At 31.9% G+C, this 72,089-nt stretch overlaps 5 protein-coding genes and 1 long non-coding RNA gene across 7 annotated transcripts; 1 reads left to right on the forward strand and 5 right to left on the reverse strand.

The window, feature by feature from the left end:
* Window positions 1-6,833: 6,833 nt before the first annotated feature.
* On the reverse strand, window positions 6,834-9,202 carry LOC109185906. The gene is made up of 3 exons (XM_019335885.1): window positions 8,068-9,202; window positions 7,787-7,976; window positions 6,834-7,676 (listed from the first exon to the last, which is right to left on the reverse strand). The coding sequence occupies exons 1-3, from the start codon at window positions 8,518-8,520 to the stop codon at window positions 7,105-7,107; spliced, it is 1,215 nt and encodes a 404-aa protein (XP_019191430.1). The 5' UTR covers window positions 8,521-9,202; the 3' UTR covers window positions 6,834-7,104.
* A 25,034-nt stretch (window positions 9,203-34,236) lies between these two features.
* LOC109185875 (pyruvate kinase isozyme A, chloroplastic-like) lies at window positions 34,237-41,070 on the reverse strand. The gene is made up of 6 exons (XM_019335840.1): window positions 40,383-41,070; window positions 39,321-39,411; window positions 38,991-39,184; window positions 38,036-38,157; window positions 37,200-37,678; window positions 34,237-34,884 (listed from the first exon to the last, which is right to left on the reverse strand). Exons 1-6 carry the CDS (start codon window positions 40,965-40,967, stop codon window positions 34,583-34,585), a joined length of 1,773 nt encoding a protein of 590 aa, XP_019191385.1. The 5' UTR covers window positions 40,968-41,070; the 3' UTR covers window positions 34,237-34,582.
* A 2,564-nt stretch (window positions 41,071-43,634) lies between these two features.
* Window positions 43,635-46,184, reverse strand: LOC109185876 (guanine nucleotide-binding protein subunit gamma 2-like). Its single transcript, XM_019335841.1, has 4 exons — window positions 45,712-46,184; window positions 44,263-44,315; window positions 44,131-44,175; window positions 43,635-44,038 (listed from the first exon to the last, which is right to left on the reverse strand). Exons 1-4 carry the CDS (start codon window positions 45,826-45,828, stop codon window positions 43,954-43,956), a joined length of 300 nt encoding a protein of 99 aa, XP_019191386.1. The 5' UTR covers window positions 45,829-46,184; the 3' UTR covers window positions 43,635-43,953.
* A 5,892-nt stretch (window positions 46,185-52,076) lies between these two features.
* Window positions 52,077-59,466, reverse strand: LOC109185874 (arginine--tRNA ligase, chloroplastic/mitochondrial-like). Of its 2 annotated transcripts, none has more exons than XM_019335838.1 (19): window positions 59,258-59,466; window positions 59,029-59,135; window positions 57,868-57,944; window positions 57,651-57,778; window positions 57,397-57,472; window positions 57,191-57,292; window positions 56,892-57,107; window positions 56,701-56,781; window positions 56,515-56,598; window positions 56,113-56,217; window positions 55,711-55,889; window positions 55,274-55,358; window positions 54,973-55,159; window positions 54,738-54,807; window positions 54,103-54,172; window positions 53,880-53,969; window positions 53,263-53,331; window positions 53,072-53,170; window positions 52,077-52,398 (listed from the first exon to the last, which is right to left on the reverse strand). In XM_019335838.1, the coding sequence occupies exons 2-19, from the start codon at window positions 59,093-59,095 to the stop codon at window positions 52,288-52,290; spliced, it is 1,896 nt and encodes a 631-aa protein (XP_019191383.1). In that variant the 5' UTR covers window positions 59,096-59,135; window positions 59,258-59,466; the 3' UTR covers window positions 52,077-52,287. The 2 variants fall into 2 exon arrangements, with proteins under 2 accessions (XP_019191383.1, XP_019191384.1); XM_019335839.1 differs by having other exon boundaries at window positions 57,868-57,948; window positions 59,258-59,431.
* Window positions 59,467-62,111: 2,645 nt separating this feature from the next.
* LOC109185776 (vegetative cell wall protein gp1-like) lies at window positions 62,112-62,585 on the forward strand. The gene has a single exon (XM_019335726.1). The coding sequence runs from the start codon at window positions 62,112-62,114 to the stop codon at window positions 62,583-62,585; it is 474 nt and encodes a 157-aa protein (XP_019191271.1).
* Window positions 62,586-66,903: 4,318 nt separating this feature from the next.
* On the reverse strand, window positions 66,904-70,598 carry LOC109185877. Its single transcript, XR_002055062.1, has 3 exons — window positions 70,507-70,598; window positions 70,176-70,419; window positions 66,904-67,022 (listed from the first exon to the last, which is right to left on the reverse strand). It is a non-coding gene; the product is annotated as an uncharacterized LOC109185877 (long non-coding RNA).
* Window positions 70,599-72,089: the final 1,491 nt, after the last annotated feature.

Raw genomic sequence — 72,089 nt, forward strand, 5'->3', positions numbered from 1 at the left:
ACATCAATTAAGTGGAAGCTGCTATATGTTAGTTTTAATAATAATTTAATGGAATGCTTTTTACTTCATTAGTTTCTAATAAATTAAAAACATTATTCTCTATTAACATAGTATAGTTGGAAATTGATTGGGATATTGGGCATGGGCTAAGAACATGATGGGCTAACATTGTTGGGCCGGGGATGGATCGAAGGAAAAGCAGCCAGGGGGCGGGGGGTCACGGCTGCCACTGGAGGGAGGCCGGCGCCAGCGGCCGGAGAGGACCGCCGGCTGGGGCGCTAGCCCAGCTCCCCCTCGCGCGGGGCGGCAGTGTGCGCGGTTGCCGGTGGCCCACGCGCGGGGGGCGGTGCATGATTCCGTGCGGGGCGGTCGCGTGCGTGCGTGCCGAGGGCTTCGCAGTCCTGTGCGGCGTGTACGGCGAAGAATGTGGGAGTGGCTGGTGTGGTGGAGACTACGTGGGACATGTGGACGACAGAGGATGAGGGGGGTACGCTATAAATAGGGCTCCAAAATTCTTAACAAGGGCGATAGAGACACGATAGATACACTAATTTTGTGGTTTAGGACTCAGACTCTCAACTCTTTCATCTAAGTTCGATTATCGTTAGTAGCATAATTATTTGTAGCCCATTCCGTGGGCCTTATTCTTTGTATTTGGGCCATTGTTCCGAGCTTGTAACTCGGGCTTAGTACAGTAGTGCCTTGGGTAATAAAGCTAACGCTTTCCTACCCCCGTTTTATATTTTTATACCCAATTTATGGTGGACCCGGTCCGAATAAAATCATCAGATGATGTATTTGCAATTGATGTTGAAATGCTGTTTATAAAAGAATCTCAAACCCAAATGCAAATATGATTTATACTCCTAATTGTAAAGTTTGTAAGATGAATTTAAATAAAAACTGAAATTAGTTGATAATAGAATTCATTTTTTTTTTGAAAAATAATAGAATTCATTTATATTTCAATACATTGACACTGCTATGTGATATAAAGCATAAATTCTTATCCGATTTATCAAATAATATATATATATATATATATATATATATATATATATAGACACACACAGACAAAAAAAATGGAATTTAATTTTAGAAAATTAATTCCAACCAAATCTTAGTACGAAACAAAATTTATTTATATAAAATACATAAATACGAAAAAATAAGAATTTTATAATTTTGAACAATAAACCCAACGAAAGAGGAACGAGCACGAGAAATATGATTTGTGTGTAACACACATTTTGCTTAAAACTGAATTTTTGACAAAAATTTTCGAAGAAAAAGAGTTAAGAGAGATGGAGAGAAAACAAAACAATAATTTTAAATTTCTCAAAATTAGCAGCAAAAACTAACCATGACATTAACATTGCTTTAAAATTAGAAAGAACATCTATGCTATACAATTTAACTTTTTTCTAAAAGACTGTTGTATATTTAGTGGTGCAAGTCCATTTCCTAAACCAATGTGGGACAAAAGTTTTATCAAAGTCTTTCCACCTTCATTTTTCAACTCAGATGTATTTATTTTAATAATCAATTTCCTATTCAACCATTATATGTTTTGAGCATACAATATATCAATTTCTTCGTCTCACTACGAAGAACTTGAATACACTTTGACTCGGTCCAAATTAAAAATGGACCCTACACATATTTGTGCTAAAAATCCCAACACTAATCTCATTATTTCATGAATTATTATGTATCAATGTTGAAACGTATGAATGACCAACGAATAAAAAATGATTTTATATAGTAAAAAGCACTCTAGCATATTAAAAAGATAACGGTAATTGTTGATCAAATTAAATGTAGTTTTGATAATAGTACGTTTTTTAAAATTCATGTAACAGATGGAATATTTCTCTCCTTTTTTTTTTTTTTTTTCTCTTACAACTATAAAATTTACTCCCTATAAGGTACCATAATTATTCTCCCTATATTGGCAGTATGTGTTTCTTGTGACAATGGCAAAACTCTCTGAAATTCAAATCTGCATTTTGCACTGCACAAGCAATCAGAAGTGTGCATTCCAAAGCCACAACAATGCAAGAAAGTGAACAAAAAGAGAACAAAATTATTATTATTATTATTATTAGTATTATTATTATTATAGATAAAGAAGAGTAGGTGAAGGGTTGCTTTCATAGAGGCATTATTGTGGTGAAAAACTTTGGGCAATTTTGCTTTAATTTTTTCTTCTTATTATTAGCAAAAACAAATTAATTTTTTTTAAATGAAGGTGGGCCCTACTGCCACTGAAAAAAATACAGTAGTAAATAGAGAAAATGACCCCAGGGACCCACCAGGAAAACCAAAAATGTAGTCCTCAGACCTATGCCCTCTCTCTGTTCACTGACCCTACCAACTTTGATGACTATAATAATTTACACACACACAAATGGATTAGGGGTGCCCCACAGCAAATGATTGTTTTTATTTTTTATTTTTTTTTATTTTTATACATGGCTCATATTCAACTATGTTAAATTTATTTTTTTACAACCAATAATTTAACACACATAATTACACTCACACCCTTGTTATTTTTCATATTTGCTGATGCATCCTCTCACATTTTAAAACTATTTCTCAAGTTCAACCCCATTATCTTCTTCTTCTTTTTGAGTATATAGCGTGTGTTTGGTAAATAGCTTTAGTTAATTTTTTTTATTGAGTTAGTGGATTTGACTAGTTGATAACATTAACTGATTGTAGAAAAATATTTGGTAAATTAGTTGTTAGCTGATAGATGATTACATGCAAAATGACTTTCTCAAAAAATTAATAGAAAAAGTTACTTTGAATACTAACTTTAATTTAGAAAAGAAAATATTAAGTTTACTATCAAAATGTAAAATTCACACAACATATTTTAATTTTATTGAGAAAAAAAATCAATACGATATACTTTTTTTTTATAGATGAATAAAATATGTTACGTCAGTTAAGGAAAAAATAGAATAAAAAGACTATTTATATGTAATATTTCTGGATAAGAATTTACTTTATATATTTTATTTTATACATTATGTTTATTATTTATTTGTGAAATCAAATCTTATTTTTCACTTAATTTCTGGATAACTTTGAAGTTCAAGTATTTGCATTAACAATACTTCTAATGTAAATCATAAATATATAAATTGAATTGTAATCAAATCACGTTAATTAACCAAATCAGATACATAATATAAAATAAAAAGAATGTACGGAGTATATATAAAAGTATACTACTCATCTAAATAATTAAACTTTTAACTACGATAAATATACAAGTTAAAGTAATTTACATTAACCTTTTCCTTTAAAAATTAAAATGAAAGGTGACAAATACTAAAGAACAACAAATTTATTTTGTCCCTAGCTGTATGTATTGTAAATTTCATATATATATATATATATATATATATATATATATTATTGAAGCAAATGAAATGATGTAAATCTGATGAGTAAGCAATTATAGGTATAATTAAAGTAATGTGATGAGAAAAGGCAACAGATGTAGATTAGGTGTGGGTGGCAGGAGCCAATTGTTTGTTTGCAGATTGGATTTAATCATTTATAAGGTGGTCAGGTGGATAAAGATGGTCACTCACTCCAACCTGTACTGTGTTCTACAAGGATTACCTAGCTAGTTTAATAATCCTTTATATAATAAAGCTGGTTTAGAAAATAATTAATGTTAAAATTAGTGCCACAACATCCTTTATTATAAAAAAGAAAAAAAGCACAACATTTAAAAAATAAAATAGCTATATATTATATAATCATATAAAAAATGTATTCAATTAGAGTTTAAATTTACACATACAAAATTTAAAATTTGTTTTCCAAATGTAATTATCTTAGTTATTATTTGTATTGTGCAAATTATAATATAGATGAAATACAATTAAGAATAAATCAATGTAATTATGTAAATTATCTCTATAAGTTTATTTGAATATGCACATAATTAGAGATTATATTAACCATACAAAATTATAATTATAATTTTAATTTTAATTGTAATTTTGTATTCTATAAAAATAATAAATACTTGACCAATGGAAGCTCAAAAATATTATTAAATTAAATAATTTAAAATATTTTAATTTTTCTATTTTTATTTATATTTATAATAGCATAATTTTTTCCGTGCATCGCGCGGGTGAATTACTAGTAATAATAATAATAATAATAATAATAATAATAATAATAATAATAATAATAATAATAATAATAATGATGAAAAACATATTTAGAGAAGAATGCTAATATAGGTGAAAAGACAGCATTGTCCTCACATTTAACACCCTTTTGACACCAAATTTAACGGGATGACCACATGTCGTTATTGTTTAAAAGATGAAAAACGTCTCGTGGTTGTTTAAAAGTCGGATGACCACAGTTGGTATATGGCTGATACTCGAAGGACCATTGGAGGTATTAACTCTCAGAAAATATGACAATCAATATTTTTTGCTATATTAATTTTAATTAAATGGAAGTTTTTAATATACCATATTACATTACATTCATAGAATTTAGATTTAAAATATTGTGTAAATGACTTATATATATATATATATATATATATATATATATATATATATATATATATATATGAGGTTGAAGTTATCACATTCTTTTCAATACTTAATGAAAATAAGAAAATTATATGAATTGAGGTCTCGACACATCAATACAGTTAGCTATCACAAGAGGGTGTAGACAATCAAGTGGGGTGGGGGTGGGGGGTGTATCAAGTATTCGGATGTTTAACTGCATAATATTTGCGTGCTATGACATGTAATCTGCATAAAAATTAATTTATTTCTATACATGCGTCGACAACTCTAGTTTTTATGTCTACATCATTATATTCCCTTCTTGTCAAACCTTAGCAATTTTGACTTGCGAGTCATTCTTACAAAGGATTTATCAAAAACCTCTAAATCAATCAAGGAGTAATCTATGATAAACAATACAACAACAACCTTATAAAGGAAGCTACAAATTCATTCTCAAATATTTCACATTGCCTCAAAATTTAGGGAAATTGAATAAGATTTACAATTATGTGACCAAATACAAACTTTGAAATCACTATTAAGAATTAAGCTTCACATTTTCAAAAACTAAACAAGTGCATATAAATATTTCAATGCCACATTACCAAAGGTTATGTGATATAATATGAACCAAATATTACATTAGAATGTGGTAAGTACTCTTGTATTCTTGATTATCTTAAATCAATGATCTAATTCTTGCCTCAATCCAAACATTAGTCCTTTCATAAAATCATGTCTTAAAGATATTTGTCAAAAGAAATTTGATAACATTTACTTCATATATCCATAGGGAATTATTTATTTATTTATTTATTTATTTTACCATGAAGTGTCGTGAGTAGTTCTAACTGTAGAAGGCACTTAGCTTTAAGCCCGTACCATACTTTAGACTAATCTCCATTCGCACCGAACCAATCCAATTAAAGTGCAAAGTGTTGACCAGATTGATTTTTTCATACGAGAGGAGATTCAAACTCCCGATCTCTTTTATGCAAAATGTAAGAAAAAGCAACTTGACTCATAAAAAGGGTTATGAGGTATAATCTTTTTATTTATTAATTATTCACGAATTAATTTATTACATAAAATTTAATATAAAAATTTCAATTCACATAATATTGTCCTAGTTGTATGCCCATCCCTTGAAATTTGAGACAAGGCATGTGGGGTTTAAGCAATTGAAACTTATGGCTTTTCATTAAAATTTATTTAATTTCTAGTTTTTGGTACTAATCTTATACATAATGACGAATCTCCCAAAAGGTTGAATCCCTAATCCGAGTATTTGGGAGACCGCTGTTAAAATTTGAACATTAATTTCTTTTCTCAAATACTGCTTACTGAACCAGTGAATTAAGTCCGTAAGACAATTTAATACTCAACCTCATACTTAAAGATGGATATACCCACCACCTCCACCGGATGTTATTATCTTGGACAATGTTTAGAGTCATAAATTAACCCAAAATCCAGAGATTTGGAGGAAACCAAAAAAAGTTGATATTCTTTTCTTGGATCTTACTGCCATACACTCACAATATTCTTTACCGGTTATCTCCCCCACGCATTTGGACTTCGTGTTTGAGTTCCCCCAAATGCTCCTTTCTCTTTTTCTGATCATTAATTTATAGCTTTTTCTTTTCTTTTCTTTTTCTTTTTTCACTGCGTCCACTCCTTTTGTTTGCCCAAATAATCATATGCAATTATGCACACCTATAATAATTCAAGTTTTGTGGAATATAGGCTATTGACTTGTTCCAATATGTTCAATTTACTATTGGGAGAAAATTGAAATTAAAGAAGTGACTCATGTCTAAGCCCGTGTCCAAGAAAACTATTGAGCGGACATGTATGGTTATATAGGAATTAGACTGGCATTTAATGCTCCCAATATTTGATTGATTCAGAAATTTGAAGAATTAAATTTGGTCAAACTAAATAGTTAAAGCTTGAATTTACCAGCAGATTATTATTGTGTAGGAAAAAGAATTTTATTTTTTTATAAAAAAAGGAAAAAAGAAAAAGAAAAAGAATGATTGGCAACCCACACGGAGAGAGAATATCACGTTATTCAAATGAAAATCCCCCTTTCTTTCCCCCTTATTACCTCCGCTCCACGGCGACTTTAGACGGCCACTGCCGTCACGGCGGCGTCACCCCTTGGTGTTTTCCGATCTCACCTAAAACCCATCCATATTCCATAACGCAATATATTAACATACCATGTATAAATGGACAAATAAATTACGTAGTAAAATATTCATTTTGAAAATTTCAATTTTTTTTTTTTGTTTCTATAACTAGAGTTTATTACAGGGGGTATATAGATTTTCTTTTTTTTTTTTTCTTACATCAGACCCTGCGACGAAAAACAAGGGACGAAAATTTAAAGAAAAAATTAAAAGGGAAAATATATAAAGATTTCCGATTATCTGGACTCCATCTCTCTCTATATACTGGGAGGAAAAATAAAATAAATGGAAAAGGTTAGGAATTTATCCGAGTAAAAAAAAAACAAAATTTTTTGGGATTTCTACTTGAGGAGGGCAGCCAATCCGGTGACGACGACCTTGTTTCTTTTATCAGTGCCTTTCGGCTTTATTGCCGGCGGTTGCCATTGCATCACTTCCGGCTGTTTCGGCGTCGGCGGCGGCGACGGCAGCGCCGGTGAGACAGATAATGCCGTCTCTTTCTCTCCAAAAATCAGGTCTAACTCTCCACACTCGCTCTCAGCTTCAGTTTCAACCTCTTCCCTAGCCGCTTCCGGCTCAGGATCAACTTCGCCTTCAATCGGCGGCGGCGGCGGAGGAGGAGGAGGAGGAGAAGCGCGGGTGTAAGGGCTGAGCCACTTGGCTTTCATATACTCCGCTTTACGCCAGGGAGCCATGTGCATCCCCTTTTTCTTCAAGCTCAGCCTCGCGCCCTCCGACACGATCGAAACAATCTGCTGCAGCCGATCGGATTTTCCGACGAAAATGAACGGCAACAACTGCAAAATCGCCTTGTAACTTCCCGTTGACCTTGCGATCTCAAACTCCGATCGGAAATCCACATCGATCAACACTCTTTCGCCTTCCACAATTACATCAATATACTCATATTCACCTGCAAAATATACACCATTCATCTTAGAACCGATTTATTAATTAACAATAATAAATACTGTAATAATCATAAATACGTACAGATATTGAATATGTATACAAACAACAAACCTGCTGGAATCGAGGAGGTCTTTTCCCATTTGGATTTACAGATGGAAGCGGTGTAGCCGAGAGCTAGGAGGCCGTCGGCGACAATTTTCCTGAAATCGTCTTTACGCTTGCAGGCTTTGTTCTTCTCTACAATTTTGGAGGTGTCTGCTAATATGTTTCTCTCGGCAACGCTCGCACAAAGAACCAAGCTCTGGATTGTAACAGCAGAAACTCAATCAGATGATTGATCGGAACATTAATTGATATAGAAAGTAGGAAAATTCTGGAAATTAGGTAGGTACCTTGAGAGTATCGGAAGAGTCGCCGAAAGAGGAAGAGTTTGAGAGGGAATCAGCGAAGCCAAAGGTAGAGAAATCAAAATCGTCATCGGAACTGTCGTCGCCGTTGCCGTTGAAGCAATTGCAGCGGTTGCGTCCGCATTTCACGGCCTTCGACGGCTGCTTCTCATTGCTCTCCTCGATGAAATTCTGAACCATCTTCGCCAGGCAAACCGAGCTCGGTTCGAACTCAACCGCGGCGGCTGGAAATCCTTCCTTGCCGTACGGCAACTCTCCACCAGCCACGGCGGCCGCGTTGAGCTTCTCCGACGTAGATGAATTCCGTAGAACGCTTGGAAACGGTCGATCGAAGAACCTCTTGAATCGAGATTTCGAAACCGGCTTGGCGGAGTCATTTCGAATCGATGATTCTCCGTAAGCTTGCGAATCGATCGGTTGAATCTTCGTCACCGGCATTTCTATCTTCACAAGTCGTAATTCCTCTGCTACACTATAGCCTAAACCCTCCTCCTCTCTGCTTCTCTCTCTGTACAGTCTAAATATACTCGTTTTCTATCTCTCTCTCTTTCCTTACACACAAAAACTCGGACAAGGCAGTTCTGCTGCAAATTCTCAGAAACTAGCTTTGCGCGTTCAAAGTCAAATCAGAATCAAAACCACAGCTCAATCTTTTCAGAATTGATACCACAATTTACACAAATTCACGAAAAGAACCAAAAAAAAAAATATCACGAAATTAATGCTTTGAAAACAGCTTCAACCGATCATCGTCATATAACAAAGATCGTATCACAGAATCAATCAGAAGTACAGCAATCGGTTATATTTACGCGAGGAAAAACTGGGAAATTGCTATTTTTATACCTTCTCCCGTTCTCACTCTTTCGTGAGGTAGTTGAAGAAGAGAATGAGAAAGAGTGTGGTTTCGGTTAGGGATTTTCACGGAAAACGTGACGGTGATGAACTGAAGCACGGACATTACATTTGTGAAGAAAGGGATTTCTCGCCGGAATATTCATTTCCGGCTTAGTTACAATTACCGACGGGAAGAAACGTGGGACCTGTGAAAGATTTTTAGTTTTTAGACTTTTTTTTTTTTTTTTTTTTTCTTAAAGCCTTTGCGGGGTGTTTTGTATATTTGAAGATAAAATGATAAGAGCGGATTGGAGCTCTTATATAGAACGTGAAGGGACCAAGAGAAGTATGAGGCTTTGCTGACGTGGAACACAATGGCACGTTGGACACCACGTTGCAGTAATAGGTTAGTCACACGATCATGTTGGTAAATGGTAATCTAATATGACTTATATGACTTATTTGACAATTTTATACACCCAAAAAAAAAAAAAAAACAATCCACACAAAATGACACACTGTAACTAATTAATTACAAAATATATTTTTAAATGACACCTTACTTTGACACTAATAAATAATTTTAACATCCCATGTCATATGAATTTTTTTTCATCATAGTAATTATAAAATTGATATATGATATGATATGTTGCAAATTGTTGGTTATCTAATTAAGGACTCTTAATTTAATAATTCAAACATGTTATGCCAAACGAGATTTATTTTACCAAGAATAAAAATTTTACGATTTTCTCTAAAAGTGTATTGAGATTATTATGGCCAATATTCTTGTTCATTTCAATTAGTATTTAAATTCATATTATCATGGTTTTGATAATTTTTTTTCCTAGCAAATTATACTGTAGACTGCGGTCCACAATGCATTGTGGTCCAGGCATCAAATATGCACTCCAATTTTATTTCAAAACAACTACAGTATCATTTTGATATAATTACAGTTTCACTGAACAATATACACTCAAATATGTGAAATTGTTATTTTCGGTTTCATTTTGTATACATTGCAGTTTCATTTTAACACAGTTACAGTTTCATTTCAATTCAATTGCAGATTCATTTGATAATATAATAAAAATAACACGTGAGATAGTGTCAGTTTAGATACCCTATATTGTCTGTCATTTTGAATCATGGTTCATAAAGCTTTGTAGACCGCGGTCCACAATATAATTGCTGTTTTTTCCCGACATCTAATAAGATTAAACATGCAGTAAGAGTAATATTTAAAAAAAAAAAAGAAAAAAGAAAAAAAAAAAGAATATAGCAGTGCATTTTTCAACAAAAATCTTTAAAAAGTAAAAGAATAAGTTTGGACTAATATGCTTTATATAGTTTTCTTTGCGATGTGGATAATATTTAGTATAACTAACAACATATATATATATATATATATATATATATATATTTGGAGTGGTTCTGGTGTGGGAATTTGCTCAAGTGCGGACATGCGTTTTAATCTGAGCCGTTGATTAAATCTAGATCAACGGCTCAAATCAATTAAAAAAAAATTTTAAAAAAAAACACGTCTCTGGAAGGAACCAAGAAACTTAACCTTAAACATGAAAATGACATACCTTCAGTACACAAACCACACGTCTTAAGCACACAAATAAAGCACCTAAGAACACAAATCACGCACCCAAAATTTTAAAATGAAGTACCTAAATATTATAACCCACACACCTAACGCTCTAAATCAACTCACCTTAAGTTTCAACAAATGACGCACCTTAAACACACAAATCACGCACCTTAAGAAGCAAAATAACGCACCTAAAGCTATAAATCAACACACCTTAAGTTTCAACTGCTAACTCACCTTAAGCACAGAAATCACGCACATAAAGAAAGAAAACCACATACCTTAAGTTTGCCCAATACGAAAATTTATCAAATTACCACCGCATTTTTTTTTAATAATTGTTAATACTAGACGTTTGATTTTGACAAGATCAGTGCCTCTCCTCTCACTCGCACAACCACATTTGAACCTAATTATATATATATATATATATATATATATATATATATATATATATATATATATATATATATATAGGGGTGACCACGGTTCCGGTACCAGTTCGGAACCGCCGATTCTGGTTCCGTGGATGGCGAAACCGGAACCGGAACCTTATAGTAAGGTTCCGGTTCCGGTTCTAACCGGAATTATTAAAAAGAAATTAAAAAAAACACTATAATATTTATTTTTTTCCGGTTTGGAACCAGAACCGGAACCCGGTTCCGGTTCCAAGATTTTACAAACTTTAACCGGAACCTTATAGGTTCCGGTTCGCACAGTCACGGTTCTGGTTCGAACCGGAACCGTGGTCATCTCTCTCTCTCTCTCTCTCTATATATATATATATATATATATATATATATATATATATATATATATATATATATATATAGATTTTGAATCAGGTGAGGTTACCATTGGCAGGTGAGGTGGTGAGGCTCAATCTTGTACGTAGATTAGTTGGTTTTAACGTTCCAGATGAATTCTGCAATAAGTGCACGTGCGCTGAGTTTTGTATACATGTAGGGGCTTTGTTGTCTTTATGCTTATGTCTTTAATTGGTTATATTAATTATTTAGCATATTTTATTGGCTTGTGCGTTGTTATTTATGGTTGTTTCCGATTTTGTTATATTAATTATTCTCCTTCCCGATTTTCTCTTATTCTCTGATTAGGGTGCGTCTTCCAGGCTTCTCTGCTGCGCGTGTCTTCTCCGGCTAATCTCCTATCCCCAGTGTTCGACGCCGGTAGTTTTTCATCATCAGTCTTAGCTTTCGTCATGGAGAATGCTTCAAACCGCCAGTCCAAGCGTAAGAGGGGGGTCTCTTCCTGCTCCAATCCAGGTTTTTTGCGTGTGTCGTGGGAGTGGGTTTTTGTCGGGTATTAGGGGCTTTTTCCGGCGTTGTTCGCGGTTTGTGTAGTATACTGCTTTGTTTTTTTTTTTTTTTTTCCAGCGATTTCCGCGGTTTTGGGGAGAGGGGAATGGGGGGTCTTGTTGTTGGTGTTTGGCGGTGGGGTGGGTAGGGTTTCGGCATGGAGTTGGTGATTGTATATAATTTGTTGGCTCAATATGTTTGGGGTATGTTCGGCGTCGGGGTACTGTGTTTTTTTTTTCTCAGTTTTCTGCGTTTGGTGTGTTCGCCTTGGTTTTTTGTTTTTTTTTTTGTTTTTAACACTTTATTTGAGGCGGGGTGGGAGGTGTGTGGGCTTGCCGTGGTGCTTGATAGTGGTGTGTGCGTTTTATGATTTCGGTGAGTGCAGTTTACGTCATTGTTACATTTTGGTTATTTGGGGTATTGTGTGGGGGTATTGCTGTGAATGTTGGGTGGGTGGTGGTGGGTTGTTGTGCTCCGTATAGTGTTGATGGGTGGGGGGATGGTTGCGGTTCCGGATGGTTAGTGTTTTTTTTTACGACATTATTTTAGGCGGGGTGGAGGGTGTGTGTGCTTGCCGGTGATGCTTGGTAGTGGTGTGTGCGTTTTATGATTTCGGCGAGTGCAATCTACGTCATTCTTTACATTTTGGTTGTTTGGGGTATTGGGTGGGGGTATTGTTGTGGGTGTGGGGTGGGTGGTGGTGGGTTGTGGTGCTATGGATGGTGTTGATGGGTGGGGGGATGGTTGCGGTTCTGGTTTTTTGTTTGTTTTTTATTTTTATTTTTTTGGGTGGTGGTCTGTGCATTTTATGATTTCGGCGTATGCAATCTAGGTATATAGATGACCTGCTTTTTCCCATCAATAATGCATCAAGGTTAGCTTATATATATTTTTTTCTCTTAGTTTATTCAGACTTCGAATATGAATTTTGTATAGATGATTGGCAATTTCGCATGATTTTTTAAATTTCCTTTGTTACATATGGAGTAGAATCTTATTGACTCTAGAACAGTAGGGATCACATGAGTTCAGTATACTTCAGAGAATGCTTATATGCAATATAATGGATTAAGGGGACCACTGTATTTCCCATTATGTAATGGCTTAGTACTGGTCTTGTGTTATTGGTCTAGTTATAAAGCCAAGATGGTCAAAGTTTGTCATCTTAAACTCGTATATTGAAACCAACCAACAACTCCCTCTCTCTCCCGCTCATATCTTACACCACTGTCCCTCAGTTTGCTACGTGGGAAAAAGTGGGTCATCTATTTTTTGCTGTGTGCATTTCAATATTATTGTGTGTGCGAATTGTTATGGCATGTGCGAATTTCCTTGCAATTGTGTTTGTTTCATCTTTTATTTTTATTGGCTGGAAAAGTTATCTTTGTTTGATTGTTTTCCTTGTAGAGAACGGTTCAGAGGTATTTGTATCCCCTCCTGGTGTTGGATACCCCCACTATGTTGGTATTTATACGTCCTACATCTTTGTTATGATTATTTTTTTTTTACTAATATCGTTTCAATATAAACTAGTCATCATTGTATTCATTTTGCGTTTTGTTCATTGTATTTTTGCAGAAAGATGTGCTGTCTGTTTTTTTTTAGGATGCTAGTTTTCCAGAACTGTATGTGAAGGTACTGCAGTTAATCCCTAGGAGAGTCCGCATGTCATGGCACGATGCCAAAAACAAGTTGGATTGTCGGGTGTTTGCAATGCGTCACATGGAGACGTACGTAGGCTAGTCGATTGTTTCTTGGGATTGCGGGCTCAGTAGGGGTGATGCACGTGCGTTGCTCGCCTTGCGTGTGCGGTATGTCTTTGAAATTCTAATGTTTCATAAAAACACACGCCTGGAAGCGATTGTCAACAGTGTGGGTGGTGCTCGTTGAATGCAAGTTTTGGTAGTTGGTGTTCTTGGCCGCATTTACAACTTCTGCGTACATATTAGTTTCTACTTTTTTTAAAACCTTCTGGATTTTTCACCACGGTGCTCACATTTTATGTACTGGATGCAATAAGTATTTCCTTTACATTTTTAATATCTCATTATACAAGGTGCTAATACATGCTCATATTTTTGCACAAGCCAACATAAGCACATGCACACGTATGTATATTTAAATAAATTGTGCATGCATTTATCTCCCAGCCTACTGCACACACACACACCGGCAGTAATGCACACTACTGTCATAGTAACTTATGCAGCCCATGTCACCTATACAAACACGCAACCATTTTGTCAAAAAAATATAAAATACAAATACAAGGTTTTTGCACACACCTACATACGCTACTGCACATTTCATTCTCCGTTGAGAAACTAACCTTTACTCTTACTCCAATGTGGAAAAAAACATTTTTCATCGAGTCCTTTATTCTCACTTCTTACTAGGAGTCTAGGACCATGGTCAACACCAACCCCCCCCCCCATTTGCACACGCCTCGTCAATTCCACTCACCCACCTACGAACATATTCAAACATAATGCCAACATAGTCAGCTTATTCTTATCACACATTTTTTTTGCACGCAACACATACGTCAAAGTAGAGGTTGCGGTGCATACATAGCGGATTCAAACACACGCCGTACCGATGTTACATAATGCTGGTTATAAAGCTACAATTTCTCGTCTTGCTACCACATCTCACAATTCCCACACACACCCACATATCCCTTTAAGTAGTCATATCTTGTTTGAACTAAAACCGATTATCTCCGACACATGGAGTTGCACACACAAGCACTGTTAGTCGCACACACTTAACATACCAACTGCACAGACGTCTATACGGAGACCAATACAACCCCAGTTAAAATGCACATACATGTTGCCGTATTAGCCATTTCCGCCACCGAAAAATAGTACTCCTGCGATATCTTTTTGCTCTCGAAGTTTTAATCACAGCGCTTGACATAATATTACTGCAATCTACTACCATTAATATTTCATATATTCATATGGTAAATATTCCTTTTAATTTGTAACCAAAAATAACAACAATATTAAAATTACTTCTTCACCCTTATGGTTAAAATACTACCTTAATTACATTACAATCTCTTTCGATCTCAACCTTCTATTACTATTGATTTAATGGATGAGATTGGATCTCATAATCTCATCCATTTATGTGACCTCATGGGATCCAGAGCCTATATATCGAGATTTATTGAGTAAATAAGTACTATTAAAATTGACTCTTACTCGGTATAATTAGCTGTTACGGGCAAAGTAGAAGTTTCGGATATGTACGTGTGTGTAATCCTTTGTATATTTTTATCAAGTCATTTACTTATTTATTTATGTAGTGACTTCTATTTTTTAAAGACAAAAATTAAGAGAATAAGAGTTACACTAAATTACTGTGATTTTATGTCAAAAATATAACTCCATAACTTGATTAATTTTATTTTATCTTATTTTTTTGTGGGTAGTCTTGACCTTGCTTTCAAGATTTTATCCAACCTATCACTGTTACTGATTTAATGCATTACTTGTAATAATATAAAATGAGTACATTTTAATAACATAAAAAGGGTAAAGTTGACTTTGTGACAATAACATAAATGCTAAGTTGATATTTTAATTAGTAAGTGTGTTACAAATACAACTATAAGATTGAAAGATTGAATCCAAAGATGTGCACTGGGTGATTTTAACTAGTAAAAGACCATCCATAAAAAGATAAACCAGTTTAATTAGATTATCCATAGCTAATTGGCTTAACTGGAAAAGATCAATATGTCAGAGTCAAACTTGAAATATTGTAATTACTAAATTAACTAAGTAACACGTTCAGAAGTGCCTTTTTATATTATATTAAAGAGTCTTGATGATAATGTAGCAAGTTTAGTGAAAGAAGTTAATTGGTGTAGGTGGAGTACAAACACTATACTTGTGTACCAGCACAAGTCACGTACAAAACCAATCATGATACAAACATTACAAAGTAATTGATAAGGTTGCTTGTCTATTTTATTTTCTTGCTTGTACATCTTTTTTCATTTTTAATCTATAAATAGGCTTAACGTAGATCACTAAATTGGACATAGACTTTTTCTTTTCCCCCTTAAAAAAAAAAATTGATATAAGGTTAGAAAGAAAGAAAATGAGAAAAATTACACAAAATGTGACCACATTATATCAAAATGATAGATTAATAGTTGTTAGAATAAAGTAAAATATTGAACGGTACAATATAGAGTTTAATTTTTTTTTTTTTTTGGGTGAAATAGAGTTTAAAACTTAAAAGTCAAGTTGCTAAGAATTTGAAAATTTCCATTTAAAAAAAAAAAAGTTAATTGACAAAACTAACATAACTGTGTTAATTATTTTTAACTGAAATATTTTACCTCGGACCCTCGATGAATGTTTTGAGATTTTTTAAAATATCGATAATCTTTTAATTTGTTTTGAAAGTGTCAACTAGTTGAATTTAATTATATATGCGTGCGTAACAACTAATGTGTAGTGAAATTATGGATTGAAAAACTAAAATTACAACCAAATTACTTGTAGCATTTTTATTCATGGCTCTAAGAATTATTACACACACCCATATATATAAACTAACTAATATGTCTAATATTGCAACATCTCTGCGTACTCTCTAGTCTATCTCTACACACCAACTCTTAAATGGCATTAATGTTATCCAAACGAGGATGAGTATTCTTATCGTTTCCCCTAATTTGAAACAAAATCGAAAACAAATTTAATGATTTAAAACACAATAATTAATCAAGGTAACAAAGACACATGTGTCCATTAATTAATTTGGATAAGCATCGGTTGGTGAAAGGGGTTTTTTCTTATTCTCTCCTTCAATGAAAGATTGAAGTACAATAATGGAATGATATTAAAGTTGTATATCTACTCTCTACTCTACTAGAACTTTCATTTTAAGTGGATTAAACTAATCATTACCTTTCAAAAAAAAAATTAACAATAATTTCATTTTGGTCTTACGACTTTTGAGGTTCTATCACTTTTGGTACATAACTTTAAAATTTTTTAATTTTAGTGTCTAACTTTGTTATTTTTATCAGTTTTGGTCATTTTAGCCAAATTGATGGTGAAATGTTGCCGGATTTTATATTTTTAGGTGTAAAATCGACATCTCAAGGAAACATCTTCAATATTCAAACAAAATCACTGTAAAATCATATATGTAGGTGTTTGATCAATGAGAATAATGGGGAACACGGGCAGAAACTAGACATAGGTCTATGGGATTTATAGCGTTGACGATTGACAAACTTTTATTTTTCTCTTAATATGATTTTTTTTTTTGTTTAGATAATAAAAATCTTTCTTTGGGATGACGATTTTGCCCCTAAAATATAAAATACGGCAACATTTTGCTGTCAATTTGACTGAAATGGCCAAAACTAATAAAAATAACAAAGTTAAAGATCAAAATTAAAAATTAAAATTATGCACCAAAAATGACAAGATCTCAAAAATCATGGGATGAAAAGTGAAATTAATTCAAAAAATAAATAAATAAACATCATTTTCACCACCCAGTAAATATCAAGTAATTATTGGAGATATATAACATCTTGTATTCTTGTATCCTTGTATCAACTATAACTATGTGCGTTTACGTAAAACGATTTTGATTTATTTTAAGACTATAACTATGTGCTTTTACGTAAAACGATTTTGATTTATTTTAAAGACTAGTAATTTAATCCAAGGAAAATTGTAATTTATGCCCCTCACAAATATGTTAATTATTAATGTCACCTCTGAATTATTAGTGATGTAAGTGTTGCCCCTCAATTTTTAAAACGTGATATATATTGCCCCTCCCCTAATATGAAGAAGGAGAAAAATTGTTGTCGACAGAAGGAAAACAATCGAAGAAAGAAAAATTGAAGGAAGAAAATGTGGTCTTTAAACAAGAAAGACGACGGGTAACCACATTTACATCACTAATAATTCGGGGGAGGGGGAATATATGTCACGTATTGAAAATTGAGGGGAAACATTTATATCACTAATAATTCAGGTGTAACATTGATAATTGGCATATTTGTGAGGGGCATAAATTACAATTTTTCCTTTAATCCATGATACGTAAATTTTAGTGGTCAATATAAAAAATAAAAATTTATAATTTGAAATGATATGAATTTTATTTATTAAAACTTTAAATTGAAAGAGAGTAATATTACACTTCTAACTTTTATTCTTCTGTTGCCCGGCCTGTTTTGATCTATCCAGAAATCAGAGTAGCCAACTGTTGTTATTACTCTATCTATCTTTTGATCTATCAATAAAATCACAAATGTGACGAAAATTTTATTCTATTGAAGTCCATGTATCATTTTCTTTTGAAATAAGTATAATAATAATGGATAGAAAAAATGAACGTAATTAATAAATGAAGAGGGAAATAGATTGAGTATTATACATAATAGAAGTTATATATATAATGGTTGAGTCTATTTTGTCCACAAAATGTCAAGGTATAATACTCCTAATTTATGGTACAAGCCTTTTAGTTCATGACTATAAAAGTTGTCAATATAAGTATACAATTACAATTTTTTTTTTCACTTTTTGTCCTTCAATGAAATCTCGTTGAATTTTGTTACATAACTTGTGAGCAACCAAAATTTATGGACAAAATTAAAATATCTTTTCAAATAGAATGCTCTTGCAAAGAGTGATTTTTTTGTTTGTAACGAGGGAAATTAGTAACGACTACCCGAGGGTGTGCACTAAGTAAACATCACTCCTATGTAATAGCCCACAAATCATATAAGAGGTAAATCACACTAGGAAGACTTTGTGTGATTGGTTCGACCAAGAGGGTATTGACAAGAATCAAAATCGTGACTTTTAAGTACGGGAGTCATGCTCTACCAATAGAATAGAAGTAATGTGTAAGGTTGGTTTCACAAAGAGTGTGATCTTTGCACATATATAAGTTTTAATTACTCATATGTCATGTGACAGAATCTAATAAAATTTTATTAGATTTCTCATTGAAAGAATTAAAAGTTAAAAAAAAAAAGTTTTAAAGTTGTGCATTTATAATAACATTTTCCATTGTCGAGCACCAATAGAGAATGTCATTAAACTCATAAGACCCAAAGTGAGAAAAAAAAAAAAAACATGTTTTTTTCTTTAAAAAAAAAAAAAAAAAGTTAAGCGTACATACTAATTGAAGTATTAGATTTAAAATGCCAAAAAAAAAAAAAAAATCAAGAAGAGAGAGTAAAAAAGAAAAGAAGAAGATGGATTATGCATTTAGTCTTTTTCACCTTTAATATACCAAGCCTTTATAAGTGTTAAGTTAAAAGACAAAAACAAGTTAAACTCCACTTAGATCAAACAAATCTATCAGTATATCACTAATCAACAAGGTAGGGTCTCATCGAGATGGTCACAAATTTAATTTTTATCAACATCCTTTCAATCAAGTCAATTGATTTTTTTAGTGTGAATTATTTGCATATTATTATATAATAATGAGATTTATCTAGTACATACTATCAAATAGTAATTGCGAATTTTCCTAGTCATCCAATCTTTTCATCCCTCTCTCTTTATATATATATATATATATATATATATATATATATATATATATATATATATATATATATATATATATATGCGGGTTCAGGTGCGGCAGTGTCTTACGGTGCGGTTATTTCTTACGGTGCGGCAACACCAATAGTTCACCAAATATGCACCATCAACGTTAGGAAATACACCACACAAAACAGAGTAAACAGAGCCCTGCATCACCAAACACACACCATTAGGTGTGAGTAAAAACACCATACACTGTTCGGAAATACACCATTGGGGGTGGTGAGTTATATGGTGTGTTTTCTGTGGTGTATTTTGTGATGTTTTATTACATTTCATTGGGGTGTGTTTTTATTATACTGTTGGTGCATATTGTTAACACTGTTGGTGTATTATGGAATTTGACCGCACCGCCGCACCGTAAGACCCCGCCGCATATGAGCGCTCTTCTATATATATATATATATATATATATATATATATATATATATATATATATATATATATATAATTAATAGTATATTTTATTAGTCTGAGTATGGTATGAGCTTAAAGATGCCTCCTACATAGGGGTGTAAACGAGCCGAGCCGAGCTCGAACCTGGGTAGGCTCGAGCTCGAGCTCGAACCTGGGTAGGCTCGAGCTCGAGCTCGTTAATGAAGGCTCGGCTCGTGTTCGAGCTCGGGCTCGATCGAGCTCAAGAATTGATGCTCGAGCTCGAGCTCGGTAATTTTTGGACTGCTCGAGCTCGGCTCGAGCAACTCGATTGTTCGAGTTCGAACTCGAGTTCGATCTTGAGCTCGAGTTCGAGCTCGAGTTTTACATTGAATTTGACCTATTTAAAACTTTTGATTAAAAATTCAAACTACTTTACATAAATAATAGAAATCTTTTAGGGATTTTGAGTTTAAAATTTTAATTTCTAATTATTATTTTTATATATTATTATTATTATATTATATTATATGATATTATGTATTATATATACTATATATTATATGGCTCGCGAGCGGCTCGACGAGCCACGAGCCTAGAATATCTAGGCTCGGCTCGAGCTCGATTACTAAATGAGCCGCTTGAGCTCGGCTCGAGCTCGATTTTGACCGAGCTCGAGCCGAGCTTTGACCGAGCCGCTCGCAAGCGGCTCGCGAGCTGCTCGGCTCATTTACACCCCTACTCCTACAGTTCAGACCTACTCAGAACACTTCATGGCTTGACAAAAAAAAAAAAAATCAAACTTTTGCCAAACTCAATAACATCATCAATGCTCATCAAATAAAAGTAAAAAAAAAAAAAAAAAAAAATCAATAACAAAGCTATATATTAGAGTAATATAATGGAATATGAAAGTTTTACTCAAATAATGTATTTAATTAAGAAAATTACTATAATAATGCCATAGGTAAAAAAAATATATTTTTTTTAAATAAAAAATTATGCGTGTTCAACTTATTAAAAATTAAAAATCTAAACTAATAATTGAATTACACATTTATATTTATAAATTAAATGTACGTGCCATTTACCTTTTCATCCATTACATTTTGCATAAGCTTGGTTTTGAGAATTTACAAATTGATCTTTTTCCAAGTGGATTAGAGCACTCTTGATAGCAAATAGTATAGGTGTGACACTATCATAGTTCATGTAGTTCTTTATGTTCTTTTGCTGTATAAAAACAATGTCAAAGTGCTTATTAAGAATTTTTTTTTACTCAAATGAAAAATCTATAGTCACTACGTGATGGTGTGTACTGGGTAAACTCTAATCCTGTATAATAGTCAACAAATCATACAGAAAAGATATATTAGCCATGTTTTGTAAAATAGTTAGCCTATAAAAAAATTTTGGCTTATTTGATCACTATTAATTGTTTGGTTAATTAGTTTTTTCTAACTCTAAAATGCTAAAATTCAAAAAATTATTCAAAGCAACTTTTTCAATTAGTTTTTTAGAAAAGAAATTATACAAAACAACTATCAGCTAACAACTAATTTACCAAACACCTTTCTACAATCAGCTAATGTTATCAACTATTATACCATCTAATTAACCCAATCAGCTAACAGCTATTAGCTAATAATTATTTATCAAATTGGGCCATTGTAATATTGTGCTAAGAAGACTCTGAGATGAATTTGATTAAGAGGGGTTGATTGTTAAGAATCTTAGTAAACAGTCAAAATAGATATGAAAAGAGTGTGTGCATAAATATTGGAACTTTAATGAGACAATGTAAAATGAGTCTCCTGAAATTATTGGACCTCCTTTTTCACTATTTACCACTCATTCCATCTGCTTTTCTTTATAGATTTCTGAGAACATGGGCTGGTAATTATACCTCTTTTAACCCCCAAAGAGTGCTTTCCAGTTACCTTTTGTGACTTAAGGTAAAGTTGCAATCTTTAAAGTGGTGGAATTTTTTTTTTTTTTTTTTTTAAAGACAAATAAAAGCTCTTCTCATTACTGGCCTAACCTATACATTATTACTCCTAGATATCCTAACCCTCTAATTATGAACTCAAACATCAATTTGTCTTCAACTTTTTGTTTTACTTTAAAAGTTACTCAAATTCTTTATTATTATTAAATTATTTTTTTACCATAAAGAAATCTTATAAAATTCTCACATTCTTGGCAATGTCAACACTCAAAGTTAAAGTTAAATAGAGAAATCTTATAAAATCCTCACAATTCAGTGTAAAAAGTTAAATATATTTTGATCAAAGAAGTGTCAAATAATGAAACCCCATTTCTGTAAGTACATTAAAAAGAAAGAGAGTAAATTTCACAATACTAAATATTTTATGAAGTTATACATTATACTTTATCAGAGGTACTTAGAGAAAAATTATAGTTTTACAAAATATAAAGTATACTTATGACATTGTATATTTTTTTTGTAAAATTACACCTTCTACTTAATCAGAAATATATATATATATATATATATATATATATATATATATATATATATATATATAAAACTTTTTACCGTGTAAAATACACTTATGGCATTATAATTTTTTTTTATACATTAGATTTTTCAATTTACACTAGACGAAACCTAAACATGAAAAATTCATGCTAAGAGTCGCTGAAAAAGATAAATCGTGAGTCTCCCAAACAGCTCTCCACAATCGTTAACATTACTCGTTCTTACTTTTTGGTCTATTTTATAAAAATTAACTGCAATTTTTTTTTAAATCTCTATAATAAAATCATACGTTGGGATTAGAATTGTTTTATATGTCTCATAATGCTATTAAGAGATGGCCGGTGCTGGAGCATAGTGGAGCGAAGAATTGTCTATAAATACGCTGATTGTAAACATGAATATTTTATCATCACAATTAATAAAAGATTTCTTTCGCTCATGTCGGCATAGACTCTCTGTTAAACACGTAAACTTTTTTTTTTTTTTCGTTTTCTGTTCTTGATTTTTTGATCTCGTTTTTCTTCACAACAATTTTATTTATTGATTGTAAACTATGATTTTTGTTATAGAAAAAAAAAAAAGAAAAAAAAAAGGACAATAACATGCAGCAGGTTGGGCCTATGAGTAGGAAAGGTGCAGCAAGACCTAAAAATTGGGGAAATTGTGGTTTATGTTAACCAAAAATCAGTGTCACTTTCCAAATTCTGTGAAGCAATTTAGTGTTACAGTTGAAGGACAAAGGAGAGGTTCCCAAATGAAAAGAACTATCAAGTGGGCCCTCTACCTAGCTACTTTCCTTTTATTATTATTATTATTTTTAGCTAGGTGTCAAATTTCATGTTTAGAATTATGATGGTACTTTGTCTAGTACTACCATCATTTCATTAGTAATAATAAGTAATCACTGTAAAAAATAGTTGTGGGGCTGCGCTGGAGGAGGTGAATTATTGTGTGTACAACAATAATTAATTTCAAAGACAAATTTGGCTTATACATCAAGTTTTTACCTTTAATCTTTTGTTTAAAAGTACAATAATTTAATGAAAGATGATATGGACTCACATAGAGTAAAACTCTCACTACATGTAATTTTATTGATGAAAGAAAATAGTAATAAATATTGTGGGTTACTCTTTTTTATAGTTAAATCAGAACACACTACACAAGTAGATAATAGAGTAAAAATTAGGAGTATATGTAGTATCACTATAATTTATTTGACTTAAATGATCATTGTTCCCAAGAGGTTGAATCCCCAAAACTCCAATGGCCCCTCACATCCCGACAGAGTATCTGGGAGGATGTAAATCATGGTAAATCAACTGAATACAAAGGTTATACCTGGGCCATTGTTCTCAAACTTCACCCATGTAACCAACTGAGCTGTCCATGCAGATAAAAAGTGTTGCTAATGAAATTTGAACCAGTGACATAGAAGATATTGATAGAAGTAGTTGGTCTTTTCTAACTTAATTAATTCCAGGTCTCGAATTCAAGCCTTGTGAATGTAATTACTTTAAAAAATCATGATGGTCTGGAGTGTTTTGTTCACTCTTAAGGTCTTACATGATATGAATATAATTAATTTCGGTATGTGATCTTAGTTGATTGGCATTATATTGTTAAATAAAAGGATTAGTTTTTTTTACTGTAAATTAAATATGTCTCACTTGTTGGTTACAGACAAGTGATTGTGTTGTCACATTATGGGAATATAGGTTAACTTTGACTGACGAATATATATAATACAAATTACAATGATACTTTTTACCATGCCACTTTGGGCTCTTTGATTCTATTTGTGTTTTTATTGGCATGGTAAATTTTTAGTGGTTAAAATCCAGGCATGATTCTTCTTGACAAGTCTCTGGATTTGAGTACATGTCAGATAGTTTTAGAGGTTTGAATTCAACAACCAATTTAGTAAAGGAAAAAGAAGTTATGTCTACAATGAAGAATATATATGCATGTAGTTGAAACGTACAAGCCAAAGAAACTAATAAGAAAAGTTACAATTTTGATAGACTTTGTTTTTTTGGTCAAAGATTATATTTTTGAGATTTTGACTTACAAGAATGATCATCTTATAGTGAGATCTAGATGTATTTACCTTATATATCTTACAAAAAATTATTATAATATATACAACATAACCTTTTAAATGATATTCGAATTTATTATTAGAAGTAATCCTGATTTCAAGAGTCTTGAAATTCAAATAAGATTTTTGTTTATTTTGAGGTTTTTTGTTTACAGAATTTATTAGCTCATACTTTAGCTACTTCAGCACTTAGTTTCAATACTGCTATGTACTGGAACAATGTTCCACCAGACTCTATTTTAACTCTTCTATAAATACAACCGCCAGGTTGACTTTCAAAAAAAATTGATTTGTAGCTAATGATCTTGTGGTCAAGTGGCATGAAGTCATTCTTTTAAATGAGAGGTCGTGATTCAAGCCTCGGTGGGAACGATATGGATTCTTTGAGCGATTGAAAAGGTATATTTGAACAGATATTACAATTTAATAGAGTCACTAGTGTAAGAGGTGTATGCTTGAGGCATCTACTTATGAAAGTTATGCAACAAATTAAAGAGCAAAAGCTAGGTCAAACTACTATAATACATTTAAAAAATTACTACATTATCTTGAAAAAAATACAAAAAAAAAAAACATTAATGTAATTTGAACAAGTCAATGAATGAGATTAGTTGTTTTCTTTTTATTTTTAAATACATTTTTAATATAAGATCAGACCATAGTATCTTCAATTCCTTGCTTCATTTCAAGACCAAAAATTATATATATATATATATATATATATATATATATATATATATATATATACACACACACGCACGCGCGTACACACTAATAACCTAGCAAATGGCCAAATTTTGCTGGCAACTTTCTTTTTACTTTATGTATATCCCTATTTTTTTCAATATTGTAACATAAAGTTCTTGTACGGTGAAACTAATCTTGCTCAAGAATGAGACATATTATCAAATTTAACAACAATATACAATAGGATTAGAAATAATATTATTGTTGGATAAAGAAAATTAGTCATAGTGTAAATCAAATCTAAACCGTTCAGAACAAAATTAATTATTTTTACTAATTCAATCAATCCCATTAACTTACCTTTATATGTTACTTGTGTAAAAAAAAAATAAATAAATAAAAAATAAAAATAAAAATAAAAATTAGTATATTATTTTACTTTTAAAAAACAATAAACATTAAAAAAAATTTTAATAATTAATGCCATACTTATCACATTGTGTGTGGATGAAATGACGTGATATTTTCGAGGTTAATCAGCTTTAATGTGTGACTTTAATTGACTAATTATGAAAATTTGTACTCGAACCAAAAATGTTACACATAGCTACTTCATTGTACTTCATAAATAATATATCAAACATTATCAGCATTATTTTTGTGGCCAGCTAGCTTAACCTAATTCTATAATAATATATACATTACACCTGGTCAATCCCCATCTTATCCAATACAAGTATTTTTATTTATTTTTATAAATTTATATATAAATACATAATTTGTTCAATAATATCAATGTGTACGATTTGTCCCACATGAACTTGAAAGCTTTGATTTATTTGCATTGTAGCTAGCTAGTATGTGTTTTGCTTTGATATTGTCAATGTTGTGTTGAGTACACAAGAAATCTTGAAAGATAATATTTTTTTAAAAAATCTTTATAATAATCAATTTCAATTTGTTTAATATGCAATGTGAGCCTCTCAATTATATTTGTAATATATTAATTAAATCATGATAATTAATGAATTGAAGCTGTCTTAACATTACTATGGGGCAAACACCATCATTTTTTAATGTAATTTCTTTTTCTATTAGTTAATCATCATCTTCTTGGTTCAAAATTAAAGACAGGTTTGGGTTTCTCATTGGATCTATTTCTTTAACTGGAACATACTAGTATTTGTGTATCGATAATGTTTATTAATCTTGGGTTGGTGTGTTAAGTTCAGATGTATCAATATAAGTAAAAAGTAATAGCTTATATATATATATATATATATATATATATATATATATATATATATATATGTATGTATGTATGTATGTATGTATGTATGTATGTATGTATGTATGTATGTATTTTTAGCACGCAATGCAAAGTTTTATTAGAGTTGGAGGGTCTGAAAGCTCGCAACAAATTGGTTAGTATTAAGATCAAAGTATTTTAGATTTGAAACTTCCTATTCTGTAGAGCAATTTGACTTTTATAACATTAGGTCAGAAAATACATGTTGAAATTCTCGTTCACAAGGGGCACATGACGCTCACCTATAGGTCAATCAAATCAATTGTGCCATGTGCTTGTGCTAAGGAGACTCGGATTGATGTAATGGCTTAAAAAAAAGCTTCACATGTGTTTTACTCACTCGAGTAGAGTTCACTTTCTGGTCTCGCAGGTTGAGAAGCGCTTTAGTGAGGTCAGACATGGTTGAAAACCGTCATATACGATCTGTATACACCCATCATGTATATATAACAATCTTTATTCAGCCAACGGGAGTTGACTTAGAGGTGAGGAACTAAAAAAATTAAATATTAGCTCCTACAATAAATATCTGAGTCTTCTTCACACCAATATATATATATATATATATATATATATATATATATATATATATATATATATATATATATGTTTTGATGCGGTTGGCAGCCCCGAGTGCGATTGTGGGGTTAAATATGAGCCATTGATTTTGCTTAAATCAAGGTCCAGGATTACCAACATTTAGAAAAAAGAAAAAACGCGGTGATAATTTGGTAATTTTTGCATCTAAATTAAATTTAAGGTGCGTGAGTTTTATGCTTAAGGTGCGTGGGTTTTGTGCTTAATGTGCGTGGGGTTTGTGCTTAAGGTGCGTGGGGTTGTGCTTAAGGTGCGTGGATTGCGTACTTAATGTGAGTAGTTGTTGAAACTTAATGTGCATGAGTTTTGTGCTTAAGGTGCGTGAGATTTGTGTTTAAGGTGCGTGGGTTTTGTGCTTAAGGTGCGTGAGTTTGTGCTTTAAGATGCGTGAGTTTTGTGCTTAAGGTGAGTAGTTGTTAAAACTTAAGGTGCGTGAGTTTTGTTCTTAAGGTGCGTGAGTTTTGTGCTTAAGGTGCGTGGGTTCTGTGCTTAATGTGAGAGTCATTTTAAAATCTTAGGTGTGTGATTTGTGTTCTTAAGATGCTTTGTTCTATGCTTAAGGTGCGTGATTTATGTACTTAAGGTGAGTGATTTGTGTTCTTAAGGTGCTTTGTTTGTGTGTTTAAGGTGCGTGGTGATTTGTGTACTTAAGGTGCGTCCAACTGCACAATCGCACGGGAAATCATTCCCGCACCTATATATATATATATATATATATATATATATATATATATAGAGAGAGAGAGAGAGAGAGAGAGAGAGAGAGAAAATCTAATTAACAACACTTGTATAGTTTATGAGGTAAAATTTAAATAAAAAACTTAAACTATCAATTCAATTACATGGACATTGTAGAAATATATTGTGACTTGAAAATACCAATGTTTAGGAATAAAATAAAATTGATGTCATGATCTCAGTAAAGTAATTTCAAAGATAGCCTGAAAGTCACTAGTTTTGATTTTGATCAATTTTAAAAGTAAAAATTAATATAATTTCAAATATTTTTCGAAAACGATGTGAATGTGTATTATTCACGCTGACATGTTATTATACACACTACGGAAGTTATATATATATATATATATATATGACAACATGCGCTCATGAGAAAAATAAGAACCACTCACAGCAGTTCACGTGTTCAGATCAACGAATTAGATGTAATTTTAAAAAAATAACGTGGTGGCATTTTCATAAATAACTCAAACTTTGGTACAAGTAAAATGTGTTACAAGTGCAAGTTTGCAAGTAAAAAGTGCAAGTAAAATCACTTACAAGTGCAAGTAATTTATTATCTTGTTAACATTCGTGCACCTAATGATAAAATCTTTCACATAAGTGCATTTAACGATAATGTTAGGTGCACTTAATATTGATTCTCAGTGTACATTTTACTTGCACTTGTACTACATTTATTTGCTAGGTGCACTATATGAAACTGTTACTTACACTTTAAACACAATTTACTTGCACTTCAATATTCAATTATTTATGACTGCGATTATTTTTTAGTTCTTTCCTGGGCATCTGTTCTCACTTAAGCGCACCCATACATACATACATATATATAGAGAGAAGGTTGTTTTTATCTTTCAATTATTACAAAATTGGTGTCACATCTTCTCAAGAGAAATAAGTGAAATTTTATTGTAGTGAGAAAAAGACTGATAAAGACATTAAGATATTTTATTAGGAAGGGATTATTACATGACATGACGCCTATAATATTTCTCTTAGGATTATTTTATATATTGTTGTATGTTGGTTGGATTCTGGTTTTTGGCCTCTCTCATTTATCCTTGCAAGATCAATATGTGACATTTCTCTTGGATTGCAACATATATATATATATATATATATATATATATATATATATATATATATATGTGTGTGTGTGTGTGTGTGTGTGTTTTTCTGGTGGAAGCACAAATATAATATAATATCATTAATGAACTTTAACCTTCGGGCAGTGATTGTAAATTTCTCTCGTCACTTAAAAAATAAAATAAGATTACTTATCCCTTTAAATAGAGGGAGTCTTCTTTATGTAGGAATGTTGCATTGTACTAAGTTGTTATTAATTATTGTGAATTTATTTATTAAATTTATATTTTTTTTTGAATGCTACTGATTCTATTACATTATAATATATGTTCAAACATACTTTCAGTTTGATCTTATAACCTCCCATATGGGAGAAGTCACTACATGTCATCTGGTACAAGGTGTTTGGCTTATTAAATTTATATTTAATTGTAATGGATTGTTTGCTCATTATTTTGAAGGGTAAAAATAAACACAAAAATCCCATTGATTCAGTATATTGTAAAGGAAAATGTGTCAAATTGGCCTCTAAGTCAAGTGGATAGTGCAATTAGGTCCTCTAAGTGAAAAAAGTTTCATTCAAGTCTCCTAAACCGGTAAAATTGTTCAATTAAGTCCAATTTGACTTATTTATGGAGTTAAATTGATATGGTGTTGACACGTGTCCTTCTTATTTTATTTTTTTAAAAAAATGTTTTTTATCTATTAAAAATTAAAAATATTATTTATTATAAATAATTTTATATAAAATAATTAATTAAAATAATAAATAAATAAATAAACTAGAACTGCCGGAGACGATTCTTCATCTCCATGGCCGGATACTATCCCCTCGTCTCCGGCAGATCTAATTTTTTAATTAATTATTTTATTTAACATTATTTATAATAAATAATATTTTAAATTTTTAATAAATAAAAAATATTTATTTAAAAAAATAAAGTTAGAAGGACACACGTGTCAACACCGTATCGATTTAACCAGATAAACAAGTCAAATTGGACTTAATTGAACAATTTTATCGATTTAGGGGGACTTGAATTGGACTTTTTTCACTTAAGGGACCCAATTGCACTATCCACTTGACTTAGGGAGGCAATTTAACGCTTTTTTCTATTGTAAATATTGTATCATTACACAGATTATTTTCCGATCAAGTAAAAGGAAAAATTATTTACTCATCATCTTATTTTTCTTCAACTAAAAGTTTTGATTATCATTGGAATAATGTGGCATGACTAGAAAATGATGTATTTACTCATCAGGCTGCATTATATTGTATATGAATATTTGTCAACAATATACTTCCAAAGAGTTGGTTCCAAAAAAAGAAGAAGTAGTTGCCATGTGATAAATATAGAGTATGATGGTGCTTGGACCATTTACACGAGTAACACGACCAAATGCATCTTCTAGATTTATGAAGAAATGGGGGAATTGAAAGGAATAGAAAAATGACTAACAACAATAAGAGTAAATAGAATAATGTTCACAAGTTATTATTTCAACATTAGTACATTGACAAATTATAATGTGAATGAATATATGTTTTAACTAATACGTGTATATAGTAGAAGTAAAAATGGTTGAGGTTATAGGAATAAGGGTCAAATAGGCCACTGGCACACGAAAATATAATTAGGCCATCGAACTTAAAAAATTTACAATTAGACCCCTAAACTAATCAATTTTATTCAATTTGTCCATTTTTCAAGTTTCTCAAGTTACTAACAGGTTACCCCTCCACTTATGATTTATATGTGGCATTTTTTAAAAAATAATTTAATTTTAAATTAATTTTTTTTAATGTTTAATAAATAAAAACTAAAATAATTTAATTGACTAATTTGTTTCCTATTAAACAATCAGATTCCTTGTTTTGGTCAAAGAGATTAATCACAGACTTCATCACAGCCACCTTCAAATTAGATATGCTTAATATATTTTAGTTTTTCCATCTAACAATAGTACTGCTATTGTATAGTATTAAAATAATTCAATAATTCAATTACTGTATCGTGACCAGGAACAAATAAAATAATTAACAAATTATTTAATCGAAACTGGTGATTTTTGAATTTTAAAATAATTAGTTTGTATTGGTGATTTGCAAATTTTAAACAAATACAAATTATTTTATTTTCACAAAAAAAAAACAAAAACAAATTATTTTATTTTTTATTTATTAAACATTAAAAGACTAATTTAAAAATAAATTATTTTATTTTTTATTTATTAAACATTAAAAAAAAACTAATTTAAAAATAAATTATTTTTTAAAAAATGGCACATAAACATCCTAGGTGAAAGGGTAACCTGTTAGCAACTTGATAAACCTGAAAAATAGACAAATTGAATGAAATTGGTTAGTTTAGGGACCCAATTGTAAATTTTTTTAGGTTCAGTGGCCTAATTGCGTTCTCGTGTACAGTTCAGTGGCCTATTTAACCGTTATTCCGAGGTTATATATTATGATTCTTTGCCTTTAAAAAAAAAAAAAAAGCGCAAAGACGAAGAATGAGGCAAAGAAAAGGGAGTGAGATGGCTAGACACCCAACTTAGGCTACCAGCCGATCTAACTATCCATCCATGGCATGTTGTGTGGCTTCACCATACCGACATACCATAGTCAACTGGTGGGTCGTAGGGTCGTGGCATGCATGACATGAGGCATGGGATTTTCAATTAGACCCTAATATGTATTTCTTTTTAGAAAGTGTATTTTCAAATATTTTTAATTATGAAAACAACATCAAAACATTTTAAGGAGTTTATATGAAATTTCAAGAAAAAAAAAAAAAAACAAGTTTAAAACACAAAAACTGTTAGAGCGATTATCACTATATTAAAAACAACCGATCACAATGAAGACCCATCCATGGCATGTTGTGTGGCCTCACCATACCGACATACCGTGGTCAACTGGTGGGTCGTAGGATCGTGGCATGCATGACATGAGGCATGGGATTTTCAATTAGACCCTAATATGTATTTCTTTTTAAAAAGTGTATTTTCAAATATTTTTAATTATGAAAACAACATCAAAACATTTTAAGGAGTTTATATGAAATTTCAAGAAAAAAAAAAAGTTTAAAACACAAAAACTGTTAGAGCGATTATCATTATATTAAAAACAACTTATCACAATGAAGACCCATCCACCATATCATTTTGAACATGTCAATACAAGACTTTACGTGAGGTTGGTAGGGTGAATCGGAGTTAAAAATTTTGCAATCGAAACACTTCTTGAAAATTTTCATACATCAAATATTAGATCTAAATGCAACAAGTAAACATCTTAGAATATATTCGACAAAGTATATAAAAATTTACTAAAATTTCAAAAATACATATATATCTAGGCACACATATATTGTAATGTGCCCCATGGTATATATATGATTTAACCTAAGGTATCTTTCACAAAATTTACAGTTGAAACCACACATGCATCCTCTAGTCCTATGAAAGGTCCATTACACCTACTCCAATCCCCTACATGTGATATGATCAACTAAGCTGAAATAAAACATTTTAGGAACAACATTTCTCACTTGACTGTTAACCTTAACCACTAGCAGATTTAAATGTGCATTATTAACTTAAAATGATTTGAAAAGACTCATCAAAACCTTGATTAAACATGCATGTGGGTGTCTAATCCATTATATTCATATCAATCACACTCATATTTATGTCAATGAGGTCATGGGTATATGCAAGCATTAACTAATAACAAACCCATGCATGTAGAGTGCGTAGGCAAATCCTCAATTATGTGCCACCAATAATTGCTCTTCCAAGAGCACTTTGAGAAACTTTGCTAAATATATGGGTAGAAATATATAATTTCTTCCAAGTTAATAATAATTTAATATACCTAGTTGGTTATACAAATGCTCTTAAGTCAATAAAAACTAAACACTTTTAAATAAATAAACAAATGTGTAACAACCCTCTTGTTAACGATTGATGTCAGAATTAAATTAGGGTGCCTCCTAACTAAAGAGTTGATTGGTCATCTATCTAGCACCTAAACCATTGAACTTTGAAAGAATTACTTTAGCTTTGTTTATTTATGTAATACTTTTTCACTTTTTAAAAATGTATCATGTTGTCTTATCATCATATTTCTAATTCATTCACTATTTTTCTTTATGTCCCTACAATTTTAACTCACTCTTAAAATATATTTCGTAATATAATATAATACGGAGTATAATATAATAATAATAGTAAACTTTATTAAAAAACTGGACCTACCCTGCCATATTGACAGCAATCATTATAGTGTACTATAATCTACATTGCAAGATGGACTAATGGTATACATATTTATTTTTAGTATATTGAAGATTCATTTTTAATATAATGAATGTTCATTTTTAGTGTACTACATGTTCATTTTTTATATAATAAACTTTCAGTACATTAAAAATGAACATTTATTAATCGTTCTCCTTTTAATATGGATCATGTTCCACTGTATAATTTGCCATTTGACAGAGTCATCCTGTTTGATAATGACTTGGTTAAACAATTAATATGAGTGTTTGACTAATTAATTTTTTTTTTGTAACAACTTATTGCTCTAAAACATTAAATTTCAAAAAGCTGCTCAAAGCAACTTTTTCGATTAGAAAAAGTCATTTTGTATATAATCAGTTATGAGCTAATAACAGTCAATTTACCAAATATCTTTTTACAATCAGATAATGTTATCAACTGGTCAAATCCACTAACTCAATCAGCTAACAACTATTTACCAAACACTTCCCGTAAGTTCGGATTTTGTTGGACTTGCAAACCACTTGACAATTTATTTTTATTAAAAAAAAAAAAAAAAAAGTCACATCATATTGAAATGGCTGCACTTTCAGGGATAACAACAGCCTTATCCCAGATGAGATATGATAACCATTTTAATCTCATAGATTCCATCTGGTGGCAATCCTAGGGATTACAACTGGGATTGCTGTTCACAACACCATATTTAGCTAATCTACTTGAGATTATAGTACCTGGGAACTGGCACTCTCTTGTTTTATTAACCCCAACTTCCATTATTGACCATTTTTCCTCTGCAAAATATGACCCATGAGACCATAATACTCCCCACAATCTCACAACATTTCAACCCCATAATCCAGAAAAGACCAAGAAACTTTCAACTCCATAGATTTGGAAAGATGTACAGCACTGTGAAATGTCATGTCCATTGAAAAAACAGGCTGTTGCCTTAATTGTCAACCATATTTTCAACAACAACAAAGTCATACTAATCTAGACTGGACTCATGGACTTATCATGAACCAGATATTTTTTTTTCAATATATGGACTCAATTTTTTTGTCAAATTATATGAAAGGTAAGGTTTATGTCAAGGGTCAATCAAATGGAAAATTATGTGCTACCTGACAACATTTAAGAGAGCTACTGTACTATTGCACACTAATCCAAATTGATGAATCTTTGAAGATATACAAGAAAGTTTAAGAGCTTAAAGAAGCAAATATACCCTCATAATCCTCACTAGAATTTCTAAAGAAAAATATGCAATCCGGTCAATAAATTACCACATTACTCATCTGGTACATTTGGAACAACATATTAGTCTTTGACTGCTAACTTGGCCTATGCAAGCAAGATTCACTGTCTGAAGAGCAGTAGACTGATGGGGGTTGTAAAACTAATAGTTTGTGCCAGAATTTGTTGTGTTCTCATGGAACATTCATAACCTGGATAGATTGCAACATGTCAGAAACAGCAACGACCAGGTCACCTGATTTGATCATGCCCCGAGCCTTTAGCAGGGAAAAGGTTTTGTTGAGGTTGCTTTCCATGTCATCAGAGAAACTCAAGCGGAAAGGGATTAGACCCCATTGCAGGTTCAGGCGTCTACGCACAGAGGTCGTGGTTGTAAATGCGAAAATGGGGCAATCAGGTCGGCAGCGTGATAGGAGAGAAGCCATGTGACCATCCTTGGTGTAGACAAAAAGAGCATCAACCCCCAAATTATTAGCTGCAAATTTAATTAGCCACGTAAGATTAAAGGAGTCATGAAAGTGGAATAATAAGATATGATTTGTTTAAGAGATCATCCAACTGTATTTCCCTTCTCATGTCACTAACTGTTTCAATTCAAAAACAAAAACAGACCCAAAAAGCTGTTGAAGTCTTTTCAATTCTGCAAACTGACACCCTTCATTCATTGGATGCTAAAAAGCCTTGTGGCCCACAAGTTAAACAACAAATGGACCCCAGTGCAACATGCACAAGTGGTTCCTTTATACAGTGGTTTCATCACTATCTGTCCAAATAATGTGAAGTTCACTGTCCTACAGGGCCACATACTATGTCCTACAGTTCATTTATGTTTGATCTAACAACATTGAATAGAACCAATACCACATTACCACCAAAAGCCATAAGCTAAGCAAACTATGTTCAATAGACTCATTCTGTTAGAAAGGGTGATCCTTCAATTGTAGTATTGGCAAAGATTCTAAATTACTATTTCTAACTTGAGTTTAAGAAGATTCCATACTAAAAACTTTTCTGACAGAAAGAAAAAAAAAACTAGTTGAGAACATTGAGAAATGAGAACACTTTTTGAAAAAATAAAAGAAGAAGAGAGAGAGAGAGAGAAGCAACAGGATCAACTTCTGTTCAGTGATATAAAATACGGAGTATTAATTAACACTGAAGAAAAAAGAAAAAAAAAAACTTGTGTTTTCAATGTCATGGGCTTAATACACAGTATCAAAAGTTTCAAACTTTAAAGATTGATATAAAAAATAAATAAATGAATACATAACCAAAAGTTATAATAAGCTTAATCCAAAAAAGGAAGATGCAAGGCCTATATTTGAAACTATCCTCCTTAAAAACAGGAAACATATTCCCAAATTTTCATTCTTTATGCCGCATGCCTCCACCTATATCACATGAGCACAATATAGACTTACTCAAGTTTTTTCCTACTTTACTTCCATATTCTCCAACCTAAACCTTGAATAGCTTTCTCTCATTACTACCTCTACTGTCCTCCCAACTCATCCAGGAAAGTGAACACCTTTATGAAGATGGCACAAAAGTTGCCCCAACTTCAAAAAAACCGTAAAACTTTTAGGTGGGACCAACTCTCCATGGGACTCTAGTAGGCTGCATATAGGTGTCCAGGTCATTGCCAGTAATATCATAGTAAATATTTGAATCTAAAAGGCAAGGATAGTAACTGATTCAAAAATAAGGGGGTTCGGGGAGCAGCTTCTATTGTATTTCTTTTTTTTTTTTTTTTAAAGGCATGGAAAGAAGAGCATGTTTCTTTTGAAAAAGAGTGAAGTACACAGGTAATTGAAGAGTTGCCCATTTAACAGTGGTGAGAACTCCAAGTCTCCAAATATGGTCCAGATTGCATGATGTAAATCCTGGTGTGGTATTCCTAAAGGTCCACTTAGGCACTTACTTTACATGTCTAAAACTTCATTTCATGGCAGAATCCTCCAAACTTATGAAATGAATATAACAAAAAATTAAAGTGCAAGTGGTTCAGAGACATTGACTAGCTGGGTCTAAAACTCCAAAACACCAAACAAAATTCAAAAGTTATTTGTGATAGCACCAACTCTCAACATCCTTATCTTTTCCAGGTAACCAACGCTAAAAGAGAATATGCTCATATGTCTATGTTACATGAGACAAACACAGAACATTGAGAAAGTATACTTCATAAATTTGTTACAAGTATACTTTGATTAAGTACTTATCTTCTCTGAGAAATATATCAAAAACCATACAATGAAAATATATCGGAATTACTGAGTATTAACATGCTCCAATTTCAGGTTGAATGCCTAATTCAACTTCATAGTAATTGCTGAATAGAGAGTAAAAATGCGAATTAATTACATTATGCAGAAAAGCTTGTTGAACCACAACTTACTCTGGTTTTTCAAATATTGATAAGTGTAAGAATTTATTGGGGAAGTAAAAAATTCAGATGACTCTAGTATCTGTTTGTCCATAATACACTTATTCTAAGTGAATGCAAAGACTTTTATCTTCATCTCAAAAAGGATAACTAGCATTCATTTTAGTATGGAAATGTTTTGAGGCATTTGGTGATTTCAAGATCATTTCAAAAAGTTTAATCCAGACTAATTTTTCAGGAGTATTTTTGTGATTGTTCTTATTTGTTAAGAACAGATGCATGCTTCTTAGTAGAAGTTCCTACATGCAATGCACTTCATTAACTCTAATTTTAGACATACACACAAGCCATACAATAAATGTATTAAAGAAATATTCTTAAAACTTTTAAAATAGATTTCTTACCCATCTTGGCAGCAGAATTGCAAATTTCTTCTGATATGCTATCTCCAAATGAAGAAGCAATAGACGGCAATTCCATAGCTTCATGTTGCTTCTGTTCTCTCCACTGCCTCTCAATTCTCAAACTAACAGTTCTTAACACAGTCAACGCCTTATCAGGGTACTGCCCCATGGCCGACTCTCCTGATAGCATCAAAGCATCTGCCCTTTGCCTTACTGCTTCAGAAACATCAGCCACTTCAGCTCTAGTAGGAATAGGATATTCGATCATAGACTCAAGTAACTGCGAAGCAACTATAACAGGTTTATTCAGCTGTCTACAAAGCTGAACAATCTTTTCCTGCTCCGATGGAACCTGTTCCAATGGGATCTGAGCACCAAGATCTCCTCTTGCCACCATAGCTCCATCTGACACTTGAATAATTTCTTCCAAATTCTTCAATGAGTCAATACTCTCTATCTTTGCAATTACCGCAATATCACTGCAACCAAAATCAATATATAAACTCTCAAATTCTCCGGTATCTAGTAGATAGGAAGAGCTTCAATTGTTTGGTTAATCTACAACTCTACAAGGCTCCCACATTATGCACATTTTAAGGAAGATCCACGCCCTATTACTCCAAGGTCTGCAGAGCTTATGGGGAAGGAGGAAGAATGCAACAGTAGTTTTTAAGAGAAGTTTACAAGTTTTGAACCCATGACTTACAGGGTCAAGGGTGAGCATTTGGCTTCTAGCCTTCTACAAAAAGTCCAACTTTAAATAAAGTAACTTCACATTAAGAATCAAAGTATATATTTCTCTTATGACTAAGAAAAAAAGGAAATCACATACTGACCTATCACGAGCTCGTGCTTTGATGTAACTTTTAAGATGGTTAATGACTTCAGCAGACTTGACAAATGATACTGCAATAAATTCTACGCCTTCTGTAATCCCAAAGTCGATGTCTAGCCAATCCTGAAGGAAAAGAATGTTTGAGCCGGAGATTACATACTAAAAAGATTTGCTCTTTGAGATTTTAATATATGTACTTAAGAACAAAGGGCATTGCTAATAGATACACGCATGCACCCAAACCAAGAGCCACTCTAAAAGCTTGTGCTTTCTGTTACTTTTGCATTTGATAACTAAAGAATATTATTTTCTATCTTCTACTGAAGCATTTAAGTTTCTAAACTATAAATGGAATTCTCAAGCATTTACTTGTACAAGTAAAACTTACCATCCTTTAATGATGAAAGTAAAAGACTAACAAAATCCTTGGGAAAAGCACATGGAAAGTTTGAAGTAAACTAAGCTAAATTGTTGGTCACATTAACAACTTTCTGCTATTTTCTACTTAAGCTATAAATAGAGCAAAAGGATCTAATAATGAAAAATGTTGCAAAATAAAGTACTTAAACTAACAATTAATGTTATCAGTATCTTAACATATGAGCTCCAACGAGTTGTATCATCAAATAGAATCCATCAATATTACAAGCACATTTATATTATTTTATTTATTGCAAATCTGCAAACTCCACATGTAAAATACATTGGGTTGCAATCCTACTATACAGAAAACATTAGATTCCATCTATAGAAAGTAATCTATTCATAAAAAAGAGTAGTTCCACAGTTAATTATAGCAAGGAAGCATATGGACATCTCTGCATTCAAGCAAGTAAGAGCACTGCTCAAGTTAATTGTTTTTTACAGGGTATTTATACAGAGTACCAGATTTTAGTAAAAATGAATAAATGAAAACACATTATGCTCATTATATTGAAAGAGAAACAAGCACCAACCTTCGAGGAAACAGTAGGAAGCATAGCATTTCGCTCTCTTACTAATTTCCCATCGCGCCAAAATGTCAAATTAGCCCGCGGCAATAAGAGCCCAGGATCTGTGCAGAGACACTTAACATCTGGACCAATTTTCTCAATCACCTCAAACCTCACCATTCCACCATCTACTAGTAGATCATCCCCCACTTTCACATCTGTAACAGCAAATTATAAAACAGTGAACTTCCTATATACTTCATTAGATGACTCTAACAACCACTGAAAGCTACTATCAGTGCTTCGTGAAAGCAATAACCATATATTTTGCTTGAATCCAGAAATTTCATAAACCTTCAGCAAAGCCATCATAGTTAACGTTAATGGTCCGCTCAGGTTGAGTTGATTCAAATGCTCGAACACTGAAGGTCCAAATTTCCCCATCCTGAAGAAAGAATAAGATGTGAATGTATACATAACTCTTCACTGCAGCACATAATGCAACATTAAATGCCGATTCACAGTTTACTAGCTCCAACTAAACTCTATAGAGAAATCCTAAGGCGGTGCAATGCTCTTTCTTATCCTACTCATAAACAACAAGTATTAGAAAGAAAATGGGCATCACTACTTGAACTACTATAGTGTTGTCCAGCAAGCTCTCTGAAATTTTCTCAAATTAAAAAGAAACCAAAAAGAAAAAATCACAAGTGAAACCCAATTTTTCCAAAATCTTGTATCAAAGTCCCACGACCACCGAGTCCAAAGCAGAATTATTTATTCCTCATCAATTCCACTTTTAACATTCAAATAGCAGCTCAAGTAAATATTGAATCATCTATTGTATTACTCAGAGAGTGTCAATCTTTAGCAAATTTCTCATGTATTTACAAAATAGAATTGCATAATTGCTAAAAGGGAAACAAACTCAAGCATTGGCACCTCACTTTCATCAACTAGAATGATTCTGCACTTCAAAGACAGGGTTTTACAATTCAACCAAACTCATGACACTATTACTCAAGAAGCTAACTTTGTTTCTTAGAACTACAAAAGCCAAAAAAGAAAGAAAAAGGCAAATGACTATTTGAGGATGAGATGCTTTTCAAAACTTTTTCTTAATATTTAATTAGTGGATTCTTATGCCTAGTTTGGTCTTCCAATTTTGTAATCATCATCACCATTATTATTTCAAGAGGCTCAATGCTCATGAGACTCAGTGTAACCTCCAATATTTTATTTATTTATACTACATACTATACTCAGCAATAGAACTATTTATCCTTCACAAAGACACTACAATCAAAAGTCATATTAGTTAAGTGCTAAATAAGAGCCAAATCAAATAGTTCATCATTAAATCATTAAATACTCATAAAAGAGAAAAGTATTACGGACTAGTACAATTTATGATACCTCAGCTTTGGCAGAAGAAGCGCCTCCAAGATCACCCATGTGGATCTCGCTGCCCTCAGTATCCATCATAATGGCGACTGCAAACCCCTTCTCCTCGTTCAACCGCCGGACCCGCTCGATGACCATCCTGTGCCACTCCCGCGTGCCGTGGCACATGTTGATTCGAGCCACATTCATCCCGGCGACGGCCAGCGCCTCCAGCTGCTCGAAGCCGCACGTGGCGGGACCAATGGTGCACACGAGCTTGGTCCTCCTGGTGCTCCGGAAGCCATTCTCCTTGAGCTCCGCCTCCGTCACCGCGTCCACCTCAATCGCAGCCGCGAGCGCGTCGCCAAAGCCGTGCTCCCGCGTGGCGGCCGACACGACCCCGGCGCCGGCGCCGTTGTGCGAGACCAGCACCGAGGAAGAAGACGAATCGAGATCCGACGTCGAAGCCCTAGCGATGGAGCCCCGTCCGGATATCTTGGCCGCCGGCAACCGTAAAGCGGCGGCGGCGGAGGAGAACGAGAGCGAGGGCTTGGAAACCGGTAAAGTGGCGGCCGAACGCGACGAGGAGGAAACGAAGAAATTGAGAGATTGCGACATGTTTCTCCGGTTAGCTAACGGCGATTGGGAGGAGTGAGAACTGAGAAGAGAGCGAGATAACGGAGTCAAAAAATAGAAGAAACGGCGGAGATAGCGAGGGGAGTGTTAAGTCTATTAATATCATACTCACACTACTTAAGTATTCTTAGATTACTTAAACCAAATGTTCCAAAGTATATATTTAGAAAATTTCTATAATTTTAATTATTTAGGAGTGAAAGAATGTTCAAATAGACCACTGGACATAACCTGAAAATATAATTAAGTCACTAAACGAAAAACAAGTATAATCAAGCCATTGAACATTCCAAAAACTTGCAATTAGGTCACTGGACACTCTAAATGTATGCAATTTCACCGGATAGCAGGTTACCTGCTTACATGGCAGCTAAGTTGATATTTTAAATAATTTTTAATAAATTTAAAAATAAATAAATAAAAATTAGACGAAGGGGTCACCCGTCGTTTTTTTTTTTTCTTTTTAATTTTTTTTTTTTTAAAAAATTGTTAAAAATTATTAAAAATACCAGCTCAGCTACCACCTAAGCAGGTAACCTACTAAAATTGATGGTAACCTGTTATCAGGTGATATTTTATACATTTAAAGTGTTTAGTGGTCTAATTACACTTTTTTTCGTTTAGTGACCTAATTGCATTTTTAAGTTACGTTGTCAACTTGAACCTTATTTCTTTTAGGATTTAGGAAAGTCATGAGTTTTCTATTTTTTGATCCACGTAAATCTCCATTTGATTTGTCTCAACTCTCAACTAACAGGGCGTTTGGTTGGAGGGATTTTAAATTCCCTTCCCACTTAATTCCCACCTAATTCCAAAGACCATTAAATTCCGTAGTTTGGTTGAAGGGAATTGCAATTCCCCCATTTTCATGGAATTAAAATCCCATGTCCCCCTTGGTATTTTAATTCCTGGGAAAAACAGATAGTGATGAGTCAAAATTACCCCTTCCTTTTTTAACCTAAAATTAATGTCTAACAACAATAATGGACATTTTTGACTTTATACTACTTATTCCTTTTCAATTCCCATGTATACCAAACATTGGAATTGAAATTCCCAGTAATTTTATTCCTGTCAACCAAACACTAGAATTTAAATTCCCACTTTATTCCCAGTAATTCAACTCCTATAGAATTATAATTCCTTTCCCACATAATTCCCCCCCTCCAACCAAACGCCCTGTAAATATTTTATTTTTTTTTGAGAAAAAATGTTAGTTTGCCTTTTATATTTTTCGGTCAATTTTGTTCTATGTTTTTCTATTAAAAATTGAATTGTCAATATTTTTTTTTTTTTTGCATTATTTGAACAAATTATTACTAACTTGCCACATATATAATACTCCGTAATTGATAACCGGTATTAAAAATTTTCCAAAAGTATAATTTAATTATTTAATTCTTAAGTGACAAATCAACTACTACTCAACCACTCCTCCGGCATTAAAATGTTTTCAATACTTCTCCCAAAAATGTAAAGTAGTAGGCCAATAATTAATTCATTCAAATCAGATAAAAGAAAATGAGATATATAAAAATATGAAAATTTTAATGTACCGCACCATACTTTTACACTCTATCTAAATAAAAACATAATAAGTGTGAATGAAAGTTATACCATTTATTTATGTCCCATTTTTCCGTTAAGTTTTTTTTATACCTTATGATATAAAGGTTGTACTTTATAATATTTTGGACAAACATACCCCTACCGTTATAACTTCCGTTATCTTTTCCACTATTGTTACCATACACATGCATCCACCATATATTTTCTTATCTTATTCAATAATAATAATAATAATAATAATATTTACACATTATAATTTGGAGTTATTTCCTACAATATAAATATCAAATGTATAAAAATGTTTACACCATTATTATTATTATTATTATTATTATTATTATTTATAATAATTTAAATATTAAAAATCTTAATATAAAATACTAATATTGGGCACCTAATTTTTGCGCATCACGCATCAGAAAATACTAGTACAATAAAAAAAAGTGAATGAGTAATCTTTTAAATTTACACCATATTATAGAGACATTGTCTTTACTCTTTATAGTATCTGATACAAACTTAAAATTGTACTCATATTTTTTTTGGATTATATACGAGGTAAGAAACACCAATATCAATCGTCATGATATATTTTTCCTATAAAAATAATATATTACTAGAGAAAATCATCACTTTGTTCCCTTATTTGTTTCCCAATTGTCTATATAGTCTCTAGTTTTCAATTTCAACTAATTTGATCCTCGAATTGTTTAAAATTTCGTCAATTAAACCCTTCCATGGATAAAAATGGTGATTTACTCATTTTTAAAATTTCGTCAATTTAATCATCGAAAATCAAACTTACTCTCCTCTTTATCTGTCCTCCATATAAGCATTGTGTCCTCAAAAATCACTATTGTAATTGCCGGCCTCATCTCCATATTGTCTATAGCAGGATCTAAACTCCCACCCAGCCATTCACTAAGCACACTTCAATTCTTTCTTTTTAACACCTAATACAATCAATTCTTACTCGAGTTTAATATGCTTCCTTGGATCATTTAATGAACATTAATGTTAGCACAAGAATCTTATCAAAAAAAAAAAAATTGTTAGCACAAGAATATCTGTCAAAATGCATTTATAATGTTAAACACTTAAACTATAGAAAAAAAAAAGAGATTATGAGAATTGGATAGTTCAAAGGCTTTAAGCAAAAGCAAATATTCTGACAACCTTGTGCTGTACCATAAAATGAAGTCCAACCTAGTTCAACTTAGTTGAACATAAGCAAAGCAACAAATCTCTTTCGGTTTCAGCTTCCTACAATTTCAAAACCAAAAAAAAAAAAAAAAAAAAAAAAAGTTCCTGCACCATTTCCCTTCATAGTTAGCAGCTTCGATTAACAATTGACTCTCCAATCAATGACGAAACGTCTGGATGAATAAGCCGAGAAGAATCAGAGTATCCAGCATCCACAACTAGATTCGTCTTGTGGTCCTTCGAACCACAGATCCCAAGAAGGATTTATCGGGCCATTAGTTCTGGCACGAAGAAATAGCAACTCGCTTTAGTAAACAATTCTATTATAGTAACCCAAACTTACAACACGTTTAGCAAATCCACGAAGGCTTACTGTGGGAGAAGTGGATCCGGTTTTGTTCCCACGTTATGCAACATTCTGGTGTCCACACAAAACAATCCAATTAGACAATTGATATCACTCGTTACATGCACCGAAACATGTAAATATTGTTTGTTTTCTTACTCTTTGCAAGCAGCCGAGGCCTTTTCCATTTTGTCCAGCTGTTCCATTTCCTCCTGGAGCACCCGAAGAAAACTAATTAATTTCTTACCAAAAACGAGTAGCATTCATTAAACTAATAAAAAGATAACAAGAGATGCAAGGTCGAAGGATAAACTATTGTATGTGTATCATGTTAAAGAGCTCTGGGTATGGCCTTACTCCAGAGTACCAGTCAAACTTTGCAAACGTGGTTCAGGTCCACCTAATTGAAGCATGTGCCACGCCCCCTCACGTGTGCAGTGGGTTCCAAGCAAAAGCCATGACCTTTGGCATGGCTCTGATACCAAATTGAAGCATGTGCTCCATCTCAACTAAAACCCTAAGCTCATAGTTGGATTGCACATTAATGGTTATATGCTCAATACACCTCACCCGTTATATTGAGCCTCATAGTTATAAGCATTCTCTGATAGCATTAAGAAGCACAACATACGGGGGCCAAGTTAGTCAGGCGGTTATCTTGGTAACCACAAGGTTACAAGTTCAACTCCTAGAGGGGAGCGGGCTATTGGCCTTCTTGGTTTGAGTCGGTTAGCTATGGACAACTTAGGGCTATTTTAGCATATATATACACAAACTCGTGGGCAGCAAAGCACAGTTCTTAAACGGCAAAAAAAAGAGTCAAGATCCGTAACTTTCATCACATATAAACTAGCACCAAAGATCAGGAGCATATACTTTCAAACAATTAACACATAAAACCATCTAAAGTTCAAGAATACACCATTTCCAAACAGAAAAGATTTATAAAACAACTAATCTAATTTGCTACAAAAAGTTTCCTTTTCTTGGCTTTGCATTGAATTGTATTCATGTTCTTTCCCTTCTCTTTTTACATTTTTACATCGATTTGAACATCACTCGAGTATAATGTACAAACCCCTCGCCTTAATCTCACACACATCGGTTTCTAGATCTCTTGTCCACTATACTATACCATACTCCTAAGTCCTAACCTATCTATAGGTATAATTTGCTAACACAAATGGCTAAACCTTGGTCTAGGAAACTCCGAAACTCTAACTTCTAAATTTCAGTTCACTTTGCGGCCCAAAGATAGTGAACAATTATGCCTATTTGCTTGAGATTACCATGTATATATTATATATACAGCTTCTTCATCTCATTTTAAGTAGTAAGTACTACCCCATTCTTTCATGAAGCCATCCACTCACTCTTTATCAAGAATCCATCACAAAATTACTGTTAAAAGCTTAAAGTTTCCACCTTTAACTCAAATTCAGCAGGGGCAATCTTAAGTAACCACTATGGAATTCAAATGAATGCTGGGAAAAATTTCTTCATTTCCTTCTTTTTAAAGAATTAGCAATAAATTCTCACCAAAAATACCCTAAAATCCAAATTTCTTTATGAATAAAAACAAAAAAATAATTGAACAGAAAGACTGACCTCCAGTAAACGAGCTTCTTGCTCTAGCCTCTTCAGTTCTGCTGAAATCCTATGCTTCCCTCCTCCAGTATCAGCCGCCGATCGGGTCTGCCGTTCTAAGCCGTTGGATGATTCCATCTCAGAGATCAAAGCCCTATGGAATCAAGAACCATTAACTACTAGCCGCTAGATTTCCAAACACCAGTAAAAAGGCCTCATTTTTAATTGAAACCCAGAGGCATTTTTTCAAAATTTTTCAAAAAAAATAAAAAATTTCCCAGTGCTATCTCATTGCTGAAGCTGAACGCCTCTGACCCTGCAGTCTGCAGATGCTTTCCCAGAGAAACTATAGAGGGGAAAGGGGTTTTACTTTTCGTTTTTATTTTTTGTTCTGGGAAAAAGAAAATTGTTTGATTTAGTCTATAGAAGAAAACGGGTGTTTTCAACTTTGTTCTCATAGGTTTATCTGTAGTGTTTCTCGTCTCGTGGCTCAAGCGGGAGTGAATGTCGCTCTCATTTCTCAAAACAACAATCTTTATATTGGCTTGGTTTAGTTGAGTTAAGGAGAGAAAAACATCATAAGACTAAGAAAAATTAGGAATTGTATGTTTTTTTTTCTTTATTATTCTACATTTCATAACAAAGTAAGAGATCTTACAATGAGTTCTTGGGATACATTGTTGGAGTTGGTGGTTGAGCATACGTAGGATGATATGAAAGATATTTTCTTTGTTGACGCTTCGAGAGGTTTGACATGGTGATTAGGATTGAGTGAATTCTCTCTGTGATTCTCTGATGTATCAAAAGTACTTTGAGTATGATAGTTCTTAAGGGATGTTTTTTATTATTTTAAAAAGTTTTGTTACCGGTAAAGGGAAAAAACACGTCAACATTACAAGAATATAGATCTGACAACTCCAACCGCAATAACAAAAAGGCATATTAAATTGTGTGGGGGAATCAAATGCATGCAAATCATCATGATTAGTAGCCAACTAATGAGTGAATGATTTATCTCGTGACATACATACTTTATATAGCATGTCTATTCACGATTTGTACATTACTTAATGGCATGTTAATCAAACTGCAAGGCGGAGTAATAATACTCCATAAAAATAACCGTATTTCGAATTATTCTTTTTCAAAACCGTGAACCACTAATTCAAAACTTGAACCAAACTGTAATGATGTCTAATACTCCACTCTATTCATATCAAGAAAATAACATAGTAATTAAATTGTTTGGGGCATTTAAGTTTATGCAAGTTATTTGTAAATTACTTTCTAACAACTCATTATAAAACCCTCTCCAAATATGAAGTAGAATTACACACTACCTTCATTTGTGTGAATATCAAGAGAAGGCATTAATTTCACATCAGTTTTGAAAATGAAATTAACCTTGTTAATTAATAATCTTTAAATAAAAATTAAAAAAAAAAACATTTTACAACGTTTGAAATTTGCAATCGTTATACTGTGAACCATAATTCACATTACTATGTGGACCACTAACATACATCATATATGCTCGTTTTTAGTATATTGAAAACTCTTTTTTTTTTGTGTGTGTGTATTACATTTTACAACTTATTTTTGGAGGTTTATTTTTAAAATACTCCAAGTTCATTTTTAGTATGTTACACTAAAAATGTACCTTTGTTATATAATCTAAGGGTGTGTTTGGAAACCTGGAAAATGAGTTCTGGAAATCATTTTCCAAGTTTCCATTGTTTAGATGTGCCTGGAAAATCAAGTCAACGGAAATCATTTTCCGTTGACTTTGGAAAATAGGCTCATTTTGGAGGAAAATGACTTCCCCTTTTTTTGAGGGGAAGTCATTTTCCAACTTTTACACCAACATCACACCACCACCAACATCATCAACACAATACCACCGCAACCACTACCACCACCAACACCATCAACACCATACCACCACCGCAACCATCGTCACCGCCACCACCACTACCATACCACTGCAACCACTGTCGCCGCCACCACCACCACCATACTATCGTTACCACCACCACCATACCACTGCCACCGCCACCACCACCATACCACCGCCACCGCCACCACCACCACCATCACACCGTCGCCGCTGCCACCATCACGACCATACCACCGCAGCCACCACCACCACCATACCACCGCAACCACCGTTGCCGCCGCTGCCGCCACCAGCACCATACCACCGCAACCACCGTCGCCGCCGTCACCACCACCACCATACCACCGCAACCACCGGCGCCGCCACCACACCACCACTGCCACTGCTGTCATACCACCACCAGTTGTTATTATTATTATTATTATTATTATTATTATTATTATTATTATTATTATTATTATTATTATTATTATTATATAACAAATAACACCACTACCACTACACCACCACCACCACCATAATATTTTTGATATATTATTAGTTATTTTTTTTATTATTATATTTAAAATTATTATTATATTATTATATATTATTATACATGTTGTAATATTCGAAATAAAATAATTAAAATGTTTAATTATACAATTCTACTCATTTTCCAGAAAATGACCCAAACACACAAAAACAGTTTTCCAGAATGCAACCAAACACTGGAAAGGAAAATGTTTTCCGGAAAATGACTCATTTTCCAGAAAACATTTTCCAGAAGTCATTTTCCTACTTTCCAAACGGACCCTTAAATGAACATTTAGTATTGATAGGGTCATAAGGCAACTCACTTGCCATGCAGAGTTCACTAGTGTATTTTTTGACCTCACTAATTTACTTTCTGATCACACTAGTGTATTTCCCAACCCAAGTAATGCATGTTTACTTACCGGTCCGATCCCATTGTCAGTAGACATCCCGGTCTCACCACACACCGGAATTCAGATTGGGCATCATTGGGATCAGCTTATTTACCATTTACCGATCATAATTAATAAAAGAATCACATATTCCCGACCACAAATAGCTCTCAATAACCAATTAGTAACCTTAAATCAACCTAACTCGACCATATGAAGGCTCGTTACACGTTCACATGGCTTGTCAGTTTTATTTAGACAAGTGTACAGTGTAAAGTCCACTATCAGTGCACCCAAGCTACTTTCGGCACATGGAGAACATACGAGTCCCCCAGAACTTGTTCCATCTCTTCACCTATATAAAGCGCATTGTATGCATTAATGAGGGGACTTTTGGCCTCATAATAAAGATCACTCCAATCGGAGCTTCCCAAGTCTCGACCTTATAAGGTCGGACCCATAGTTAGTTTCCCAAGCACATTTTCACCTTCAAATTGGCTCTCTATCACACTCAATTTGACCTTAAATAATTTACTCTATCAAGTATACTAAAAATAAATATTTAGTAGTGATTCACTTTACAGTGTGTATCATAATTCACGATATAATTTGCTTAAATTTTGTTGTCCACATTCATTAGTGACAATTTATATCGTGCACTAGGGCGTACATTGCATTGTGCGCCCTGGTGCAAAACGACATCGTTTTGTACTCTTTTTTATTTTTTATTTTTTTTTGAGAAATTCCGCTTTCTGTGTCTGCGGTTAACTTCTTAAAAAAATCTCATGTTTTAAAAATGTACATAATTGCATAACCGAATGTACATAATTGTATAACAGAATGTACATAATTATATAATAGAATACACATACTCTTTTTTGAAAAGATAATACACATAATCTAACATAATACATAATACACATAAACTTTTAACATAATACACATAAGCTCTTAACTTAATATAATATACATAAACTATTAACATAAACACATTAACTCTTAACATAATACACATAAACCTTTAACATAATACACATAAAACGGTGTTCATCACCTCAACTTTCCACACAACTTAACAAAATGATGTTGTTTTGGATAAGACGGGACGTACAATACATTATGCGCCATGGTGCACGATATAACGAAAAGTTTTAAACGCAAGACAACTTGGGTTAAACATTAGCGTTATATCCTTTCAAAAAAAACCAAAACAAACAAAACATTACCGATATATTAAGTGTGGCAAATTTCACTGTGAACTGTGGTTACGTGGACCATATAGAAAAACTACTAGGGTTCTAAACTTCTAATGTGTTATATGTAAGTAGAAAATGTGCAAGTATACTAAATTATTATAAATACTCTTGAATTAGATTGAGACTTGACGGTTGATTAAATAAATTACTATACCACTGAACTCGTGCGGGCCCTACCTCATTCCTTATCCGACCCATAAATATTCTGCCCTCACAGAATAGCTAAATGATAAATTACGGTAACTAATAACTCATTAAGAGGGAGGATTCGTGCTTGGCCCCCACAATATAATATACTCATCATATTAGGTGTAACTCTTATACTGTGATTGTTAGAGTTCCATTTGTGTCATTGTCCCCAATCTATCATCTCATAATGGAATTAGCTTAGCTACACGGACTACCTCATTTCTTATCTAACCATTCATAAAGTTTTTATTTTTAAAATTCTAAATGCATTTAAATTTGTTTTATATATGTATATTTTTTTTTCTTCAATTCCCCGAATAGAATATTATGATACGGAGTAATATTTAATTTATTGAGTTTAGGGACCCGGTGGCGTTTGCATCAAGAAGACCACTCAATGCTTACTGTTCGGAATATATGACGAGCTGATGACTCCTGGCCTCCTGGGCAGTGCAACGTAACCTTAGAAATGCAAGTGTAGACGATTTTGAAACTTTATTTATTAGTTCATTTTTGCTGCTTTCATAAGATAGTGACTAATAAGGAAATGTGAGATGAGTTTTCAAACTTTATTTGTTAGTTCATTTTTGCAGCTTTCATAAGAATCATATTTCTCTCACAATTTAAGGTTATGTGATATCAAAGGAAAAGTGACAATTTTAGTCTATTAATTATGTCTAAATTGTAAACTCGGTTCAAATTTTATAAATAAATAAAAAAAAACAAAAAAAAAAAACAAAATTACTTGAAATATTAATCATATTATTGTGAAAAATAAATTATTAAAAATTAAAAATTAAAAATTAAAAATAATTAGTATAAAAACTCAATTGCTCTTACATAGTAAAAATGTAGATTGAATATAGAAATTCATATTATATATTTTCTCGAAAGGTAAAAAAATAAAATATATAAAGAGAGTAAAGAATTCGTTTTTTCTGAAATTTATATTTATATACATACATACATACATACATATATAACTATTTTACTTCACTAATTATGCTTATATTCAGTGGCGGAGCCACATTTAAGGTGCAGGGGGCCTTGGCCCCCGTATTGTAGTTTTTTTTTTTTTTTGCCCCCCTCACTAAATATTTGTTATTTTGCCCCCTCCAAGCAAGCTTTTAGGGTAATTTAGTGGATTGCTAATTTGCTATATAGTTAGTTTTTTAATTTGCAAATGAAATACATTGCAATTGTGTTTATTATAATTTATAATAATAAATTGTCATTTTGCTACCAAAATCTTTAAATTTCTGCTACTTTAATCTTTGTCTTTTTTAATTTGCAAATGAAATACGTTGCAATTGTGTTTATTATAATAATAAATTGTCATTTTGCTACCAAAATCTTTAAATTTCTACTACTTTAATTTTTATTTTTTTAATTTGCAAATGAAATACATTACAATTGTGTTTATTATAATAATAAATTGTCATTTTGCTACCAAAATCTTTAAATTTCTACTACTTTAATTTTTATTTTTTTAATTTGCAAATGAAATACATTACAATTGTGTTTATTATAATAATAAATTGTCGTTTTGGTATCAAAATCTTTAAATTTTGACTACTTTAAATTGATCTTTTCTTTAAAAGAAAGAATTCTGAAAATCCAACATCAGTAATTCATTTACAAGTATTGAGCCATTGAATTTTAGAAGACGTTCCAAATTTTATTAGATTTGTAATATAATGATGTATTTTGAAATATGTTAAATAAATATTTATATGTTTTATTTTTCCCTCTCAAATTGTTATTGGCCCCAGCACCAACCAATCCTGACTCTGCCCCTGCTTATATTGTAGACTAAAATATTTTCATATAATCAACATTCACTTGAAATCATCAATGTGAAAAACTTTTTTATATACTTGGAAAAAATTTAAGGACAAATTTGTCCTTTAATAATTTGACAAATCAAAAATAAAATTTTAGTTTAATAAAATTTACAAGTAATGAATGGAAACAACAACTTTCAACATGATTAAAAGATCTAAAATTTAAGCATAACTAATGGACTAAACCACCATTTCCCTCTCAAAAATGTTATATTACCTCAAAATATCCCTTGAACCAAACATGCATCAAGGAGAGAGTCCATTTCAATCATGGCTTTAAACAAAAGAGTGATGAACCAAGCTCAACCTTAAACCATGAGTTCACACAGCTTCCCAAAAAACAGGCAAAAAATCTCATGTAACTAGTTAATGCATGTTCATGCCAAATTTACAAAGGCAAGTTTGTGTATAAAGCAAGGATATTTCCTGGTTTAAATACATGCCGGGAAATAACAAAGCAAATAATCATTAGAAGTATCAAGAGGGTGAGTATAAACAGGTCATCAGATTTTATAAACTGGGGTGATACCCAATAAGTGGAAGCACTTCCTCATCACAACTGCGGTTGCTTCACAAAGCAAGAGCCTACTTGTTTCCTGGGCCGAGCCAACCACCTGAAAACCGCAAAGTCAAGTCGTTGGATAATGTATAAGTACATTTTCACCGATAAAACATGGCATAACATAGCATTTTTATCCCGCTTCACCCACTAAGAATAATCCATGACTGCTGTTTCAGCTGTGAACATGGGAATAATATGTAATCAATTGCATCCCAGCTACAAATTTGGTATTAGCTTCTAAATTGCAACAAAATTTTAAATTGTTTTATTTCATTTCGAGAAAACTCCACATATAGGGAAGTTTAGACACCTTAGCAACCATCATATTCAGACAATAATCTACAAGGGAAATAGTGGTCCTCAAGATAAGATACAGCTAAGTTCTTATCCCACAAAATGATTTATCCACCTCAGCAAATGGGAACAAAATGTTGAGGGTAATGTAGCAAGACATGTTATTTGATGGTTTACGCCATGGAAGTACGTATCACTTCATATTCAAAACCAAATTTACTTCTTTTTTTTTTTTTTACAAAAGGATAACACAGTCAACTAAGGAGGTATATTGAAGATTGGTAAATGCAATCATGGTTAGATTTGTTATCTTCCTACTTTAATCTTCTAGGCTCCCTACATTAATTAACTATGTAAAGAAGGTTTTCCTGTTTTAGATTTCGTTTTTATTATACTAGTTTCATATAATTATCCATAGAGAGCTTGCATACCTGACAGTTTGTGTAGAATCTTGTGAAGTCCTCGGATACGTTATAGAGATACTCGCACAATAAATTCGGTAGAAGATTCGTACAAGCTTCTTCAACAACCTACAAGAGTAAGAGGAAAAGAAAATGCAAAATTGATACTCTCATAGCTAAGATTGATGCTAAGCAGATGAGATTAGGGATTATTAATTTACCTCAGGAAATTGAAGTAAATGGACTCCCAACATTCGCTCATCGTGATGAGCTAAATCTAGTCTCCCAGTCTGTTCAATAACCATAACATCAGTCTAAAAAATTAACTAAAACATTGGAGAATTCTAGTTTGGAGATTGTAAGGATACTTGGGCAATCAATAAAAAAATCCCTAAAGCCAGGCTTAGCTCATCTCAATTGCCATAAAGTGGGTGAGTGGGTGGGTTGTTAAAGTGAATGTGAAAATGGAGCTGAAATAAGATAAAGGAAATTAAAAAGTGAATGTTATAGGATCAACTTTCCTTTGTTGCTTCAGTACTTTTCTTTTCTTTGGGAGGCGGGGAGGTGTGATACGACACATAAGGTATGATATTGATTAAAAAAACTCAACTCAACTCAATTACTTCACATGTTTTTTTCCAGATGAAAATCTAAACCCCCTGATGATGTGCTATATAAAAATATAAAATTAGCTCCAAATCTCCAAGACAAAGTACCCCTATAAACTTAGCATAACATCCCAAATGAACGCTCTTCCTCTCTAATGGCCAGTTGTGGGTTCCACACCCAATCACATACAAGACAAGATATAGGTACACTGAAAATGATGGTAAAATACCTTTTTTAGCTCCTCTATGTCTTTTCCTGATTTCCTGATGATTGAACAAATTCGTGCATGTGCATACAGTAGATATACAGCAGTATTACCCTGATAATTGAGAATAAGCCAAGTAAGATCAATATAGTACTTGGAATTGACTAAAAAGGAAAGAAACAAGAGAACTAACTTTTGAGTTGAAAATTAGATATGTAGTTACAAGGAAGCAATTCTAGCAACAAACCTTGTCGCTAAGCATCTGATCAAAATTGAAGGTGTAATTGGTCAATCTATTGTTTTTCAGGTCAGCATATCTGTTTTAAATCAAATATCAAACACCCAACAAAAAGATGTTAGACATTCCCACACAGAAAAATAAAAACTCAATAGCAACCACATCATATCACCATTCATTGGTCACAACCATTTTTCCACTGTCAAGAATTTTATTGTCCATTGAAATACAGAGAAATCAGTTCATGGATATCTAAGTAGAGGCAAGCTGATAAAGTGGCCTAGGGTTGACTGTTTTTCCTTTTTCCAGTGTATTAAGGGAAAGTAACCTAGCAAAACAGAAAACTCTTCTTTCATCCCGTTGTGCAGGGAAATCTCAGCTCAAATCTACTCTGTCCAGTCTCTTATTTAAAGTCTCATTTTATAACATAAGGATAGATGGCCAAAAGTATAACCATGTTAGCTTGCCGACTGTCAACGCAAAGATTTATCAAATCTATAATTGAGCTTGAGTCTACAGGACATCAATGCCCAGTTTACAACAGGCGACTCCAGCATGGAATTTCATTGTGTTTCCCTTGTCTGGATGAGAGATAGAGAGCTGCAGCATAAGTGATTAAGTGTGCATAGTTGGAAGGGACTTACTTAACAGCACCATATCCAACAGCTTCAGCAGTTTGCTCAAGCTCCTCTTCAGTCCACTCTTCCGCTTTGCCTGATGATAAGTTAGAGTCAGAATAGGATACATTGTCTATTGCATTTTTTGTAACCATTATGCCAAAATAATTTATTGAACAAAAAGGAAATACAAGAAGGCAGAACTAAGCCAGCCTCAAAATGTCAAATTAAAGAGGCAACAACCATGCAATTAATGACATACCTCTTTCAATGAGAGCAGTTTTACACCGGCTCTTGGCCTCATCAAGTAAATCAACCAACTTGACAACTTCAGTACTCCGAGTTCGGAACCGTTTCCCATCTTCGCCTAAAACCAGACCAAACCCCACATGGCTAGCTTTGGGATATGCATTCTCATCATATGGAAACCAACCTGCAAGTTTGGCAGCCTGGAAGAAGATTTGGGGTAAAACATAAAGCAGTTATAATTTTCAACATATCAGAACTTGTTTCCTGTGACAAATAGGACATATACATGAAGATGGGGGGTATTAAACACCTACAGCAAAAACCATTTCGAAGTGTTCACGCTGGCCAACATCAGTGACATAAATCATCCACTCTGCTTTTTCTTCATTAAGGCGATACCTATAAATTTGCAAATATGATATTAAAGCATCTTACTAAAACCGCATATATTTTATCATAAAAGTGATATTAGAACATTTGGAAGTCATTAGTCAAATTCATAAATCCTTGCATGTATGCATACAAATATATTTATTTGAGTGCATTCAAACCTTTTACAGATTTTAAGCAAAAGCATATCTTTCCTACAAGTTAACAGACTACCCACTTCCCAATAAAGATATGCAATCTAGCATACTCCTGAACATATATTGAGTATTTTCAGCATGAACCATATTCCTATTTACAGTGAACTTCTCAATGAATTTACCCTCCAGCACATCCAGAAATCAATCTTCCAAGTTAAACTTACCATATAGCAGTAAGATCAGTTGAAGCATAGTTGTATCCACCATCCCTCTTTACAACAATGAGCGGAATTTTTTTCCCTTCAATGAAGATGACACGAGCACCTTCACTTTCATCAACCAATCCCTTTTCATTTAAAAGCTCTATAGTCTTTGGAATAAAAGGATTGTAAAAGCTTTCCCCCTGAGAAGGAAACCAAGAAAACACAATTATTTCCCAGCAAAAACACAACTAATAAATGCACAGTGCATTATTACATTTTATTTTATCTGTCAAAACATAGTGCAGAAGGAATAATAATTAAATACAAGATCAGAGAATGTATTACTAATTTACTATAAATCCCATGGTTGAGAATAGGGTTATTTAAAGCCATTTAATGAAACAAAAAAGGTCGATATAGTACCCTTTCTTCCAAGTGTACTCCAAGTCGCTGATAAACCTTTTCAAATTCTCTTCGACTAATTTCACAAATCTGTGACCATGCTTTTCTGTACTTCTCCTCCCCGCCCTATTTACAAAGAAAGAATGCAACACAAGAACCATTACCAAAATAAATCTCTAATTGCATAGTAGGAAAGATGAACAATCTTTCAATTAATAAAAGAATAACAAGTTGACTTGTGTGGTCACAATTACGAAAAAAAATATAGAGACCATCTGCCTAATATAACTCTCTACTAAGAGAGTTCCTTCTCTGTTGGGAGAAAGGAATGCTTATTCAGCAGTTTCTGCAAGCTCTTTCAATAATATGATGTATCTGTTGAGTCTAGACCATTCAACAGTTTAAAATAAGTAAAAAGTTCACCTGAAGACTGACTACAGCCTTTTGTGCCCTCTCCTTGAAATCAGGATCACTATCAAATCTTTGTTTTGAAGCCTTATAAAATGCCTAAAAAGGATGAACTCCAATCAATAAGGGAAGTTTTCGGCATTATCAATCAGTGTCAATCAGCTAGAGACAGAACAAACTAACCAAAGTATCACCACTTACCTCTAAATCTCCAATAGCTTGAGGACTAGCGGCTTCCCAGTTTGGAAATTTTTCATAAAGGTATTCAATTAGCATACCAAACTATAAAAGTATAAAACCATATTAAAACTCAGAATTAATTTCATATAGAATAGAAACAGAATTTAAAACCATATTCTCTTATGGAGGCATCAAATGAAATATGAATCTACCTGTGTGCCCCAATCACCAACATGATTTCTTCGAAGAACATCAACATTAGAAAACTCAAGCATACGTGCAAGGGTGTCTCCAATGATAGTAGATCTTAAATGACCAACATGCATCTCCTTCGCTATGTTTGGTGATGAAAAGTCAACTACTGTCTTTTTGACCGGAAGCTTTGGAGCCCATGTTTCAATACCATCTACTAGCATCTTTTGGATGCTCTGCGGTAGCAATGATAATATGTCATAATAAGTTTCTTACATTCTCAAGGAATCAACAACTCTTAACCGAAAATAGTAACTACCTGAGCAATCCATTCCCTCGACAATACTACATTGACAAACCCAGGTCCAGCAATACTACATTTTTCTATTATGTCTGATTGAGGAAGATTGTTCATAATAGCCTGCAAATGAGAAACCATTTGATTGTCAAAGGATATTGATGTCCACTGTGTTGGTTGAAACAAAATTGTGATGTACCAAGCACAGCAAAAATCAATGTCATTACCTGTCCAACAGGTTGAGGACCCTTGAACTGAGTACCCTTCACTTTAATTTTAGCCCATAAGCTCATGGCATTGTTACTACCAAAAATAAGACTTGCTTAATCAGAAATTGTAGAATATAAATAGCATAAAACACCCCAAGCACTAAGAGAGAGAACATAGTTCAACTCTCAACTGGCACTGAAACTTCAAATGCTTTTCAATAGAAAAGATAGAAGACAAGAAACCTAGAATGAAATAAGAATGTAAACCATACCATTGATAGTCTCCAAATTTGGGATTGTTGCAAATAGCCATCATTGGTTGTACATCCGATTCATCAGGAAACGTTGCTCTAAGAGATTCTTCAAATAATTTTGCTAATTGCTCTTTAACACTCCCCACCTTATTCCGTTTAGAAAAGAGAAAAATTAAAAGCCAACTGTCTAATTTGTACATGTGTGACAGAACAAAACAAAGCATATATGACTTACAGCTGTCATGGTTGAAATCGGTGTTGCTGTTACTTTCCCCACACTACGAAATCTACTAGATGTAGATCTGAGTGTACCTGTCTAGTTTTCCAGAAACCACACCAAATGATTAACAAATCAGCAATCCAACAATTATTAACAACTTACATATATATGCCTATATATATATGGTTGCTACAACTTCCTAGAGTAGAATAAATATGGTTGCTACAACTTCCTAAAGTAGAGTAAATATGGCTGCCTATTTCCAACATTTCCAACACACATCATGCCTATTCACATGCCTATTTCCAATATAGATATTACTCATCGGCTAGGCGGTCGATGACATCTCGCCTAGAAAGTCCGCCTTGATAACTATGGTCAAATCTCCATAAACTAGTTTTTAATATACATCCATAGTATAAAAGTCTAATATTCTTTACAAATCTAAAAATTGTTTATTCAATTAAACTTACAGAACTTGAAGAAATAAACACCAATATTTGGTGAACTCACTAAATTTTACCAACTAATTTAAACTGAATTTTACCAAGAAATAAACACTAGAATTACAATAAGAACTCAGGAAGCATTTTACATGCATCCATATAGAATTCAGAGTTAACATAATTTCAAAATCACACGCACACATACAAATATAATACAAATAACTTCATAACAAATTCCTTTTATTTCAAAAAAAAAAAAAACTTCATAACAAATTAAACTTCAATATTTATACTTGCCTTATCTCCTGTTAGAACATATTAAAAAAATAAAAAATAAAAAATAAAAAACACAAACTGTATTCTTTATATGATTATTTAAAAAAAAAACTAAAAACTAAAGGGGCTAAACTACTAAATTAAATATTCTGGAAAAAAAATATAACAAAATTTTTATAACTTTCTCAAATTTTTTATAATAAATATATAACTAACAAGTCACAAATTTCCAGAAAAAATGTTAAAATTAGCTTTCTGGAAATAAAATAAAATAAACTCTTCAATATATGAAGATCTAATTTCTAATTTCTAAATACAGAAAAAAAAAAAAAAAAAACAAAACAAAAACAAAAAAACAAATTATGCAATTATTCAGCAACAAATCCAACCATACCAAAAAAACTGTTCACATTTAATTTTATGGGAAAAAAGAAGTAATGAAATCATATGTTACCGTTGTTACTCATTAGATTTTCTAGGCTGGAGGCTTTGACGATTTGATGGTGGCCATTGAGTAGCATACCGGCGGAGCGCTCACATGTGGAAGAAATATAGGGTTTCCTGAGTAAAGAATTGAGAGAATGAGTGGAAGTGATAGGCGACTCAAAGCTCAAGCGAGAGAGTTTGAGACTATGAGTCTCTGAAACTCTAAAAGTGAAAGTGAGAGGTTAGAGGGGACTCACCGGGAGCGATTGAGCGACGATAGGACGAAGGTGCAGACGACACTCGAGATGACAGAGAGCCGGAGATGGAGTCAGAGGAGTGAGAGGCGGAGAGCCGGAACAGGGATGGGTTTAGGGTTTAGGCGAAGCTCCCTCTCCGATTCTTTTGGCTCCAAATTCAGAATGTAATACTACTTCCCAGTTCCCATTTCGGAGAAGAGAGTTTAATTGTTTTTGTTATGACATAATTTAGGCTTTAGAAATTTTAGAGATTAAGTTAACATGACCCAATAAAAATAAAATAAAATATACCATTATAAAAATAATTAAGTAGGATACCTATAATAAGTTAATATAAAATATATTTTTTAATAATTTGAATTTTAAAAAAATAGTAAATATGCATGGAAATTTTAGATAACCTAAATATTTGTGAATGAATCACATTTACTTCAAAATTCAATGTAAATGATATGCTGCATTTCTTGGTGAATGTTGTATTCTCTTAGGAAACTAAGATAACATGAGACAAACATATGAATGTTATATTTGAAATGCTACATTACTTGAACCAAACACGTTAAAAGTGATGACAAAAAATACGGAATAATAAAATCAAAATAAGCTTGTTGACGAGCTAGCCTGCAGCCCGCTGAGCCTTCCAACGGGCTTTGCAAATCAGAGCTCGTCCCGTTTTTTTTTTTTTTTGCACAGCAAGATGTGATATCCCGACGAGCTAAGCCTGTTTTGACGACTATAAATAAAAATGGGATAAAGTACAAATAAGGCACTAAACTATTTAGGAAACATCAATTAAGCCATTAAACTCAAATAAGCCACTGGACTCGGGAAAAAAAAAAAATACAAACAATTGACATTTTAAGAGGTTACCACCTATTTATTTTTGCTGACTGGGTTGCCACCTATTTATTTTATTTTATTTTCCATTATTATTATAATCTACATGAATTTTTTTTAAAACAAAATTTTAAATTAAACATTCAACCATAAATTCTCTCCTCTTTAATCGCGACTTCTTCCTCTCCTCTCTTAATTAAAGGTGCGCATAATCATCTTAACTTTAATGGATGAAAATCTTTCCTTTGTGACTTATATTGAAACAGTACGTAAACACTTAAAATGAAATTCACATTAAATTTCATACGCAAAATGTACAAAAGAACTAATACATTAACAAGTACTAGTTAATTGCACAAAGAACAAATACATCGATATGTATTGTTAATTGCACAAATGCACAAAAATAAATGAATAAAAATAAAAATAAAAAACTTTTACATTAATATTAATTGTATTGCATTGATTGTGTTTCCAAAAGAAAGTATTGCCATAACAGCCCAAGTTGTCAATCTTCAATCATTATTTGGTCCACACAATCTGTGTGAACCATATTGTGTATACTGTAAAATAATATACATTCACTACAAAAATAATGTACTTTTAGTATATTAAAAATGCACATTGTATTTAGGAGATGTACATTATTTGTGCACTTAATGTATATTATATTGTATAATGTACATTCAGTACAAAAATAATATACATTATATTATATAATGTACATTCAGTACAAAAATAATGTATATTTAGTATATTAAAAGTATACTTTTTGTTATGGTTCATATAACACTATGTGGACCATGATCCACATAATAATTTGCTGTCAATCTTCAATGTGCTTTCAAAAGAAAGTCTTGTCATAGCAAACTATGTTGTTAATCTTCAACGTTCTTCTACACGTGGTGTTTGTGGTTTGATGGAATGTTACCATGCTAAAAAAAAAAAAAAAAAAAAAAAAAAAAAACATGTGTTATGACTCTGGAATTGACAAAGCTAAGGAATGAAACAAGAGAACTAACTTTTCTTTTGAGCTGAAAATTAGATATGTTATGTAGTTACAAGAAAGCAATTGTAGCAATAAACTTGTCGTATTTAAAAGTGAGAATACATGTAATATTACTCTTTAATAAAATTAAATTTACTAGTTATTAACCTATTTATATTTATATATATAAACTTCAATATTTGTATACATAAAGTTTAAGAAAAAGGGACAAATAGACCCTTGAATTATAGGTAAAAGAGTAATTAGGTCCTTCAACTTTAAAAATGTGTAATTAGACCTTTCAACTTATTATTTTAAGTCAAATAAGCCCAATAACAGGTTTTTCATCTGGAATAACCGGCCAAAAAATTTCGGCGATATTTTCGGCGCTAACAAAATTAAAAAAAAAAAAAAACTAACGAAGACAACTGTTCGGTCATCTTCTCCACTGGAGAATGCTGACGGTTGTCTTCTCCGATAATTTTTTTTTTGTCGCCGAATTTTTTGACCGGTTATTCTAGGTGAAAGATATGTTTTTTGAACTTATTTGACTCAAAATAACAAATTGAAGGGCCTAATTGTACCTTTTTAAAGTTGAAGGGCTTAATTACTCTTTTGCCTATAGTTCTAGAGTCTATTTTTGACCATTTTCTCTAAAGTTTATTAATTAATTATTTGTATCAGTGTATTTTGATGCATGGTCATTAGTCGATAGTAAAATTGGGCATGGCAAGTTAATTGCCATGCCTTTGGCAAGGTAGACCGGCCGGTCTGGCAGATATAATCGATCTGTTATGATAGCTGGATCTACCGTGAAGGTGTGAATGGACGAAAATTAAATAAACTCAATAATTAGGGCATAAATTTTGCATGTAGTCCAAGTGTCAAACATTCAAACGGTCCATGCATCCTCTCTGCACAAGTGTCGTCTAATCTTTGAAACTCTCATGCACCATACATTATCATATATTATATACTACTCAAAAACTTCTTTCCTCATCTGATCTTCACATCCTCGATCTTGCAGAAATGTCTGTTATTTCTTCTTCTCTTTCAATTCCCTTCTTAATCAGAAAATCTTTGCCGCTTTATACTCCACCTTCCATCGCTGTTTCCCTGAGAAAAGTTAATGGCAATAAGAGCCCAAAATTTGTTTCGCTTTCAATGATGGGCAATGTCGACCCGTACGCCAAGCCCGGGAAAACCCCGCCGGAGTTCCCGTCCGCTCCGCCACGGGCTCCGGACGTTCCGGACTTCGATCCAATTCCTCCTGAAAACCCCGGTGATCCGCCGCCGGATTTTCCAGGGCCATCACCGCCGGGGGATGATCCGCCAGGCCCAGACGTGCCTGGGCTGCCGACGCCAGGAGAACCGGAAATTATCCCACCGCATGAACCGGATGTTATACCGCCGGAGCTGCCGGAGCTGCCGGAACCACCAAAACCGTTGCAGCCGGACATCCCTTCTCCAATTATGTTCGGAACTATGGTCGTAAATTATTAGAGAAACATATATTTTGTAGTGAATACATATTTTCTTGGTGTTTTATTTAAATTACTCCGTATTATATTCACCCTATTCAATAGCGAAAATTAAGAATTATTAGTAAAGTAGTAGTATTTTTTTTATGCCACATGCATAAAAAAACAACTCAATAGTACTTTATATTAAAATTTTAAATTTATTTAGATTTTAAATATTTAAATTATTGTAAGTCGTAATAATAATAATAATGTAAAATATTTTTATAAATGTGATATTTATATGTTATGAAATAATTAACATATAATTTTAATATATAAATGTGCATATATTATTTTTCTTGAAGAGGACAAAAATATATATAGTGAATGCATGTCCATAATTACAATAGTGGAAGAAAATAACAAAAGTTATAACGGTAGATATGTTTGTCTAAATATTGTATGGTATAACTTTTATAACATAATACTAGTTTTTTACACGCATTGCGCGATTGGGATAATGCCCAATGTTTTTTTTTTTTTAAAAAATAAGTACTTTAAAGTATATTAAGGCAAGATTATATTGAAATTGTTCATGCATAGATAATTGAAGGTTGAATTTGCCTATTTAAATAGGTAATTCTTCTCCCAAAGGTTGAGTCTCCCTACCCCAAGGGCCCCCCACATTCTGACCCGACAGAGCATTGTAGGAAGTTGTAAATCACGGTGACTCAATGGTTCAATGGTTCAGCAGACAGGACCAAATGCCGGTGCGAACAAGGAATCTGCCCACTTTGGACATAATTCCCGCACTGTCGCCGTCGAGGTTCAAACCTTGGTCTCTTCTCCCAAATACTGCCCACTAAATAGGTAATTCTAAGTTTACAAATGCAAGATAATATAGTCAAGATTGATTATAATTGTCAATAAAATAATTGTATAGGTATGGTTGAAACCAAATACGGGACATAAGGGAGAACAAATAAAAATTACGGCATAAAATATTAAATATATACTAATATTGTTTGAGGAGATTTCGACATTAGGATTTGTGGTTAAGTTCTATTAAGACTTTAATATTAGAATTAGATTAATGGTGTAATTATAATGTAATTATAATTCTATATTAGACGTTAATATTATAATTAGACTAACGGTGAATTAACAGTATTTAACGAAAAAGTTAATGGATAATCATATAATTAAGGATAAATTAGAAAAAAATTTAAAAAAAATTAAAACCTGAACAATTTGAACCATTCATTTGATTTAATAATTTGGCGGTCATTTTTTCTACCCAATGTTAATAATTAAATAAATTTGTTGGTCAAATTCGCTAATATAATCCGCGCGCTAACTGCTGATTGTCAAACAAGGACATTGCAAGGTAGTTCTTACTTCAATTTGTTGTGTGATTTGAATACTCTCTTTGTCACAAAATCTCTCAAGTAGTTAATATGGTTGGCTTTATTAATTATATATTTTTTAAATTTTTTTATGGTATTAATAAAATACTTGGTAAATAAATATATAGCATTATTTTGTATTATAACTTTGATATTTAATTAGAAAAATAGTGCACAAAAAAGATAATAGACAATGTAGTGAATATAATCAATTGATGAATTTGAATGTAAAAATTTTTACATTTGAGAAAAATAAAGACAATATAACTAATGAAAATATTTCTCTTAATTAATTTATTGATAATGAATAATTTTTTTCACTGAATTAAGACATTGTAAGGACAATGTAGCGAATATAATCAATTAATAAATTTGAATATAAAGAATTTTTATATTGTAAAAAAATAAAGACAATATAACTAATACAATTATTTCTCTTATTTAATTTATTGATAATGAATAATTTTTTTTTGAATAAAGGCATTGTGGACACATAATTCTAAATTAAATAAATGCATATCTATAATTTTTTGTTGTAGCTACTAAATTATTATTTATATAATTTAATAAGAGTAAAATAGAGTACTAATTATGCCAACTTTGATTGGGATGAGATTCGAATCTAAGACCTTTTTTTTTTATTGAAATCGGTGAGTAAGTTAACGGTGAACTAACGGCAATTCTTAAAATTTTAACGGAATTAGTAACGGTGTGTGGGTATTTAAGAAAATTTTAGTGTAAAATTTAAATCTTATCAATCTTTTAATCAATATGAGCCATTCATTCGATTAAAATCTGTGACCGCTATTTTTCTACCCATTATAGGCCTAACTCTCTTGGGCTCTTATTAGTATAGTAGATATTAAAAATGTTAACACAAAAACAAACATAAATGAAGGATATAATTTTAAGAAAAAAGTGTCAAATTGGCCCCCTAAGTCGACCGGATAGTGCAATTGGATCCCCTAACTAAAAAAAACTCCATTTAGATCCCCTAAACCTGTAAAATTGTTCAATTAAGTCAAAAGTGACTTGTTTAACAGGTTAAGTCTTCACATTGTTGACACATGTCATTTTAAAATATTTGTTTTGTTTTTTTTTTTTATAAATTTTATTTATATATGTATTAAAATACATATTATATATATATAAAAAATAATAATAAAAAAAAAAAAAAAAAAAAAAAACTCAGCCACCGGTGGCTGACTATCTAAAATTAGCTGTATTTATTAAAATACATATTTGCTAAAAAGCATTTGGGAAGGTTAATATTTTTTTTTAATATAGTATGTATTTTAATAAATATATAAATAAAATTTATAAAAAAAAAAACTGAAAAAAATATTTTAAAATGACATGTGTCAACAATGTGAAGACTTAACCTGTTAAACAAGTCACTTTGGACTTAATTGAACAATTTTACAGGTTTAGGGGATCTAAATGGAGCTTTTTTTAGTTAGGGGATCCAATTGCACTATCCGGTCGACTTAGGGGGCCAATTTGACACTTTTCCCTAATTTTAATTCAAACTTATTATGTTTTTAGATTAGCTTTTCACCCGTGAGACACGAATAATAACATATATTAAATACTTATATAAAATTTATATAGTATAAAATAATAAATAAATTATCAAAATATTATATGATATTTTAACAATTTCTTATTATAATAAGGGGAAATTGCATCTTTGGTCCCTGAGTTATACCCAAGTTCCGATTCAGTCCCTGAGTTATGACTGTATGCATATTTAGTCCCTCAGTTATGAACAAAGTGGCGTATTTGGTCCTCGGCCGTTAAAAGTGACGGAAAATTTTAAAAAATTTTAAAATTTGACGGGTAAAGTAGGAAATTCACATTTTATTCTCCTTCTTATATCAAAACCACTTTCACAACATTATTTTTCACTTCTTAGCCTCTTATTTCATGATTGTTCAATTTTAAAAGCATTTCAATAACTTTAGTATGACTTGTTAGGAACCTAGCTCTCGTATAACAAACTTAAGACTTAGCACAAAAATAAAGAAACATTTGATCATTGTCTTCAGACGTGTGAAACACACTATCCTATCAATTTTCAATTTTCCTTACTAAGAAACAAATGTAATCAAATCAGAACTTTTGAGATACAAAATGATGTCAAATTTCTCAGGTTGCTTTTATGAGAAATTCACCAACTGAATAACTTGAGATTTTTAGTATGTAACATTTTTTCGTATAGTGTGTTTCTTTATTTGTGCTAAGTCTTAAGTTTGTTATACGAGAGCTAGGTTCCTAACAAGTCATACTAAAGTTATTGAAATGCTTTTAAAATTGAACAATCATGAAATAAGAGGCTAAGAAGTGAAAAATAATGTTGTGAAAGTGGTTTTGATATAAGAAGGAGAATAAAATGTGAATTTCCTACTTTACCCGTCAAATTTTAAAATTTTTAAAATTTTTCCGTCACTTTTAACGGCCGAGGACCAAATACGCCACTTTGTTCATAACTGAGGGACTAAATATGAATACAGTCATAACTCAGGGACTGAATCGGAACTTGGGTATAACTCAGGGACCAAAAATGCAATTTTCCCTTATAATAAAGTATTTATAGTACTTTATATCTAATTATTTTATAATAAATGAGTATTGGGACTAAATAAAAAACATCACAGACTTATCATTTGTTAAACTTGAAAAATACTTTAGTGGTACAAAGAGAGTTACACTAAAAAAAAAATCGCAGGTCAAATGTGAGAGAGTTAGAGACTTAGAGCTATATATAATGATAAATTCATAATAAAAGTATGTGCTAGCTGTTTAACGTGATGATCAAGTTCAACATCAACAATCAAGTCAAAGAATTTTTTCGTTGAAAATCAATATTATATTTTTATCGAGAAAATGGTCAAATACACCCTTAAACATTTCGCTAAAGGTCAATTAACCCCACAAACTTTCGAAAAGGTCAATTGAACACATGAACATACAATTTTGAGTCACTTGACCCCATTAACCGGTAACTTTTACCTGATGAACCGGTAATTGACACCGTGGCGTGACACATAAGCGTTGGAGTGGGTACTTGGCTGCCACATAAGCATAAAAAAGAATTAAATTAATAAAAACATTTTAAAATCAGCCATAAAGAATTTAACAGATTATATTGTACAGGGCTGATTTTAAATTCTTTTTTTTTTTAATTTAATTCTTTTTTTATGCTTATGTGGCAGCTAAGTACCCACTTCAACGCTTATGTGTCACGCCACGGTGTCAATTACCGGTTCATCAGGTAAAAGTTACCGGTTAATGGGGTCAAGTGACTCAAAATTGTGTGTTCATGTGTTCAATTGACCTTTTCAAAAGTTTGTGGGGTTAATTGACCTTTAGCAAAATGTTTAGGGGCCTATTTGACCCTTTTCTCTATTTTTATCTGATAGAAGTAAAAAGAGGCGGAATAAATTTAATTGTATGGAGTTTAAAATTTTGATGAATTCAAGGCCTGATGTTGAAGGTTTGAGTGTTCTATTAGTACTAAAAAGATTAGTGTCAACCTCATTAAGAGTTCAAAGAAAAGAATGGAATAGATTAGTTGAGTTGACCGAACCATTATAAAAACGTAGTCTTTATTATTTTACATATTGTATTCATATTATCTCATAAACCACTAACTTTTGACAAGATCACAAATTATGTGCAAATATTAACAAGGGGTTAAAATTGTATTATTCTATTGTGTAAATTCAAAATTCAATGTTTCGATAGCGTGAACCAGTCGATCACTTGTTCAAATAATTAAACTTTAAAAAATTGTAAAAGTATATTCAATTTACCCCCTCTAAACTTGTAACCCCTCACACTAAGACCAACATATTGTTTTAAAAAATAAATAAACAAAGACTGTACGGATTAATCTTGTTTAATATCTTAAATTAATTTTTTTTGAGTACTATTAACCTTATTACATATAGTATCTGTTCATATATATTTAAATTAAACTTAATAACAATAGGCTTAAAAATATTTTTATTAAACTTAAAAATAAAAATTATATTTATTTCATTTAAACTAAACAAATCTAAAAATATTAAATTTGTATTAATTTTATACCGTTAATAAAAAAATACATTTAAAAAATATTAATAAATAAATTTTCTAATAAAAAAACAAAGGATAAAAATTGAAAAATTAAAAAATAAAGAACAAAGAACAGTCTCTATTAACCAACAAGCCTTTTATATTTTCTCAATGAAACCCATTTTTCTCCTAAAAACTCATCTCTCAACAATACTTCTTTTTCTTCTCTCTCCTATTTCTTTCATTTCCACCTCACTCAAAAATTTACAAAATACTCCGTATCTCATAAAAATCTTTATTAGGCTTACTCTAAAATATTATAAGCAAATTTTTATAGAATTAATACTATTAGCGTTAATGTCTTAACATCATAATTAAATATTAAATATATAATTAAATATATTATGCATGATTGGTTCGGTCTGGTGTCAGCATTATAGAAAAATAAAATATAATATACTATATCTAGAACATCAATTTCTTAATTACGTGCCGGACAGTGAACATATTAACTATGTTAAAATACTTTTTCTTGTTATATCTTGTGGAAACTTCACCATCAATCACTATATAAAAAGGAAAAAGGAATACTGTTATTATTTTTTGACAATTCTTGTATCCTTTTAACGTGTTTGACTTGTATCATTTAACGTGTTTTGTGATATGCGATTTATTATATTACACTTGTATTAAACTCTATTCATCACAATTTAGTTTTTTTTTTTTATTATTTATTTTTTTTTTATTTTAGAGAAACACTCGTAATAATGACTTTTGAATAAATTTTGTTTTTATGTAATAAAAACTCGCAAATGACACATGAGAGATAGTAGTTTTGGATAATAAAACAATCAATATTAATCCTTTAACTATTTCATTTTTCCGTACTTTTGGTTCTCTATCATATATATATTTTTTAAACTTTATTAGGAGCAATGACAAACTAGTAATTTCTCCTAACTCTAATTTATGCATTTTATAGTTGCATAAAATAAAATAAACACTAATTTATTTTCACCTTAGAAATTTGGAGTGATGAAGATCGAAGATGAGGCCCTTCTCGATGAATAATGTTTAAATAAAAAATGTTCTTTATAGAATACCAAAATATTTATCTTTTTATATAGTTAGTCAGGAATTAAAAATATTAAGGCCAAAGGATAAACAGTTAGACCCGTGACATCTTAACTTTTTTTTTTTTTGAAACTTACAGTTAAAAATCCGTATCACTTAATCACAAGATCTTAGGACCATGTTTATATTTAGTTTTTTTTTTTTTTTAATGAAATTGAATATGTCAACCCTATCAATTAGTAACAGATCAAATTTGTTCCATATACTTTTTTATTATTATATAAATTAAAGTATCTAATTAGCAAATCCAATAGTGTACACATAATCAATTTAACTACCATTTTAAACAAATCAAGTGGTGCAAGTAGTATTATATGCATACATGTATTTATATATTTGATTTTTAATGACGTGTTATCGTTGAATAAAAAATCAAGTGAATAGAAAATTTCAACCCTATCAATTAGTAACAGATTAAATTTGATCCTTAATATACATAAAGTATCTGATCAGATAGATATCAATACTTTGATGCAATTGTAAAACATTTGTTGATCTGACAACTAAAACATTTTACTAATTAAATAAATAATAATAAGATTTTTTTGAAGATCAGACTAAATAATACGGAGTAATAAGATTAAACCTATATATAAAACATACAAGTATCGGTGATCGAGTGAAATAAATCAGATAATATAATTTACATCTAGTAATAATTAAAATTACAATAAATAAATAAATAATCTAGTACTCTACAAGCACCTATAAATCTATAATAATGTTATAATGGAGGATACACAGTTTGTATAGATTTAACTTAGTGGTTTAAATTATTACTAGGTAGTATTTTGGAAGAAGAATAACGAATGACAATGTGATTTTAAATAGTGTTTATGTTTGTATAACTAACAAAACAACAATAGGGAATTAATTAAAGTAACTAACTTGGGGCAACACTAACTACGTTGGTGACTATTGACTTAATGATCTTACAAGTTCTACACTTCTACTGCCCGCGAGAACAGGTTTTTGACCTTCTTGATTTGTTTTTTGAACAAATTAATTATAAATAATTTAAATTAATTTACCTTTTTATGATTTGTGACCAACTGAGATCAAAATGCAAGATTTATCTGTGTAACACACCCTTAGATAGTAGTTATAAACGCAAAAGTAGTTAACTCTGTGAGCAGTACTTGTAACCAGTGAGGCTGCGAACGCAATAACAACCGCCGCCTCCTCCGCAATCGCTGTTTACTTTGCACGCGCCGCTGCAGCCGTCCAGCGACGGTTCCCCGGAGGCAGTCGCGACGGCACATTCCATGCCTTTAACTGCAGAAATATGTATGGATATATATTTCGTCAGTTAATATATATGCATACATATAGTATTATAGAGAGAGAAAGAGAGAGACTAACAAGATTTATATATAGCAAGAAAGAAGATGGCAAAGAAAGCCAGTTTAAATGAAGAACGCTCCATGTTCATAAGTTGAATGATGTAATGTGTTTGCTTAATTGTCTGTTTAAACAATATTTATAAACAATAATCCTACCTAAATAAATAAATAAATAACCCTTCCATTATTTCCATTTAATTTAATTTAAAGGTATTGTATTACACTTGTGAAAGTCAACCAGCCAGCATTTTTTTAAAATAATTTTTGATATAATATTTATCAGCCACCAATTCTGATTAATTGCTTCAAAAAATTAACCTTATTATTTTTAGTACAAGTCCCTTTCTTGATGTTATGTTTGGGTTTGGATTTCATTTCTTACTCTTCTTCTCTCAAATAAAAACAACTTTTTTATTTCCATTAGATGCACTCAAAAACCAAATATTCATTACGTACAAACTTTTAAAGATTCAAAAATAAATAACAATAAGGAAAAATAAAGAAAGAAAAATTCATAAATATTATGAACTTTTAAAGTTCGTAATATTTATGAAATTAATATCACATTTTTTAATTAATATCACATTTTTGTCTAGACATTGATCATTCTTAATGAATATATCAGATAAGTTTTCACTTCTCAAATCTAGTTCTCATTTGATATATATATATATATATGTGTGTGTGTGTGTGTGTATGTGTGTGTGTGTGAGAAATTTAATTAATGATATTCTTCTAAACATATATTTCCTCTTAAGTAAGAAAACAAAGGTAAAACTAAATTACATTGTGGACCCCAGGTTCATCTTTGTCCAAAAAATGAACATGTCCCAAGTCCATATTTGTCCAAAAAATGAACATGCAGTATATATATATATACATTACTCCGTAAAATGAATTTATATCAGAATATAATAAACATGCATGCACCTATACAAATTGTTAAATGAACTTATGATGTACGAAAAATAAACTTGTAGTGTACAGTGTACTAAAAAAGAGCCTGGATCAAAGTTTAGGATATAATGATTGGAAAACAAAAATAATGAAAACAATGTATATTTTATTACAAAGTAATATATATATATATATATATATATATATATATATATATATTTATTTATTTATTTAAAAAATTATGTGTTTAACTCAATAATTTGTGACAATTGGTAAGCGAGCAATTATATTATAAAGTCAAATAATAAACTCGATCTAATTTTGTCCATTTATTTTTAAATAAGTTTGATCACTGTTACAACTTCTGCTATCTATCTTACAACAATATTTGAATTATGAAATATTAATATTATATGGGATTCTGTTGTAATTAATGAAGATTTTAAGGTAATGCAAAATCAAACACACTCTCTCTCTCTCTTAAGGTAATAATTCTGATGATAGTTACAAGATTTGATCCCGGCCCTATCATAAAAAACAGGAAGGAAACAATGGATGAGTACTATATTGAAAAACAATTATTTTACCTCTTAGCTATTTTATGATAGTTAAATCAGTCCCTCAAATGTAGGGAGGTAAATAAATGTAAGATATACTGATGGTTTTTCATTTTTATAGGAATCAGTCATTTATTCTTGAATTGAA

The sequence above is a fragment of the Ipomoea nil genome, unplaced genomic scaffold, assembly GCF_001879475.1.
Source record: "Ipomoea nil cultivar Tokyo-kokei standard unplaced genomic scaffold, Asagao_1.1 scaffold1361, whole genome shotgun sequence".
Taxonomy (NCBI): domain Eukaryota; kingdom Viridiplantae; phylum Streptophyta; class Magnoliopsida; order Solanales; family Convolvulaceae; genus Ipomoea; species Ipomoea nil.

What these genes read in the sequence shown, in the direction of transcription:
- LOC109185876 (XM_019335841.1), bottom strand. Translation starts at nt 45,828, where the DNA reads ATGGAATCATCCAACGGCTTAGAACGGCAGACCCGATCGGCGGCTGAT. An exon ending in AAGAAGCTCGTTTACTGGAG is followed by an intron (nt 44,316 to 45,711) that starts GTCAGTCTTTCT and finishes CGGGTGCTCCAG; the next exon opens with GAGGAAATGGAACAGCTGGA. An exon ending in CCGGATCCACTTCTCCCACA is followed by an intron (nt 44,039 to 44,130) that starts GTAAGCCTTCGT and finishes TCTTCGTGCCAG; the next exon opens with AACTAATGGCCCGATAAATC.
- LOC109185776 (XM_019335726.1), top strand. Translation starts at nt 62,112, where the DNA reads ATGTCTGTTATTTCTTCTTCTCTTTCAATTCCCTTCTTAATCAGAAAA.
- LOC109185875 (XM_019335840.1), bottom strand. Translation starts at nt 40,967, where the DNA reads ATGTCGCAATCTCTCAATTTCTTCGTTTCCTCCTCGTCGCGTTCGGCC. An exon ending in AAAGCACGAGCTCGTGATAG is followed by an intron (nt 37,679 to 38,035) that starts GTCAGTATGTGA and finishes TTTTGGTTGCAG; the next exon opens with TGATATTGCGGTAATTGCAA. An exon ending in CAATTCTGCTGCCAAGATGG is followed by an intron (nt 34,885 to 37,199) that starts GTAAGAAATCTA and finishes TTAAATTTGCAG; the next exon opens with CTAATAATTTGGGGGTTGAT.
- LOC109185906 (XM_019335885.1), bottom strand. Translation starts at nt 8,520, where the DNA reads ATGCCGGTGACGAAGATTCAACCGATCGATTCGCAAGCTTACGGAGAA. An exon ending in ACTCTTCCGATACTCTCAAG is followed by an intron (nt 7,977 to 8,067) that starts GTACCTACCTAA and finishes GTTACAATCCAG; the next exon opens with AGCTTGGTTCTTTGTGCGAG. An exon ending in GACCTCCTCGATTCCAGCAG is followed by an intron (nt 7,677 to 7,786) that starts GTTTGTTGTTTG and finishes TATATTTTGCAG; the next exon opens with GTGAATATGAGTATATTGAT.
- LOC109185874 (XM_019335838.1), bottom strand. Translation starts at nt 59,095, where the DNA reads ATGCTACTCAATGGCCACCATCAAATCGTCAAAGCCTCCAGCCTAGAA. An exon ending in AGGCTGTAGTCAGTCTTCAG is followed by an intron (nt 56,218 to 56,514) that starts GTGAACTTTTTA and finishes CTTTGTAAATAG; the next exon opens with GGCGGGGAGGAGAAGTACAG. An exon ending in AACTGCTCTCATTGAAAGAG is followed by an intron (nt 54,808 to 54,972) that starts GTATGTCATTAA and finishes ACTTATCATCAG; the next exon opens with GCAAAGCGGAAGAGTGGACT.